Raw genomic sequence first — 60,948 nt, 5'->3', positions numbered from 1 at the left:
ATGTATCTCCCCACAACATTTATATCATCTGCTTTGTCTTGTGACCAATCTAATCCTTTAAAACATTGCACCACTTACTCTGGCATCTTTCGATCTGACTTATACTGTTTCACCCCCAGAAATACTCTCAATGGTTGTTGCTGGCGTTTCCAGAGCCGACCACATGAAAGGAATAATCTAGATATAGTGGGTCGAGCAATTGGCAAGAGAGACATCAGCGTAGGACCGAGCGCTTGGTCAGACCAGTGATAGACGTTACGAACATGCGAGATAACTGCAGCTGGAGTTGTTTATCCGGCCATGTCCGATGTAGTACAGTCAACCCACAAACCAGACCCACAGCCCGAAATAACCCTCATACACAGTCTATACAGAGACCTACACCGGATGTACAGTAGAGAGCCAAGGACCATGGCAGGAAACAGTACTACACTGCTTGAGCAACAACAATAATCATTTAAAAAAATACAAAAAAACTTTCCTATGGAACAGTAAGTGCAATGTGCTTTGTTTTTATATTGACTGAGAACAAATGATATATATTTTTAAAAAAAGAAATTAAACGTCACACTGAAAAGGTTTGCGGAAAAGTGAAAGGAGCAAAAGTTCAGACAAAAAAACATTCAAATGAGCGGACTCATTAAGAGAATTAAAACAAGCAATGAGAGGTCTGATCTGTAAATTTCCATAATCACTTCCTCAGCCCCTAATTTGTGCTCTGACCATGCAAGCTCAAACAAACTGCATATTTGGCTGACCTTATAGAGCAATTCTCAACGACCTTGAAAGGAATACTGTCTAATATATCATCAGTTTTAGCCCATGTCGATTTCAAATATCATTTTTTTTCCTGTAATTTATTGATTTCATTTACATATCAGACTCACTTGTTAAATTAGCGTATTTGTGTTGTTGATGTTGCCATAGAGAACACACATGGGTCAAAGATTATGTTTGGTTGCATTGATTGGGTACAGTTTGTTATTTTTCTTCCATTATTTAATTAGTTGCAGTTTTTACAGTGTATGCAGATTTTAGACTTAGTTAGATTTTTTTATTTCAATCAAACTGTGTTCAATTGTGTTTGTAAAAGTCTGTGGTAGCTTTTGTTGCAACATAAAATAATTTAAACAGAAAAAATTCAAAATAGCGCCAACAAACTTGTATTATTTGGGCGACTTTAAGCTTGTAGTTTTAACTTATTGTTAACTTAAAAACTATTTATTATGATTATTATTATTGCCTCGTATAAAGTATGTTTTGTGTATATTTATGGTTTATTTCATTATATTTGCAAGTTTAAAAGATTTTAAGTTTGCCAAAATTGTGGTTACACCATTATGTTTCTTAAAAAGGGGGACAAATAGAAAAACAGCTTTAGAAGTACGATTTGGAAACGTTCTCCATAGTCAAAGAATGCACTGCTATATTTAACTAATTGAAGTGTATAAACATACATGCTGTGTGCTAGATGTTATGCCTTTACTGCCTGTGTTCTGTTTGTCTTGTTAAATGAAAATCTTTTAATTATTTAATCTAATCACAGTCTTGTTTTTTCAACCACTCTGTGGACCCTGAGACGTGGGACAGCCCCTCTAGAGAGGCTTTGGCCCATTTGAGGGTCCAGCAACCAGCCAGGAACAAAGGGGATGTCCCAGCTCTGATGAGCTCGCAAGATGCTTTCCTGTTTATGCTGATATGTTGACTTATATAAAAAAAAAAGATACCATGGGTTCTATTTCTGTAAAAGCATTGAAATCATCTGTATCAATTTGTGCTATTGAAACTAAGATGCCAAGAGCTCCGGCAAAATATAACAGAGCTCATAAAAGCTGCAGGAAGGTTTTCTTGGGAGTCTCCAGGGTAGTAAAGGGGCGAGTGGTCCTTCTGTTTCTCAACCAACTGTATTTTGTGTCTATTTATTTAGAAGAGGGGACGCAGTAACTTAGTGATGTTTTTCTTACATTTTCCTGGAATGGTAGAACAAATCAAAAGGTGAAAATGATCAAAACAGTTCTGCTGGCACCAATGTCAGCGGAAGAAATACAAAATCTCATACTTCCAAACATGACCAAATGAACAATGTCAAAATTTAACAAAGAAAAAAAAAATAAACCTTTCAGTTTAGTCTAGGATATTTATTACTGGGATTTCAGCTGAAGACGCTTGAAGACTTTTTCATGGAATTGTTTAATTATTTGTACTTTACATGCCAGAAAAAAATAAAATAAAAGTTACAAATATTGAGTGACCCAATTTTCTTTTGACTGTCGAAACAATATCATTGAATGTTATGATTAAACATTTCTGTTGACACCAACTTGTTTCCTTATGCTCTCCAGTTAGATTAGTCTTTTTATAATTAAATGAATGCAGATTCATTTTCTTAATGGTTTGATTTTATGATAGAAAGAACAATATATACCACTGCTTTAGATAAAGGTATAATATGTACATTTTCCACATTAGACATGTGTTATATATTTTGAGTTGTGTACTTACATGATCTCAAATGTTTCCTACAATTTTCAAAACCAGAGAAATGAGTTATATTATTCAGAGTCACTGTCTCCTTCATTTGGTTGCCTGTCATAGCTTCAGATCTCCTTTGAGCATCCGAGACAGAAGATGTCATGAAGTGACTTTTTATCCAGTTCTAAGTCACATATTTTGATACACTTTGTGATCTATTTAACTATATATTATAACCAGATGAAGGATTTTAGTCATTGGAGGTCTGGATCTTAACTTATCAGAGAAACAAGCTGAGCAAACGTCAGTGGCAGCTCAGTTTCAGCCGCTCCAGGACGTCCCGTGTCCAAACAGCCTCACAGACACACTGAACATGAAACTGCTTCATTCAGTGGTTTCACTGGTTTTAATGAACTGGTCTGTTTGTTGTGGAGAGGAGGAGACCTCTGCGGATAATTCGGCCCCCAGAAAAAACCTCCTGAACAACGACCACTGAAGAAATCCTTAAAGGCAACATTGGTGAAGACAACAACTCCCATGATCCCACACTTCATGACATCACCAAACTCCTTCTTTTGTTCCTGTTTTGATTGAGAGACCCCTAGTGGCAGAAAAATGACAGTGTGTTTAAATATTTCTACACAGCTCTCCATAATGTGCTGTTGAAAGCTGTTTTAGAAGTATATTAAATTAATACTACTACAGTTAATTAAAACTGCATTCACCTTATTTGGAAGCCACCAGTGTTGATTGAGAGCTTAGTTATAAGAAAATAGAGATAAAAATGGATACAAGTTTGGAATATGATAAAATGAACTTTATTGGAAAAACAATGGAATGACTACATTTGACACAAATCAGAGAAACAACACAACAGTAGCAGTGGAAGTTTGATGTGTAGACGATTTAACTGCTCATTGGAATTTCCATCGTTTACTCTCAACTGTTTATCGATCCCGAGGTGGTGCCGCTCACGGCAACTTCATGTTGCCGCGGTGACTGTGGTCCCTCAAGAGCAACCTGCAAGAGTGAGCACACGCACACACACACACACACACACACACACACACACACACACACACACACACACACACACACACACACACACACACACACACACACACACACACACACACACACACACACACACACACACACACACATTCTCTTCAATGGCTTGTTTGCTTAAGTCATGACTTCCTAGTTGTTAAAAGGGAAGGGCAATTTAGTTGAAATTAATCCCCGGAGGTTTCTTTTCCGAAGGACTCAGCTTTTACACCAGAGGTGAGAATCTACTTTACGTGTTCTCTTTGAGTCAGCACTTACAATTGGGTTGTTCTGTGTTTATTTAGGTCACAAGGCATAAAGAACCCTCTCACCTACACACTTGCTTGAACGGACATAAAGTCATCCACACCAACAACACAACAAAGCTCAGCTAAGTTCTATGTCCTTTTGACATGATTTCCATAAATCATAAAAACTATAAAAACAGGAGAGGAGGAAAGTTTAACACACTAAATCAATCTGAAAAGGGCAATAACTGATACTAGCCTTTTATAGTTCCTGTTTGTTTTAAGGGAAGCTACAGCTGACATCTGTTCACTGTGAACCGCATCAGCACTTAGCCTGGCAGTAAAGCTCACACTATGATGTCACTATTCATTGTTTATAGTGACAGTAACAGTGATACCATTTGATAAGCTATTTCAATGATAAATAAATAATAATAAAATAATAAATACTGCAAGCTATAGCAGTATCTATAACCACAGAAAACCCCCTGATCAAAATATTTACTCTGCTTTTCCATATAACTAAATGTTAGACAGCGCAATAAAAATGTCAAACCGCCATAAACTGCTTACGGCTGAAGTGTCGTAAACCACTAAACAAGATTTAAGATGTCTGCAGCAAATGATGGATGAAACTGCACCAGGGAGGTTAGACAATAAATCTCATTACTGTAGCCAATGAAAATGTGGCTTTTGCTTCACCAATTCACTGCGGATCCTTGATCCTCTATGAACTTAACAACTAGAACGGACTCAAATGAAGTAGCCGTTACCTTGCTCTTGCTGCAGTCTTGCTCTTCTCCTTAAAGGGAAGCTGTAGCTGCACGAGGGACTTTCTTTGCAAACAAAATGTTGAAATGCTAAACCTTCACATTTTGCAGGTCAGACTGTCACTGATTTTCATTTAGTTTGCGTGATTTATCAGTTCATTGTAGGTGCAGTATAGTTTCTACTTCTACAATAGAATGAATATCCGACCGGGGAGAAGACCACACTCTATGGGGAACACACAGTGCAGTGTGAGATTGTCTTTGTTTTTCAAGGTTTGCCAACAGACACAAAAAAAGTAAGTTACTCACAAATGAAATGGATCTAGAGCTCTTCGTGCCCAGGAGGAGCTGAATCCAGGTTTGGAGGTTCCTGGCAGATGGAGGGGCTGGTAAACTCCATCAGGTACTCGCAGCGACTCGGCTCCGAGGTGGATGTCAAAACTGTCTCCTTTCCACACGTTAACTTAATCTAAAAGACAACAAACTAAATCTATTTTCTGTTCTTTGTTCAATGAGAGATGGAGGGAAATATCTGGTCTAGACAAAGATCAAGTCCAGGCTGACTTTAGGAGACTCACCGTGGTGGATCTGTTCGGGCCTTGCCAGCACCCTGTTCCATGATCATACTTCATCAAAGCGTAGATGTTGTCCTCTGGTCCCGCCCATTGTCCCCATGATCTACAGAACGTAAATGATAGAAAGTATGGAAAGAAATTTAAAAAACAGCACAAAACATGAAATAGTAAGAAACAAATAGACCTTCTCTCACCCGAGGTTGGTTTCTGATCCACCAAACTTGGGTTTCTGTGTTACTCTGTTGAAAGGACAGAGCCTGTAGATATACCTGAAAGCAAAGGATTAACTTAGTCCTTCAGAAGTAGGAACATACAACGAATAATAATGACACATTTTAAGTACGAGTGTGCACATACTCGCTAGTAGTCAACTCGTAACACTGGCTATAGAGGTAGGCAAACTCAGCACTGGGTCCGAAGTCAAAGGAGATTTCCTTTTCAAGGTTCCTGCAGACGCAAAGCAAATCCTACATGTTATCTTTTTGAATCCATTGTTGCTGTTTAGAGAGTTATTAGGCTGCCGTGGTGGTAACAAACACTGATTGTAAAGAGGCTCCTTCATATTCCGAGCACTTACTTGATCTGGTCATCAACTTCCCGGAGAGCTCTCTCAGCCTCATCAAATGCGTCCCTGGCTTTCTGAGCAGCTGGGTATCAAATGCACAGAATTAAAATATGTAAATTCAGTCCGAACACATCAATAGCTAAAAGCAACACATCTGTTCAATAACTCATCGTTCTTCTGATGAACAGCTTATTTGTTATTTTGTGCGACCAGAAGGAATGATGAGCTTCAAGTTAGCATATTAAAATTGAAACAAGAAGGTTTGCAGTCACATCTGGGTTTTTTTTGTTTTAGTATTTCACAGCGTGATTCACTCTAAACTGAGGACTGAGTCACTTTCCTCCATACACTAACCATCTATGAGGCTCTGCGTTTCTTGGTCGTAGGGCGGCATAGTCCCCTCATCATCGTCATCCTTCTTTTCTGGGGTCTGCGTCGTAGGAGGGCTCTGCATATCAAACACCCATAACAGTGACTCACTAAAATAAACTCGTGAGTCATACAGCATAAGTTTGATGGAGAAACTCAGTAGGGCTTACCTTATAGTCTCTGTCATCCTGGTCATCATCTTCGTCCTCTTCATCTTCATCCTCTTCCTCGTCTGGGATGTCATCTTCAGGGTACTGCTCAGAGTCATTGTCGTTGTCTGGCTCCCTGATCTCCTCGGGTGGAGTCTCCACAGGCGCTGGGGTGTCTGCGATGGCCTGATGCCAAGAAGGTTGCACATTTAGAGGAGCAGGTCATTTCTTGGGTGGTGCTAACTAGAATAATCATCATCAGGTCCTTACCTCTGATATGTATTTTTCTTTGATGTTGTTCCAAACAGACTCAAATGCTACAGTGTCCACTTTCTCCTCTCCTCCCAACAGTTCCTATAAAATCAAAGACAATGGTCACGTTTGGATTTGCTCAGCTCCGTGAGACGTGTTACAATTTTTTTAAATACTTCAATTCAAAGATAACTTGGGCTGTGCCGCAGAGTTTGAAGCTATATTCATAATGTTGACGTTCAAATTCGAAATCATCATTCAAAATGCTGCCCAGCTGTTTTTCTTCTTTTTTCTTCTGCATGTCTATTCATTGTGGTAAAGACCGGTGTGTGTGCACAGTAAGATGAGGCTACACTGATATTATGAGTATTTTGTTTTGTAGGATTAGATTCTAGACGTAATGCACAGGTCAGGCAGCTCTGGGTAAGCTTACTAGAAAGTATCTCGGGTTTAGGAGGGCAGGTGACAAAGTGCAACCTAAGTAAATGATCAATTACGAACAGAAACATTGCATGCAATAGTCCAATGTCCATCTTCCACCTTCTCTTTGCCTTTCTGTCTCGCTCCCTCAAACAAACAGCAAGTGTTACGGCGCTCAGTCCTCAGCAACATGTATTTATGTTAAAGAACTGACGAGTTATACTTATAAAAGAATGTTGATTAATAAAAAAAAAAAGAATGCTCTCTTATTCAATATGATGAACAAATTTATTCAAATAAAGGGTTTTGTTCAAGGATGTTTTTTAAGGCAGACATTCAAAGCTTTCAAGCTTTAAAAACCTTGAAGCGTAATTTTGAAATCCTGACATTTGGTACAGCCCTAATGATAAGTACACTTTAACATCCATGTTTTTATAAGAACAAATCAAAAAGAAAAAATATTTACCTGAGCTTCTGCTTCTGTGAATGAATCCTCGGAATTTGAGTCGAGCTCAGAGTGGGACAGAAACTCAGCCACTGAGACACTGACAAAAAAAGAAATACGTCATTAACTGAGTTAATATTAAGAACAAGGCTGACGATGAAAGCACTGGATTACTATTACACTAATGATCCGCCAAAGTGTACCTATATGCATGAGCATACAATATTTTTAAAGAGCGAATATCTGTTCTTAAAATGTTTTTTTTCAGATTTTTTTGTCTTCATTGGTGTTTTGAAAACAAGGCACAGAGCAACAAGACAACTTTTATATTATTCCAGATTAACAAATGCTGCATCTCCTCTTAGCACTATTTAATTCAACTTAGATTTTCAAATTGTGCCTGGTGAGCTCCCTCATTATGGGTGCTAATCATTCTGGAGGGTGCTGATACTCACAAGCCATCTGCATCATCGTCCAGTTCAAGAAACACCTCAGCCATTCTAGTCTTGTCCTTCTCCATTTGAATAACAGCCTTTTGATCTGAAACATCAATTTCAATTTCGAGTTATCAGGGATTCTGATCTCATGCACACACACACACACACACACACACACACACACACACACACACACACACACACACACACACACACACACACACACACACACACACACACACACACACACACACACACACACACACACACACACACACTTATATAGAGTAACTACATGGTCTAGCAATAGTGAAATGTTTGAGTACTACTAGTGTTTATGTCATCAAGGCAACTTAGTGTAGCTCAAACACTGTTAATAAAAAAGACTATATACTATCTGTAAAGTGATGCTCTGTACAAACAGTAGACGGCGATATGCTTTCACATCCTAATTTACCTTCCCAGGCCTTCAGATGGCGCTCTTTGGCTTCTCTCTCTGGCTGCTCAGCAGTCTCCTTTACAGTTCTCAGAGCCTCCACCTTCTGTTCCAAATCTTTCTTGCCAACCTCAATATCTGCATGTTTGGCCTGTTGAAACAAATCAAAATAACGCTTTAAATCAATTTTAGATCCACACAAACCTTTAAACTCCATTTCATTTATGAAACAAGAGACACCTTCCGACTTCTCTACTGAGGGGTCAGTATCTCGGAATAAAAACATATTTGAGAATGCGATAATCCATGTTCCAGAGCTCTTGATGTTGAATATTAGACAAACAAATAAAGGTTTTCCTGTTATGCACACCTTCTTATCCTCGAGGCCCCTCTTGGCCTCCTGGATAAGTTGTTGTTTAAGCAGAAAGCCCTCCTTGGCGATCTCTGCCATCTTCTGCAGGCTCTCCCTCTCTTTGCGCCCCAACTCCCTGCAGATCACACATGATAAAAATGTTAAACTAGACAAAAGTGTGTGAAGCATGCATAAATAATTAGACTTGTAACCAAAAAACATTCCCACCTGCAGCTGTTCTGACAAGTAGCACCACTGTTGTACTCATCTGTTGTGTCACAGCAGTCTGAACAAGAAACACAGACGTTAAAAGAAACGCTGCCCACACAACACACCTGTAAAGAAATAGTGATATCAGTTTAAAGCTCATACCACAGATTCCGTCATTGATGCGGGAGGAAGGGATGAAGCCAGGTCTGAAACCTGCATTGGTGCAGTGGAAGCTGCCGTTGGGACATGCAGAAGTGCCTGCAAGTAAACGTGCTGTTAGATGATGTCATAACCCGGCAAAGCAAGACTTAAACACTAAGCTAACCTCCTTTACATTTATCTATTAATGGTAAATGGTAAATGGACTGTACTTGTATAGCGCTTTTCTAGTCTTCCGACCACTCAAAGCGCTTTTACATTACACCCATTCATACACTGATGTCAGTGCCATACACTGATGCAAGGTGCCACCTGCCCATCAGGATCTATCTAATCATTCACACCCATTCATACACCGATGGCACAGCCTTCGGGACCAACTCGGGGTTAAGTGTCTTGCCCAAGGACACATCGACATGGACTGCCGGAGCCAGGGATTGAACCGCCGATCCTCTGATTGGAGGACGACCCTGCTCTCCACTGAGCTTTTTTAATTCAATCAACTGTGGGAAAAAAATATTATACACAATAGTACAGGAGACTCCAATGTATAGGTTTTACCCACCTGGCTCATCAGACCCGTCCTGGCAGTCGCAGTAGTCATCATTCACTCTGTCAAAGGGAATAGTGCGGGAGCCATCCAGGCAAGTAAAAGGTTTGCCCTCTTCATAGAACTGCCGTTCTTTAGAGGTTGAACAGAAGAATTTTTGTATTCGTATTAGTTTGTTGCACTTATTGTATTCATATTAGTCTGTTGCACTTATTGTATTCATATTAGTCTGTTGCACTTATTGTATTATTGTATTCATTTGTTTTATTGTATTCTTTTGCTCTGGTTTATGCTCTTAGATGCTTGTTTAAGAAAGGAGATGCACTTATGACTTCTGGTGACAAGTAGTTCTCTTTAATACCTATGTTGAATACACTTATTGTAAGTCGCTTTGAATTAAAAGCGTCTGCTAAATGACTGTAATGTAATGTAAGAAAACGAGTCAGTGCCACAACTACAGAAAACTCATTCTGAACCATCACACCAGAGGGAATCACACATCTTTAACCATTTACATTACATTACAGTCATTTAGCAGACGCTTTTATCCAAAGCGACTTACAATCAGTAGTATATTACATATCTTGTATATTTACCTGTCATATTAGTTGGGGGTTTCATACACAATACTTACTTGACAAAGGGACACCTCTAGGTCTCTGGACTTCCACAGTAGAGACTCCCACACTGAGGAGGAGCAGCAGGAGGAACTGACAGGACATCATGATGGCTCCTCACTGGATCACTACTCAGAGACTCTGCTGCACCTCAAACACACACAAATGCAGATGAATTAAATAAATATTCTACAACAACTTCTTATGAAACACACCGTGAGAAATACGACCACGTTATAAAACACAAAAGGGTTAAATCAATAGGCATCTATGCTTGTTTTTACCGACAGAATACAACGACTTCTTCCTAGTTAGCCGAGAGCTAACACATACATGCTAACGCTAACTAGCGAATTTAGCTGAAAACAACCCATAAAGTAACATATAAATATAAAGTACCAAGTGTAATTGTGTTGTTACAATAATATCAAAATATACCTAGCGTATAAAGTTCATAAAGTGGGTAAAGACAAAGAAAACGCTGTCTTGTTGTAATCTAGCTAATGGCTAATCATTAGTGCACCGCCTACTTCCGCAATGTTCCAGCGCATGCGCAGATCCGCAACCCGTTCTGTCTTGTTGCACGCTGATTGGACGACGCTTTGGTTGGAGCCTGTGATTGGTGGAGAGGGTTGGAGCCTGTGATTGGTGGAGAGCCGTGGCAGCCGTCTGGAGTGGAGGATTCTGGGGAGGATGCAGCCATCTCATGCCAGAGACAGGTGCATGATGATGCAGGTAGTAAGTAACACTTAAATAATGTACAATTACACATATGTTATTTTACTTTCATTTAAATTAAAAAAAATAAAAAATACTCTGTTTGCACAACAAAACAAATGTTTACACTGCACTGTTTTGCACAAATTTTAAATACTCACCTGCTGTAAATTTTTCATTCCTTTTGTGTATTTTTATCTGTATATTGTTATTGTGTTTGTTGTTCGCTGCTGCTGGCTGGCTGAGGGCTACCAAACGGAATTTCGTTGTATCACTACAATGACAATAAAAACCTCTTTATCTTTATCTTTATCTTATGTATCCCAACAAATATTTAAATCCCAACAACAAATCCAGTTAATTATACAGTATTACTGGACTTGTAATAATAATAATAATGGATTTTATTTATATAACACACTTTAAAATGCAATGAAATCTCAAGGTGCTGTACAGGGTAAAACAATCACAATAATCAAATATAATAATAAAACGCTAAAAACAAATAAAAAATGAAATAAATGAAATAATTTAATCATAATAAAATCTAAGAATATGTATTAAAAATGAACCCAAGAAACGCAATCCAAACTACACTAAAGCCAAGACTTTAGGGGAAGGCAGAGAGGAACAGTTTTCAGATTTGATTTAAAAGCGCTGAGGGAGTCTAAGGCCCTGATCTTCTCCGGGAGCTTATTCCACAGGCGTGGCCCCAGCGAAGAGAAGGCACGATCTCCCATGGTTGCCAGCTTTGTCCGGGGAACCGCAAGGATGTTGGAGTTGCCTGACCTAAGTGTCTTGGATGTGGATTGAGGGGTGAGGAGGTCCAGGAGGTAAGTAGATGTATTGTTATTAAGCCCCTTGATTAATAACAATATAATACAAACAAGTACTGACACTTATGAAACCAGTAAAGAGTGGATGAGCATGCAAGGAAACTGTAATAACAACAAACATGACAATGATGTTGCATTTAATATAAAAATCTTACTTTATTTGTATTTTTAACACACTTTACAGTACCGAACAGTGAAATAAAAGAAAAATATACTGATATACTATAGTATTGTTTTATATATAGATGTTTGCTTATTAAATGCATTTATTCACAAAATGACACCTCAGCTCTGTTGAGAGGAAAAACTTTCATAAAAATAATATAATAAAAAATAACTTGGACACATTTTACACATTACGGCAAGATCATTTACAAATATTACAATCATTTCATGTTGTTTTTTCCCCTTGAATAATCTTTGTTACTTGTGAACAAACACATGAATTAAAGCCCAGAGAATTATTCACAGAGGGAGTAAGTCTGCGACAAAGTAACCTGACAGCAACCCAGATGGGAACCAGCTAGTTAGGCCACCACTGGACGGACATGTAGGCCATCAGGCTAATGATTAAAGTTACTAAGAAATAGAGGTGGTGATAGTACTATAAATGGCCAAGTTAGATAAGGACACATTTATTTCCTTTCAACATGTCACATCCCATCAGCTTACATTTGACTTTATCAGTCAAAGTAGTTCAATCTCACACGGACCTTTAATAGAGAATGACTAGTTTGTTTGATTATGCCTCTAGAAAAGGGGTTAACATTGACTACTGCACAATGACGGTTTGTGATTTGGCCCAATGGGGTATAATCAACAGGTGACTGCCAATGACCAAACCACCAGCACAGACTGTACACTACCTGAAACACACTGTCCGCCTCAAAACCTGACGAAATAAAGTGCTGGTACAAATATATTTGATTTTAACAATAAATGTGGACGATTAAAAAATGTTAGCACAAGTGAGCGAGATCAAAACCAGAGAATGGAAAGGTGAGGATGTGGCCTGCAGTGTTTTAGTGATTCACTTAACAACCTTAATTGGTTGTTTGTCAATCATAAACTTGGATAAATTTATAATTTACAATCCAATATTACATTATATACAAGAGTGGTAATGCTTATAGCTATATATCATCAACACGTGATTCATTTTCCAGACCATCCACCCGAATGATATAAAAATAAACTGTACACAAACTGTTCAAAGAAAACACTTCCCATGGTTTTCTTTTCATAATTTAAAAAGAATGGCAGCAATCAATCAATTGAATAATTTTCTTAATAAGAAACAATTGCTACAGTATCGTGTTTGTATGGCAAGTAAATATTAATGTTTTTATAGCTTATGACATAACAAGAAGCCACAAAAACAAAGCAATATCTTTAAAGTAAAAGGCCGATGCATATGGGAATCTTTTATTTAAGTAACTGCAATAGTAATCCTGGATTCCCATTCCACAAGAGGAAAGCCTGTGTGGTGGCCCGGCAGCTCCGCTCCATCCTGCGACGGAGCAGTTCAAACACACAGGCTTCTGTTGCACCGAGCTGTGGTGTCTTCAGATAAGCTCAGTTACTGACCTGCAGAAACTTACCCTCCAAAAGAACCACATTCATGTTCTTTTATATTATTTTTTTGTTGTTGTTTACCCTGTGAAAAACAAACACCTAAACAAACTGTGACCTCTTTAAGCTGTGCTGATCGAATCCTGAACGCCATTCAAGGACAATGTTGTGATGCCAGCGATGGACCAATGACACGTACGACGACATCTTTAGCATCCTGCCTTCTCCTTCTGTTACCCGCTCGCTTACTCACGACAACACAATAAGTCACGCAAACAATCACACACATGCATCACCTCCACCATGTCAACAAATCAATACCTGGTCAGATTCAAACATCCTTATTCATTCTCATCGCCTCTCGTTTCTGATTTCTTCTCCGTGCCTCCAGGTCGCTAAAGATTTTCACCATCTGATTAAAAAACGACACATTCTTTACGTTGGTCCGAGCACAGCAACAACATGACAACTAACTGGCAGCAATGTTCCCCTCTCCCCTCCAAATGCAATGCTGGATACATTGTAGACACACTGATACTCACAGAAATAAGCATACAGACGTGATATAAATATACTAGGATATCTATTATATATCTTATAAATCTACATACTTGCAGGTATGTATCCTGCATCTGACATTAAGGCAAAAAAGCATCAAACATAACGAGGATGATTAGGGACCACCGATCCACCGCTTTCTTTCTCCAAACATTCTGCCTCCCTGATTTTCCTATTCGTCTCTGTTCCTTCAAATCACTTCACCCTCTGGAGTTTCTCATCCTTTACTTTGGTGAGAATCTTTGTGTATGAGGAGATATAACCACGCAGTGCAAGTGGGTGTGAGATGGCGAGTGGAAATTTGTTCTGCTGATGAAGTAATTCTGTATCCCTTTAACATATTTAGCAACTGTTAAATAGAAAATAGGCAAAACTTATGCTTCAAAGCATCACATGGCTTATTCTCAGAAAGTTACAAAAGAATGTATTCTATTAAGAAAATAAAAGATAAGCTGGAAAGAGTCCACTGGTGGTTTGTGGCGGTGGTAGTGATTGCTCTGCATCTAGAGTTCTGAGTTATTATATTACCAGAAGAGCAACAAAGGAAGACTTTTAGCTTAAAACATATCACCACAGAAAACGGGACGTGTGAGAGACACACCACAATACCATGAACAGTAAAGAGAGATCTTTAACGAGAGACAATCAAAAAAAACCATAACAAAATCAGACACTCCTGTCCCACAATGCATTGCTTCACGACAGCTCCGTTCAGGAAGCTGGTGTTTCAGAAAGGCACAGAGCCATCTTGCACCAGTAGCACTCTCCTCGTAAAGGGAAAAGGGGTTCGGGACCCGGCGGGCCCCCCCTCGTCGCAGCATCTTCTTTACCCTTGGTATATCTTCTTCTCTTCTCCTCCTCCAACTCTGTGGATTTTCTTATTTTTCTTTCCGACAGAAATGGAAAAAAAAAGTCACCCGGATGTGAAGCTTTTCTGAGGAGAACAGTTTCTGTTGAAGTTCTAACATGAATTACTAATACTGACTGAACACTAGTTAATACTCCATTAAGAGATGGCTTTTTCCAAAGAGATTCATTACTGATCAATGTCCCTCAATGCACACAAGCAAACATACAGTCGAGTGTGTGTGTGTGTGTGTGTGTGTGTGTGTGTGTGTGTGTGTGTGTGTGTGTGTGTGTGTGTGTGTGTGTGTGTGTGTGTGTGTGTGTGTGTGTGTGTTTGCCAGAAAGGAGGGGGTACATTTGTGCTCCAATTATACTGCATGACATATAAAGCATGCACATACGCACGTTGAATTGTTTTATTCATGACTTGTTCCTACTATGTGTTCAAGCTTGTTACTTTCTGTGTGTGTGTGTGTGTGTGTGTGTGTGTGTGTGTGTGTGTGTGTGTGTGTGTGTGTGTGTGTGTGTGTATTTGTGTGTCCCTTTCTGTGTGTTTGTGTGTGTGCATTCCAGTCCCAGAGTGCTACGCTGTCTTCAGTTGCCCGTCGCTAATGCTCTCCTAAATTCCTCTTAGTCTAAAGTTTGTTGTGAAGTCGGTCGGAGGACTTGTCACCACTTCAAATCTACAGTTGCTGTGTAATCACCTTCTCTTTAAGCGATTTTAATATATTCCCTTTTTGAAAAATATATTTAAAGGTCTGTATTGTCATTGCAGTCTTATTTGTTCTTGGTTTGGCCATTGAAAGGATGAACAAGATAATGTGTGCAAGTGGGGAGGGAGACACAGGAGCAGAACTCATGTATCTTCAGCTTGTGAAGAAGAATCTTCCTCCTCCTCTACAGGACTTGTGTCAGAAAGTCTCTCCTTTTCAGATCTCACCTCCAACTGAGCTTTTAGCTCCTCCTCCACATCCTCTTCCTCCATAGCCACCTCGTCTTCCTCTTCTATTATATCCTCATTTTCCTCCTCTGCCATAATGTCTTCCTCTTTTTTACCCTCCTCTTCTTCCTCCTCCTCCTCCTCCTCCTCCTCCCCCCCTGACTGCAGTCCTGTGCCACGTGGTTTGGCGTCGTCTCGTCCGTCTCGTCTCCCTCTTCTCTCTGAGAGCTGTCATCGAGGGTGAGCTCAAACTGAAACTTGTCGATGCAGGCGTTTAGATCCTTATCCTGGCACACGGGAGGAGGGGAAGGGCTTTGTGGGATGGTGCTCTGGTACCAGTCCCTGTTGTCCTCCAGAGTGTCCAAGATGTCCTGGGCATCAGGGTGCACAAGGTCCCCCCATGTCTCCCACAGTGGGTGGACAATGTAGTCAATAAAGCCCACCTGGAACGGGAAGAAGAAGAGAATGAGGGATATCATATAAATCTCAGTGGAGTCATTTCACTCTCCACAAATCGGCATTAAAGATGTACGAGGATGACTGCTGTGATCAGAGACGACAGATCATCCCGCCGACAGTGTTTACACTTATCCAGTTGTGCACAGGATTTCTTTTACCTGGCTCTTTTCCACAGATGCAGTGTGTTTGTCGCACATGGGACTGATCTCCATCCCTCGCTCTCTCTCCTTATCCCCCTGCCTGAAGAACTCCTCCATGATTCTCTCCGTCCATTGTCGATACACAGCCAGGGGTTTGGTGGGATTGCTCAGGTCAGCGCAGTGCACCATGTTCCTCAACACCTGCACAAACAGGCACAGGGTTCTAGATCATGTATATACAACCTTAAAAGCACTGGATTCAGATATGCATGGAGGTCATCTGACAAGAAATCTTCTCGCAGCTGAGAGGAGGTGATGCACTACCAGCTTTGTGATTATCTTTTTTATTTTTACTTTACTCTTTCTTCTTTTCTATTCTATTAACTGCAAGAACAACTCCAATCTCCAGTCCTCTGCCTCTAAAACTAGAAAGCTTTCTCAGCTCTTTTTTTCCCAACATACCAGCACAAAGATAGGGTGTAAAAAGAGGTATATGTCGGTATTGCTGCTTGCCGCTTTCTCGCGAACCGCTCATCCGAACAACTTCACACCCGACACTGCGCTTCCTTGAGTCCTCAGCAAAACACATGCCAAGTGTGAAGTCGACCGGATGAACGGTTTTCAAGAAAATGAAGGGACAGATATACAGACAGAGACTCCTTCCATGTCAGTGAGATTGTATTACGTAAGACACAGAAACATTTCCACCCTTGTGTGCCCTTTTCCATTCCTGCTCATGATTCTGTCACTTTGTCGCTTTGGCTTTACGTTTATCATATTCAAAAAGCTCCTCATTACTGAACTGAGTCTGGCTTTACTTTGTTCTTTCCTCCCACTACCAAAAGGTGCAGAAGCCTTTGTGTTTTAGCACAGCAACAACCGGCATTGTAAACCTCGGTCCCCTTTACTCCCTCTTTTCAGTGCAGAATCAGAATCAGCTTTATTGGCCATGTTTGCGTATGCATACAAGGAATTTGACTACGGTTTCATCTGCTCACTAATACAAAGAAACAGACAAATAAACAAAAAATTACAACGGGATCTAAGAAGAACGAAGGGTAAACATTTAACTATTATGTACAACATGAAAATAAAAATGCTAAATTATATACATGAACACAAAAACACAAAAACACAAAAAAAAAAAAACAATGACAGTGAAATGTAGATACAAGTGCAATGATGCAGAGTGCAAGCTGCTTGAATAAATATATGAAGGTTGTGACAGGATATTTTATGACATTTTGATGTCAATCATCCATTATTTTGTGACTTTTGGTTTCAAATCAGTTAGTTTCTGAAGTTTATGAAAACCCTAAAAATCTGATATCTAGAGAATACTGTCGTTGTAGAAGATATTGTTTCTTTTTTATCATCACATTCATACATGACGTCTGAGCTCTGCATTAAACCCATTCTAAGCATTTTAGGAGCAGTGAGCTGCTGTGAAGCGCCCGGGGAGCAGCTTGGGGTTCAGATTCTTGCTCAAGGACACACAGGAGGGATTGAACCATCAACACTGGTAGGCCTCAGCCTCTGTTTCCTGTATCCCATTTCAAAACTCTTAATAAAGAATTCCCATAGAAACACTTGTCGGACCTCAGTTAGTCAGGATTCAGACCGACCCACTGAAACAACACTCCTCACTGTTTCTGAGTCTCCTGACAACAACAACAACCTCCCCCCCCCACTCTTACAGACTCTGTGCATGTTTCTCCTTCTTCGTTTCCAGTGATCCTCTTAAAGAAAGCTCAGATTCACATCTTTGACACAAATCAGGTGAAATCAGGTCAAATATTTCTGCATGCCTGGCTGACATCAAACTCAATTTAGATTACACACAAGATTTATCTGTCTCCTAAAGTAACACCTCCAACTTCCACCAAATACTGAAGCATAGTCCGTGATAACCAGATCCTACAGATTTTGAATCTTATGTCTCTTTTAATCCCCCCTTAAAAAGAAGAGACTGCTTAACCTTTCATCAGTCTGCTCCATGTCGCCTTAACTACCAACAATAGTTACCAGCATTGGAAACACGTTGGAGAAAATACAAAAAAGCCCAAACAGATGAGTCAAAGCTCCTGTGGTTCCCATAGATACAGTTAACTGTGGCCACGACATGCCGTCTCATTTTGACAAAATGAAGGGCAGGAATTAACTGAATACATCCTCTCAATGCTTCGGTGATGCTCAGTTCTTCTGTAACAGACTCAGAACATCTCACCTGTATCCGGTCAGTGTAATGGTCGAGCAGCAGTACTCCAGAACTTGTCACTTTCTTGGTTTCCACCATAGTCTTGAGGTCTGCCAGCAAACTCATGTGTTTAGACATATCTGTTGCCAAAACCTGGAGGGGAAAAAAAGTACATTAGAGAGAAGCAAATAGAGAGATGGTAGCATGATACACTGGGCTGAAGACACTCACCATATCAATAACAAGCTTCCTCAGGCTCTGCCGCTGCCTCTTGCTCAGGTTCTGGAAGATGTCACAGTTGTCCTCGTGGAGCAGCTTGAAGCCCACAGCGAGGTGATGGTTCTCCAACACTGACTCGTCATTGTACATCAGGGCCAGCTCTGAGTCTGAGGGAAGCCCCATACAACACCCACCATCAGTGTTAGACTCAGACCTTTTCAAAATGTGCAAAAGTACTAAGTCGATTTCAGGAAGTGGCACAGTGCCAATAAAGCTTTAGAGACAAATATCCCCATTTACCAACAATACAAACTAAAAACCTACAATAACAAGCAAAAAGTGTACTTTTCTACTCAAACACAGGATGACTGTGGTACCAAAGGCTAAAACATATAGAAGTACAATTAAAGGGAGTGTATCATACACATTAGCTCTAAGGACAACCAATTATACTTCAAATATCCATATAGACCAAATTCAGTGTCTCTATTTGTCTTTGAGTTACTTCAAATTCTTTCTTTTCAAATATACAAATCACAACACATGTTTCAATTCCTGAAATGTATTGTCCAGTGCTTTGTAGCTTAATGATTAGTTTTAATCATCAGAATAGCTGACCTAGAAAAGTGATCTTAGCTTCCTGCCTCCTGTCCTTTCTAAAATCAGAGAATTTCACAGAGTTGGCGGAAGTCGAGATTTGTCATTATTATACAGGTTCTTTCCTCTCATTGTTGAGATTTTCTAGTCATGGTCAGACACAACACGAATCAGCTGTATTCATTCCTGAACCAATTGGATTTTTCCCTGAAAGCAGGTTTTAGTTTCTCCCGGCCATCAAGATGTCCTTCTATTATTTTGCGTTGTGTCTTGAATCTGATCTCGACTCACTCGTGTTAATGAGGAATTGGTTGGACACTCCTGGATGGTCCACATCGTGGATGGCAGCGGCAAATAACGCAGCTAGTATCTCTAGATCAGTGAACACAGCCTGTCAGAGAGGAATCAAAGAGAAAAGAAGTCAGTTAAACTGCTGTTTACAGTTTACCGTTGACTACTGGGCTCTTTGTAGAGGGCCTAGTATCTGTGAAAGCCTGAGCATGTGAAGTTAGACGTGTATCAGCAGATTAGGAGAGGTATTTACATCTAACGCCGGAGTGGACAGCAGTACATGAGTGGACTGAGTGACATCTGCAGCGTGGAGGCTGTTGTGGTAGGCCACATTGGCGTGGTAGTGGTCCTCCAGGGTCATCACATAGGTGACAAACGTTTCCACAGGGATCCGAAAGGTCTTCAGTAGATCTCTCTCCTGCAGCCACAGGGGTCATAGGCACAGTTAAGACATGCTACATGATGCAGCCTAATATATAGTCCAGAGTTTGTTAAAGCTCCATGTCTCTCACCTCGAAGATGGCAAACATGATGCAGCTGAGGGGACGGTTATTAGAGTACTCTGCCACACGAAAGATATTAAGGCCCCATATGTTCAAGTCGTTCAGCTCCTGAAGGCACCACAGACGAGATTAACACACATCAGCACTACATCTAAATCCACTCATGAAGGTGCATGATACTGCAGCTGCTCTTCACATTCCTTAGATTAGACTAGAATATGTTTGTATGAAACTTGAACACTTGTGTTGTATTCTGGTTTTTGGAGATGGAGAAATTGGTTTCCTCGACTACAAAACGTTCTTCCAGAGTGAGATATAAGAAAGATTTTGCTTTCACTCTGATGGAACGATGCCAAGCAGACTTTACCAGGTGACGTTTTTAAGTTGTGGAAACTCTGCTTTCTGCTTTCAAACTCTCGCCCTGAGAGCTCAAACCACTGCACATAAGGAAAACAACTAGACACAACACGAGCAAATGAAGAAACATCTTTACCAATTTGACAGCACATGAAAACATCAGTTTTACATGCTCAGCATTTAAAAGAACGCTGCAAGAAGCTCACAACACAACAGAAACTGTTTCCAGGGGACACTAAAAAGTGATGCACACAGCTTGTTGTTGTTCCCGTTTGTAGATTGTGAATGTATTAAAGTCGACTATCTGTCGGTGGTGTTATTCCGGCTTTTTTTACATTGTGATCGCATGATCCAAAAATGATCTGCTTTTAACCTAGCATTAGCCTTTCTGCTTATTTGTGTGTGATCACAATGACAGATAGCTGACTTCAATAACTCCATAATCCACAAACGGCAACAACAAGCTGTGTGCATCACTGTTTAGTGTCTCCTGGAAACGGTGTCCGCTGTGCTGTGAGCTTCTTGCAACACTTTCTCCAAATGCTGTGCATGGGTCGTCAAAATGGTGATTTTCTTTTTCATTTGCTTGTGTTTTGTCTATTTACATGTGTGTTTGTAATTTGCAGTGTGTTGTGCTCTCAGGTCCACCATCATTTCCCTTTTACTGCTCACATTATCAGGTATAGAGATGGTCAAAGAAAGCTACTGAAGTGTGCATTAAATATTATTTAGTTAAAGAAGTAGATCAAAGAGTGGCAGGATATATATTTCTGTTTTTGGTGATATTTTGTGTTCTACGTTATCTACTGTGTGGGTTTATGTGTGCGTGTCTATGCAATAACTTGCACCTCAGCTGCTTTTCCATTCATTAAGTTCAGTTCAGATCTTTATTGTCCCACAAAAGGATGTTCTGTTGCAGCAAGGCTGCATAAAAACACAACAAGTCAGGAAGACAATAAAAACACAGTAAGACAGTGATGTATTCACCCTGGCTAACGCCTCCTCATGCTCAGTCTTCACACCGAATCGAGGCGTGGTGGAGTTCGATAGGCTGGAACTGTGCGTGAGCTTCTTCACACCGCTGATGTGACACATGGGCTTCTCCCTCTCCCTCAAGGTCGGGGACGGGATCTCCACGTCGTTTTGTTTATCTGGGGAGGAGAGGGGGGAGTCAGAGGTCAGCCAGGATGGAGACCTGACCTAGGATCAGAGCTTGAAGGAACTTGGTACAGAGGTTGGCAGGTGTGCTTTACCTAGAAAGGTAGTGGAGATGTATTCTGACACCTGGTTCCCTGAGCGACTCATCTCTGACAAATGGGACAGCTCCCTGTTCAACATCCTCTTGAACTGAGGGAAGCAGAGACAGACACAGGAAGTGAGTGACTTGACTTACAAAGCAGCAGATATATCCAACATTGTAGAGACGTGCAGATCGGTAAACCCGAGTTATTAACATTGTACTTCAGGCTCCATTTGTACTGATATGAAACAGCAAAACATCCCTATGAGTCAAACATGAGAAAATAAATGATCGCCCTCATTCTGGCTTCATTCACTAAAGGGTGAGAAAAACCAATGATGAATCACGCCTCCTCTTTTTGAGAACATACTGTTCAATTCCCCCAATTCAGTGTGCCTGTATTTTGATTGCCATGTATTTATATGCTGCGGTAATGTGGCATGTTTATTCTTCTCCAAACATCGACAGAGGCAATCATGAACAACTAGTCTGCAGGTCCGTGTAGTGTGGGCACAAATGTGATTACGTGAATACATTATCCCCGCAGACATTAAACGTAGAATGTTCCCTCAGCTTTTATATAATTATATTATTTATTATTGTTTGGAGGCTCGATAGTCACCTGTTGCACAAGTCATGTCAAGACACAATAGGATTCGGACATAACCCCTTCAGTCTGTGTCCTACCGACTGATCTTTCACACATAACAATCTCCATGGCAACCGGAGCGGTTGCCGTGGCAACTGCCTCCTCACAGTCAGTCCTTCAGCTTGATGTGAGAGCGGTTGCTGCTTGGGTGACAATCCGAGGGAGAAGGCAGGTGTCTCTGACCTTTACCAAGGTCAACCCTCCCCTCCACTGCTGTCTCCCTCTCTGAGTCTCTCTGTTACTTATACCCCCCCCCTCCTCCCCCTCCTCCCCCCTGCCTCTCGAGGTAAACAACAGTCTCCTCTGTAACAGACTCCACTTTGGCTACCTATGCCATTTCCCACACTCCATGCATTCCCTCCATCTTTCACTCCATTCCTCCAAGTTCTCTCTCTTTTTTCCACCCATCCCATCCCAATCCGGCCCGCCGCTCGCCACCTGATACGCAGAGTAAATAGGTGCTCTGACAGCAAATCGTAGAAGCAGTCAGGCAGAATCAGTCACCAGGAGCCAGGAAAGCAAGTCAAGCCCCGTGGCACACTTAGGCAGCAGGCTCAGCCCAAACCCCCTCTCTCTCTCTCTCTCTCTCTCTCTCTCTCTCTCTCTCTCTCTCTCTCGTTCTTTCCTTCCCTAATGCTGTAACGCTGAGTCATAGCTGACAACCAACACTTCCACAGTGCCAGTCCGAGTGCCAGGACAAACAACACTCTTCCTCATGACATTGACTAATGAAGCAAACATGCGGACTCTGCACAGAAATGACCACAAACACACACTCACACACTCATACACCTGCATATGTGAGGAACCCAGGAGGGCCTTGTTTTTTTCTAACAGTAACCGAATAACACACATGCTTAACATGACCCTCCTCTGAACTACAACCTGTATGACTGACTGATTCAGACTGTACAAATATCAGCAGAGAACAAACTCATTCATCCTAATGTGCCCAATGTCATTCAAGAAAACAGGAAAGACAAAAGCCAGAGTTTGTTTTGGTAACACTGTGCCAAGATATCGCAGGAAATGCAAAACTGACACAATGTCTAAGTTCATGCATTGTTATGGATGTAACATGTTGGCACACCTGAGGACAAAAGAAACTCAGTCCTGAGACAATGAGCATTGTTCTCCACTGACAATCCGCTTGGCTTCCTTCAGTCTGTATTGAGGCCAGCCTCAGGCTAGCAGGAGGGAGACTCAGAGGGATGTGGGACGCAGGTGTGGAGGATGGAAATGGACATTATGTGACACTGCAATGTACCTGCAGTAAAGACGGCTGGACTACTCATCACAAAGTCCCAAAGCTATTTCTTCGATATGAAGCAGCCAGGTGTATTCTCAAAGGACAGACATGTAGACCAGATACAGAAGGATGGAGAATGAGAGTGATATTGTCTTTTTGTTTACATCGCTGCTGCAAGGTGGGGACACTGAGCAGAGTTAATAACCTCTGTGCTTCAGTGGACTCATGTATACATTATATACAGGGAACACACTAACTTACAGCTCCTCACAAAGACACCATCAGACCCACAAAACCTTCCTCCACCACATGAAATCAGAATATAACGAACACGTCTATTGTCCCTTATAAACACATGAAACTCACAAACTGACACCATTATTGCTGGATTTAAATAAAGACACATAAGAAGATGAAGTAAACAAACAGATGAGTTTCTAATGCATGCTTAGATGTAACACTTGAAGAATCCACATCCAAGATGGCCACTGCCAGGCCTTGTTTGCCCTCTGCAAGCTCTCCGAGCCCTACCTGGTCCCACCAGCCGATGAGCCAGGGCCTGGAGCAGGTCTCACAGAACAGGTCCACTAAGGGCGTCCTGCGCTCCGCCGCCGTCCCGCTCCCCTCCAGAACCCCTCCAGCAGCCGCACCGAGGTCCAGCTCTGCCCCTGCCCTCCCCTGCAGGGGGCTGTAGCTGGAGGAGCGGGGCAGCCTGTAGCCCCCTGGTACAGGCGAGGGGCAGGGGGATGGCGCCGGGTCAATGGCCTCCACCACGCCCATGTTGAGGGTGACGGGGGGTTTGGGCCGGTGGCAAAGGCAGGAGGTGCGGTAGTGGAGCGGAGCGGGGGCGCTGCGGACGCCCCAGTGGCATGAGGGCGTCGTCAGGGTGTGAGAGGAGAGGCCACAGCCAGGCAAGCCGGGACACTCCAGAGTGACGGCTGCCCCGAGAGGGGGCGAAGGAATGGGGGAAGGGGGTGAGGGTGGGGGCCGCTGGTGCAGACTGTCCTCGCCTACATGCAGCACCCCAAAGCAGGCCACCCAGTCAGTCCAGAGTCAGGCTCCAGCCTCAGTGTGGTCCGAAGATGAGGGTCCCCCTGATGGGCAGACCAGGAACCCCCTGGATCCGGCTGCTGTGGAGACTACATCTCATCCCATTTGCTGAGCAGACTGACCCAAATCTACAGTCAGTGCAGGGTGGAGGTGGATGGGAGCCGAAAGAGGGAAGATGGAGGGAAACGGAAAGGGAGAGGGAGCGGGGGACCGTCTGAAGGGCACAGAGAGGAGCTGACGGAGGAGAGGAGCGGGAATGTGAGAGAGATGTGAACGAAAAGATGATGCTGCGAGAGCTGAGCTGCTTGGCAAACAGTACTAAAATATTTAGATGATGGAGGTGAGAGGGATGGAGCGATGGGGACGGCAGGACAGGACGATGACCACAGTATCGAGTGATGGAGGTGGAGGGAACTTGGATGACAGTGGGGACATCGGGGGAGGAAGAAGGGAGATGACAATAGCGAGAGAAAAACAAGGATGGGGAGGATGAGAGAGGGAGAGAGAGAGAGAGAGAGAGATGGAGAGGGATGCAGGCAGGCCTGTGTCAGACGGTCAGGCTGAAGAATCACACCAGAGCTCTGGTCTGGAAAAACAGGCTCCCTCTCCCTGCGTCGGCTGCCCCTCCCCCACGGTACGGATCCAGAGGCCCGGCCCAGTCCTACCGGTGCATCAGCCGTCTCACACCGATCCCAGCGACACACAGTCAGTCCACAGACAGTCAGGCTGCCTCCCGATCGCTCCGTATCCCAGTCCCCTGCTCCGAGTCAATCCATGCCTCAGCTGGCCAGAGAGCCAGAGGTCTAATCCTCCCGCTTTAGGCTGCCGTTCCTCCTCCAATGCTCTGCCTCTTGCGCCATTTCCCTGGATGCTGTAGACAGCTCTCGCAAGCTAATCAGGCAGTGTGGCTGCAGGCGCATGCATGTGTGTGTGCGTGTCTGTGCCTGCTTCTGCTCTCAGCCTCGGAGTGCGCATGTGCGACAAGACAGCATGCACGTCTGTCGAAAATATGTGTGTGTGCAAGGGTGTGAGTGAGAGTGAGAGACTGAGTGGGAATATTCATGTGCACCTCCATGTTGGCACAGTGCGGAGGATTTCTGTAGCTTAGACATATTCACTGAGACTCTGTTTACCCCAGGAGACATTGTATGTGCACACACACACACACACACACACACATATATAAAGGATGTCCTTTAAGCACACTCCTGTTATATCTCCATCAGTCCTTCATCACTGAATCTAAACACACAAAGAACCTTCTTTCATTAATACTGATATGCAACACGGGGAGCAGACGAGGCACCTGCTGCTGCCTCTTTAAGACAGAACACTATTAAAGGAGCATCACATCCATTTCATTGGTTGTCCCTGAAACCACATGGCTTGTGGTCAGAGTGGCAAGCCAATGACTAAAAGGGAAGGGCAGACCCTGCTGCTGTTCGATAGCAACCAAGGTTACAGCAGAGACATCAGCATCAGCCCCCCCTCTCTCTCTCTCTCTCTCTCTCTGTCACCATGCCCCAATAAATACAAATGCAGGCACTCTTAAGACGCCTGCCCATGTGCACACAAACCTGCATGCAGATGTAATAATAATAGTTAAGCCTTTATTAGTCCCACAATGGGGAAATTATTTCTCTGCATTTAACCCATCCCGGAGGAGCAGTGGGCTGCAATGAAGCGCCCGGGGAGCAACTTGGGGTTAGGTGTCTCGCTCAAGGACACCTCAGCATGTTGCCGGTAGAGGGGTTTGAACCACCAACCTTGTGGTTACGGGACAAGCGCTCTACCTCATGTGCCACAGCCGCCACAGCCGTAGTGATGTTCACTACAACCCGGCTGCATCTCTCAGTACACAGTAACACTTTAACTCAACATAATCGGTGCATTTAGTCTAACAAATGCCATAAAAGCCCAGAGACGGTTGACCACATATGTGGGAATAATTATTCCCCGAGACAAATAATACCACAGGATTGCAAATAAACCCAGGAAGCAAATGTTTTCCAGATTTACTGCCTCTAATGAACAACCCTCTGTAAATGATCTTAACAGTCGCGGTGTGTGAAGGTTGAATGTGGCAGGTGTTGGAGATGAATGTTTTTAAAACCAAATACAGTGTTTTTAAAAGTATTTTAGTGACTTTACAAACTACTCCTGCAGGTTGTATTTTTATTTATTTAATAATTGACCTTGGTGGAGCTGAAACAGGAAGTTCTATCCATAATGCATGTAGTACAGTGATACAGCTGCAACCCAATGGTTTCATCAACAAGTACGACATGTGTGTGCACCTTGTTGGAGGCCATCTCGCTGACGGAGCGGTGGGTCTGAATGGTCTCCAGCTGGTCCAGACACCAGTCCAGTTCCTCCAGAGTCTCCCGAGCCATCTGCTGGTACGTCTCCTCTGAGAAGGACAGACACACTGGGATGAGCTGACAGAAGATCCTCCTTTTAAAATGATCCATGATAACTGATAAGTTAATAAACAGTTTAAGAGGTGAGAAATGTCCACCGTGGCCATAAATGACAGAAAGCCTATGCATGTAGAGATTTAAATACATGTAATAACACTAGACAACAACTGAATCATAAGTTATTAGAGTCATCTGATGTGGTCACATTGTTTTGTATTAATATAATGTTTGTAAACACAGTAAGACGGGTCAATGTTTTAAATTATGATCAGCGGAACACAAAATATAGTTTAGATTTGAAAATACTGCTATAACTTTAAAACTGATTTACATAAAACAACAGTCAGATTTAATGTATTTCTGTTTTCAAATGTGGTAAAAAATATATATATATATATCATACATAGTAGAGTGGGCCTATATTTTGAATAATGATTAGCTTAGTGACACAAAAATATAATTTTAATTCAAAACCTATGACAGCTATTAGATAAAACAAATAGATATCAAATTGATTGACTGATTGAGGTCCTTTTAATATCCCAAAATTTGACAACAAAATGTATTTTCTTTATGAATTCTGATATTAAAATGATCCAAAATGATTATAAATACATTCATTTCTGCTTCGTACAGACTCGGGAAACTGTATAAATGCTTCCTTTAATTTGTTTTACTTTATTTCATACAAACTCCGCACAAGAAAGATTTGAGTGTGTTCTGCACATTGATGTACAAACAAAGTAAAACTGGGCTGAATGTAGAATTGAGATTTGAAATCAGCTGAGTGACAAACATATGTATATTGTATAAATACTGGAGCTATCTTTGGCTGTGCCTCAAATGTTTAGTGTGTGGTTAAAAGTTTATTAAAATGTCTCCACAGTTGAAGCATCAAGGTGTCTTTAATGTATGCAGCACAGTTAATTAAATCCTCAATAATAGCCTCGTGATGTTCTGTGCAGTCATTTTCATTACTGATGATGCATTCAGGGAGTGTGGGAGCCTTCAGCGTGTCCTCACAGCCGTGTGAAGGGACTGTGGGACTCTTTGGACTAAGAGTTTTAATTAGCTGACAACATACCAGAGAGTGTAGCTTGGGGAACAGTGGGTTGGCTTGTCACTGGTGACCTCCTGTGGACAAACACATCATTACATCAGAGGGAGAACCACATGCTGCTGCCCCCTGCTGGGCATCAACACACACTCAGCCTTACAGGAGGAGGCAACAAAAGGCTCAGCTCACACAGGGGTCTAAATATGTGTTGCTTTATATATATATATATATATATATATATATATATATATATATATATATATATATATATATATATATATATATATATATGCCCCTAAAAGGAGACAAACTGAGGACGAAGTGTTTGAGATTAAAATGGTTTTCAATATAGAAAGATTTTTAAAAGTGCATAAAAATGATGTGATGATTAAAATATTGAACTATCCAAAAAAAGAGGAACAGACAAAGCTCTGTTCCTCTTTCATGTAGCCTTTATGGTTTTATAATGAAGCATTGAGGAAGGCATAATTATAGATGCTGATATTTCTGTGGTACATTGCTTTATATATTTATATATATATATATATATATATATATATATATTTATAGATACATATCATATTGACGTGGAGCTAAAAGCCTGCCAACTCCCACTATCTGCTGCAATAATTTTAGTGTTATTGAGCGTCTCTCTGTCGTCTGGGAACAGAGTCAGGGACATGCATCCGAGGCGTGATGCTCTCTGCTCTCCGCTCTCAGCCAGCATGTTGGAGAGATGCCAAATAATGCACATTGTATTTTCCTTGAGCACAGTCTGATAATCATAAACTGGTTAATCATGACAGCTAAATTGTTTCCCCACGGGAGCACGGAGAAGGAGACATTAGCAAACACACGCTGCAAACTAAGCAGGCAGTCGTGACGAGTCTAAGTGGAGGGGGGGAGAGAGAGAGAGAGAGAGAGAGAGAGAGAGAGAGAGAGAGAGAGAAGGGGTGTTTGACAGCATGATACTGACTTGTTAGTGGGTGTTGTGACATTGGCGAGGATGGTGAAGTTGCTTCTTACAGTTCGTAGGCTGGCCAACACCTGGGGGATGGATGGACAGCGTAGGAGGGAGAGAAGGAGGGAGGGAGAGAGGGAGGGAACAGGAGGGGGGGGACGACGACAAGTTCACTGCACCAATTAGCAACCTTTTCTGATCATTTACAGCAATTAAACATGTCAGACGAGGTGCTCGAGGAAAGCATACCTGAGCGAAAGGGGTGACGATCATGTCTTCGGCGTGCCTGCAGGGCGAAAAACGAAAAAGTGCAGAAGGAGACGAGTGTGAGCGGCTTGAGCAGCTCAGTGTTTATACGAGAGGCTGTATCTGCGAGCTGCATGTTTACAAAGACCTATGTGGATCTAAACAGAGAACTAGTGCTGAGATACACTGATGGGGGGTTCTGCGTGCGTTGAACTTACTGCAACACAAGCCACAAAAACAGAGAACAACAGTGGATGTTAAGAAGATTCATCATGATTTCATTAGCATAATGATTGCATAATTACAATCACAACCACTGCTGTGTTGATTGGGATAATGTGCAGTGACTTTGGTGTGTGTGTGTGTGTGTGTGTGTGTGTGTGTGTGTGTGTGTGTGTGTGTGTGTGTGTGTGTGTGTGTGTGTGTGTGTGTGTGTGTGTGTGTGTGTGTGTGTGTGTGTGTGTGTTGTGTGTTTGTGTGTGGACACTGCAGGTTGAGGAAACATGTTTGGATTTGTCTTCCACGTGATGGACCCAGGATGATGACGGCTCGCTGCTTACCCCTCACTGTTGATGGAGGAGTTGCGTGACATGGTTTTGGGGGACGTGTCGTAGTCGGAGTCGGAGCGGTACAGGAAGGACTCCCGTCGCTGGCTCTGGGGGAAAGAAGGGTGGAGCACCAACCCAGGACTCGCCTGCGAATCCATGGGACTGCGTCCTGGCGAGGGACCATTCTCTGAATCGAAGCTGAAGGGTGAGAGAGGACGGGGGGGGAATAGGTTTTTACATCTGTTACATTTAATTTAGGTGTCTGATTCACTGCTGCTTCTCTTTTGCAGCAAAAACAAGATATGTAAAAACACCCAAGTCCAGCATCTAAGAGAGGAGGTTGGTGAAAAGAGGGATGTGACGGATGCTGCAGCATGAACCCATGCAGCGAAATGTTTAAGGGGAGACACTAAACAACGTTTTTCATGCACTGGTCAATTTATTTGTTCACTCGATCTTTCACACTAGTGGAAAGAAAACATCTAAAGGAATCATGGAGGCGTTTCACTACTTTGTTTGTTGGAATCTGCAGATTTCTTCTAAATTTACCAAAAGTTAGAATTAGAAAATGCTCCATTTGCACATCGAAACATAACTATTCAGAAAACATGCAAAACAAAAACACTTGTCTTAATGTAAGTAATCAACTGGGGAAGTTTCATGGTGATATATATTAGTTACTTTTTTTACACTCTTCACCTTTAGTGTCAAAATGTATGTAATTTCACAAAACACATCTTTAAAGTCTGTTTTCTTTCAATCATCTTTCCTCAGACTCTGAAACAGAAATCTCCTCTTCAGTAGCTCTTACAAAACGTTCATGTTTCATTCCTATCTATATTCTGAAGGTTCTTACAGAGGGGTTTGTTCATAAATCATTCAAAGCATGATTTATAGAATACTTGATTCCTAAAAACATTGCTAGAATTTTTCTAATTTATGGAGTGATACGAATAGATATCCAAAATTCCCTCCTTTAAAAGCTTTGATACGAATTTGTCAACAGAATGAAACAAACATTTGAACCAGACTCGATGCATGTGCCCCATTCAGCTCTCTTTTAGGACAACATCAGTCTTAAGACCACTTACAGGTCTTAACACTGATCCCAGATATCTAACATCCAACCCAGAAATGTTCTGCCAGCAGATCTCTGATTAACAATGAACAGAAAGCTGAAACTTATCAGTCACATCATTCGAAGCTCAGCCAAACAGTTTACACAATCGTCTCTTCGTCACCGACACCTGCAGCCCTAAAGCCTTCACACTCCAGCAGCCCTCAACAAAACTCCTCAGCCAAACCTGAGAGGAAAGAAGATTAAATCTTACACCTGAGAAATGAAGTCAGTATTGATCGAATCTGGTTTTAGAGTTTGGCATCAAAAGAGAAGAAAATGATGAACAACTTTGTGGAAACAGAAAAGACAAACAGCAGCTTATCTGGCAATGTTTGTGAAAAGAATACTGCTTGGATTGTTTACAGGTTTGAACCATAAAACAACTAAAAGTAGCCTACACAGTTAATCAAATGCTATCAAAATCCCAATGTAGTCTTTTGCAATTTTCAAATCGCAGGATCAGCAATATTTGAGTTAAGTTAAGTTAAAAAACATTTTAAATGAAATGATGTCGTGCTGCAGAGATGCCTTGGTCCACACGTCATATTCTCCAGACTTAAGATAACATCTTTGTTTGATACAGATCCCTGGAAAAACACACCATAATCATTTTCATATGTTTTCCATTTCAAATGAGATTAATGATGTAAAAATGATCTTTCACTCTAATATCGCAACTCATATCGTCATTGCAACATCAGTCACGTAATAGCAGTGGGATATTTCTCCTACTACACATATACACGGATATGAGATAAATAATCATATGAATCACTTTCAGGCTGCAGTCAGATGTTGGGATGACAAGGACAGATGGGGAAGCAGGTTGCAGTGTAGCTGCAGCATCTATTTTTAATGTAGGATAACTTTTATCTCCACAACACCGCCCCATTCCTCCTAAACTTCTCAAACTTCTGTTGTCGACACAGTTGTGAACGGTTTTCAGTTTGACTTCTAAAATTAAGCGTGAGGCGTGATATTTTTAGAATTGACTTGTAAATTGGCCAATTAGGAGCCAGAAGGCTTTGTGAATATGACTACAGATCAAATTATCATTAAACAAGTTTCTCCGGTAATGAAAAACACATCAAAAATGTCTGCCAGGGGGACCCTCTGCCAGCTGCACCCACTAATCCCCGTTTTATTTATTTTTTCTGCAAACTTTGAGAGTAATTATGAGACTTTTGATTTCAGCACTTTCCTAAATCTAATCCATCTGGATTTGGTTACTAGAGTGTGTGCTTTGAATAATTCATTTTTACATGCTCACCCCTCATCTGAACATGAATGGATTACTGAACAGGCCCACAGGCACAACCCAGGGGCCCAAAGTGTCAGGGGCCTCCCTCTCCTGCACCTACAAAATGTCACTCTAAAAGACATGCAGCAAACAGGAAGAGGCTCAAAGAATGACCACAAAGACAAATAAAAGGATAACAGAGAGATAGAGAGATAATTCAGGTAGACAAAATAACCACAGAGATGCAAATGACCACAAATAGACCCAAAACATCCACAAAGAGATGCACAACAACTATAAAGAGACACTAAACATCTACAAGGACAGGCAAAAAACTATAAAGAGATGTGAAACAACCACAAACACACACAACACGACTACGAAGAGCATCGTAACGTCTGCAAAGAGATGCAAAAAACTGCAAAAAGACACAAACAACTGCAAAGAGATGTCAATGACCCCAGAGAGAAGAGCACTGACACACTGGACACAAAACAACAACAGAAAGAGGGTGAACCACTATGCAGAGTGTGTCTGGCTCCTGTAGGGGAGGTGTGAGGGCCTTCTGCATGTCTGAACCCAGAGGCCAGATGCATCTGAACTGATGCGGAACAGAGATATGCTACCGAGGACGGGGTCAATCTCAGAGCAGAACTGTACCTGCCCAGAGATGTGATGTTACAGTGAGAGGAGCGTCTGCGCTCCTGAATACTGCGGTTCAGTTTCATTCGCCGAAACAAAGAGGAGCCCCCGTGTCCTCGCGGCGGATCGCCCGGTGACAGGGGTGAGGTGAGAGAGGGCGCAGGAGGAGGACCCTCAGGACTCTCCCACAACCTCATCTGTCGTGTCAGCTTCCTCTGACTCATCGCTGCCCGCTCTGGCCCTGCTGGAGCCGACAAGTTTAAAGAAAACTCCCCCAGCCTCCACTTAAAACTGGCTGTCTCGCTCTGTTTGGCTGTCTCCCTCCCACGCAGTCCCCCTCATCGACTTTTTAGTGCGTCGACTCACGTATCAGGCAGACGGGAGCCGCAGCACCTGCCCCCTACGTGATGCACACTGTCCTAAATCCAGAGCGAGCTCTTATAGCGAGGCCCCGATCCTCCCTTTAGTCCTGCTCCCCCGCTTGTCTCGTGCCGCAGGAGTCAGAGTGCATAAACCTGCATATCCTGCACTGTGATCCTCGCGCCCTGGATGCTTAAACTCCGGTTCCCCTCTTCTCACATCCTCGGTTTGTTCCTGGGATTTATGCAGGTCTCCTTAATCCTTGCCTCTGCAGGTTTGTTTATCTCCTCCTGAGCCTCCCAGAAAAGAGCTCCTCTGATATTTCACCAGCTCAGCTGTTTCCTGCTGCTGTGAGCGGCCGGCCCACACTGGACCTCTGTCCCCATCTGGTTTCCTCGTCCCAGTGGCTGCCGTCACACACGCACCACCCCGAGGACACCCGTGGCTGCGAAAACAACCGTGATGATCTGTGGTAACATCCCAATTAGGCAGCCTTTTGCCCTTCACGTTGTATCTGTTACTTTGTATCTGCTCCCCCCCCCGCCTCCCCGGTGCAGGCCTGTGCTCTCACTGTCCTTATCTCACTGCTCACAGTTCCTCTGCAGCAACAGGAAAGGCTGATCAGTAAGAGTAACAGACAACAGGCGCGAGAGTCGAGCAACACACAGAGAGAGGCTGTGAAACTAAAGGGAAGATAGAAAACGACCCAGAAAGAGGAGGAGAGAGGGAGAAAAAGTCAGTGGGAAAGGGGTTGACTCATGCCTCTGTGTAAATGTTTACATGTTCCACTGAAGAGTGCAAGGTTTGCGCCCAAAACACTTCTTATTTTGACATCAACAGCCTTTCTCACCACAACACTCTCTTTGGCCTTTAGACGTGAGCAGACACGCGACGGCCTTAACATTCTCCATGAGCAACAATTAGGCCATGAAAGAGATTTCAAACAACATGGTTTTTTACACTTACATGGTTTCTCAACATGGTGCAACTCAAAAATGCAGAAATGTGTGACTGCGGGATCTGTTGAACAGGTATCATGTTAGCCTGCAGCTCCTGTGCTGTTTAGGTATTTTATTACTTTAATAATAGAAAGTATTGATTAAAAGCAGTGTAACAACTGTATCAAACAAGGAATTACCAAAATTGCATTTGAAACATTGCTGTTGCGAGTGTGGCAATTTCCTTTAAAGAGAGAACTAAAGAGGTGGTGAGCAAGTCAAACTCATTTCTCAGTAATGATTGCACATCTTACCGCACTGCTTTCCTGTGGCATGATAGTCCACATTCTCACACAGTTCTATATATATTTATATACAGTAGCATGATAATTAAACTGTGTTATTACAGATATTCACTTTTTTTTCACATATAACTGAAGAGTTTGAATCCTCGATGGAAATGGACATAAGCAAAAACATATAAGTTATATAGAGGTATAGTTGATTTTTGGGGATTTATGATGATAGCAGTCCAGTGTTTCAGATACAACTAAACAAAGGCATTTTAATTAAGGGCAAGTAAAAACAGACAGGAAACAGACGGAAAGTTACAAGCAGAGTTGCTCTTTCAGACTTTTTTGGGCTGATGGTGCAATTGTTTAAAAAATGTAAATAAATTAAAAATAAATAAGTAAAATGTAATTGTCTGCACTGCAAGCTGAAGTTATAAGAATCAATCCAACAGATCAAACTTTCCAGCATCACATGCTGTTGATTGATTCTTGATGAAATCTAATTCCTACTTTCTGCTTGACTGAGTGGAAAACTCACCTCCAGACACGTTTTGTTATTGGTAACGGGGCTAACCTTTAGTCGTGTTTGGAATACAGATTGGACATTTCAAATTGTGTGAGTGTATGTGTGCATGTGTGAGAGAGAGAGAGAGATTGTGTGTGTGCCTGCATGTGTGTGTGTGTGTGTTAACCTGCACACTAGAGAGGAAAGCTATTCAAACTTTGCGTGTCACAATTTGAATAAACACTCTGCAGGTACAGAATGAGAGCACAAATGAGACGACTTGTGAATACTATCTGTGTTTCCCTCAGCCTTTCTCATGCAAAAAAAAAAACCTGCTTGGTGAATTGTGAGTTGCACCTCTCAGCGAGCGGCTTACAGCGCGAGCACACAGGAACACAGGAGAGGTAAGACGCCTTGTCAAGCTGTTTCCTCCTCTCCTCCTGCCTCGCACATTCACCCTTTCTTCTCAGTCTCGCTTCCCCCCTTTTCCTGGGGGAGAGTAACGACCGTTTGTTTATGACGCACGGGGGGACGGATGGTGGAGGGTGTCTTGGAAAGTCGCTTCTGAAAAGGCCTCACACACATACAGCCTGTTTGAACGTTTCTTTTCAAAGACAGACTTTGGAAAAAAATGTCAAGAATTCTAATTCACATGACAGTTTCTATTGTGATCCCCTGAGAGCTGATGAGGAGACCATTATTCCATCTACTATTAAACACACCAGTCCCAGCTCAATAATAGCTGGTGGAACCTCTCAAAGTGACTCATGCGCACACATGTGGACGCACAAACACACATACACACACACACACACACACACACACACACACACACACACACACACACACAGGCACAACTGGCGAAAACACACACCCATGTTGCACTTAACACACACACACACACACACACACACACACACACACACACACACACACACACACATGAGCATTCATTCGCCCGAAGCTCTTTTGTTTTCACTCAAACACTACAAAAAGGCAAACTGGATGCACACACACACACACACACACACACACACACACACACACACACACACACACACACACACACACACACACACACACACACACACACACACACACACACACACACACACACACACACACACACACACACACAGACTGTACACAGGGTTATTATGAGCCGAGCTGTGGGCAGCTCTCTGGGTTTCATTATGTGAAAGCAGAGTCCCTGGAGTGTATCGCTATGGACAATGACACGATGATCAGAGGTTTCAGAGGGAAGGGGATTTGTGCCAGCCGAGTGACTCTTTCCTTTGGAAGATTACAAACAGTCTCCGTCAGGATGGAGAGGATCCACATTAAAGCTGCTTTCTCTCGTGGAGCCGCCGCTACCTGAGCTGCCTCACTCTTTTAGGTCACCGGGGCTCTGTGTGACACACGGCAGAGACAAACCTGTGGAGTTGGACATGCTGACAACGCCACTCTGGTTCATTCTGAAGGGATTTGGTCTCCTTGTTGGAAAATGTAAAGCTTATTTATTGCATGCACCGATCAGGCTTTTTCAGTCCCGATACTGATCTCGATATCCGGGCTGTGTGTATCTGCCGATACCAAGTACCGATCTATTAGTTTAATCTACGAGCTGAATGCAACACTGTGGAAGAAACTGGGCTCATTCCTGTATGTGTGAAGCTCATCTTAAACACTGCTTTCCTGACTTTGTGAAACAATATGTAACAGATAAATCCATAGATCCATAAAGAAACATTACACACCATTACTGCGGTACTAGTATGCTTATTAAATTAGAACATGCATCTTCTCACAGAGTCCTTGTGTGCAGAATAAGCCGGGGAAATTGAACTGTTCTGCAGCAGCACTTCATTTTCTCTCTTCTCTGCACACATTTTCTGCAACAAAAGGGGGGCGCTTGATTTCATGTCATTAATACGGAGAGCATCAAAGGGCTCCGGGGCTCCGAGTCAATGCAGCGATTAGTTTAATTAAACCTATAAGTCTATATGAGAGTGTAGAAGAGATTCACATACATCCCCTCCATTGACTGCTCTCTCGCAATTGATTATTCATTAACAATGATCACGAGGAGCTCCACCCCCACCACCACCTCCACCACCTCCACCACCACCACCACCACCACCACCACCCCGGCCTCCCTAGTTGCTGCCACATCAGCACTTTCCAAACAGTCTGGTTGGTGTCAGCCCTTCTTTCCCGCCATCACACTGCATGTTGCTGTTAATCAGGCCTCTCTGGGGGATTCACCGCCAGCCCTCATTCATTTCAGCCACTTCAAAAAAATAAAACATTTCCAGTCACACCCCCCCTCCTCCCCCTCCTTTTCTTCATTCTCTTCACTTCACTAAGTTAATGATTAACCTGCCTGAGTCCATCACCCTCTCTCTCCCCACGACACACACAGAGTCCGTACGCTCAGCTCAGTGGAGAATGACAGTTATTTCCTGCCCCCGCTTCCTCCTCTGCCAAGCAAGCACAGATGCTTATTTCCACGTGCAAATGCAATTTCAAACCCCCCCTCTCTGTACTGCCCCCATCCACCCATGAGCTGTGCCTCACCCAGGCATTTAGCACCTGGCTGATTGCTACCAGTGTGGGGGAGGCAGTGAGAGGGGAGTTGAAGGGAAGAGAAGCGGGGACTTGCAAATTGGGAAAGGGTGCTACTTTTATAGGCCGACCATGTAATCACAGCTGTACTCCATTGCTGCGGTTGAATCATCCGCGGATCTATCGAACACATTAGGGGGGGTTTATTTTATTGTGAAGCACTCTCTCAGGCCGGGGCATGCTTTTAGGGCAACATGCCCATAACTGACACATCTCAAATGACTTGTCCAGAGTCGGGCTCCGCTTGCCTCAGTTCGCCCTTTGTGCCTCTCAGGCAATCACAAGAGAGATAGAAAGACAGCACACGCTCAAGCTTCTATTTTAATGTCGACATTTACAGTACGATGCACAAGAGGAAGAAGCTCTGAAGGGAAAGTGCTGGAGCAACGGCACACTGACAAAGAGAGGGCATCTGGCCACTGGAGCGCCACAGAGCCAGGATGAGAATAATGACATGCATGGGGGAGGGGAAAAGAAAAGGCAGGAGCAGAAATAAACAGAGTGACAGTGACAGGCTGGTCAGGAGACACATTGTTGAATCTGATCTTTAGAGAAATCTACTCATCTTTTGACCCTAATTTAATGTTGTTAGATAAGATTCTAGTCAACGCCATCACGACCATTTCAGAGCTTATAATCACGACCATGAATTCTTGCAAACCGGCTGCTGATTGCTCATTAAACTCATCAACTATGTTAACGGAGAAACATCATCATCCTATTAGAATATTTCCCTACATACATTGCATCTGGGTGTAAGGTCGCCACAGAAACCCTACATTCACCCAGTTTGAGTACATTACATTACATTACAGTCATTTAGAGTACAGTTCCATGATGGAGACTTGTTATGTGTCTTTTCGTGCATGCATCTCAGATGAGTCACAGATATTTCTCAGATACAACTGAAACAATACTAACTCCACTTCAGCCCCAGCTACCCCCATACTTTCATTTTATAAGTCTGCAGCGAGAGCTACGTTTCAGCACTGAAGCTGCTCTGAATGTGGCATAGCTCAGTATAAGACAAAACTGCTCTCATTACTGTGCATGGAGTATTACAACCTTAAGTCCATGGATACTGAAAGGAGTGATGTAACTGGAGAGCAAATCTGAATTGAAACTCTGAGCTGAGGTTTATTTTTATGTGAAGGTCTGGTGATGTTTAAAGTAAAGTGAAGCCCCTTCCCACTGGAATAAAAACCCACTAACACCCACAACCATCTGGCAGAGGGAAAGGTTTCAATCAAGTTAAAAGAGATGCGCGTTGAAATGAATATATAACAAATAAAATCAACAATTATTGGAATTCATTGACGTACAAAACTTACAGTTAAGATGTTCTCCTCAGAGCGAACAGACTCCAGTCAGACAAAAGTAAATTTAGCTCGCTGATAATCAAAACACGCTTCATTCTAACTCCACAGAAACAAAGTAAAACTCATTAAAACCGTCTTTGTTAGTCTTCCCAGAGTTCAAACAATCCCCAACTCTGGTTTGGGAGTTTGAAAGAGACACTGCATAAATAATCTCTATAAACAGATTCTGAAGATTATGGTGTCGGAAGCGTTCTGGTTTCTGTTTGCAGTTCGAGTAGTATTGACCAATCGCGTTCCAGCATGCTTATGTTGAATGCAGGTTACATACAGATATGTAACATTTTTACTGTTTATTAACCCTGTTTTCCGTTTGTGACATTGGACGTGACACTCAAAAAAGAGAAGGCGTATTCATATATTCGCAATGGGAGAGGAGTCTGTTACATATTTAAGATGGTTTTCTGTGTTTCAAACATTGACATATATGAATAATCTTGGTGTAAATGATGTTAAGTAATGTCTTTACAGTCCAGAGGTCCTGCCCCGTTCGCTGCCCCTCCCCTGTTTGCCCCTCGACTGTCTTCTCCCCCCTGTGGTCAGATCACAGAGCCGGGGATTACAGCAGATTATCCTGCCCACAGGATCACAGACCCAAACTCCGGGGCGGGCGACCACAGAGAGCCGTTTCCTCGCCTCTGAAAGTGCAGAACACATGCCTTTCAGGAAGAAGCCGGAGGGACTGGCCGCAATCACACACCTGGCAAATGCCAGAGGAAAGGGATTTATTTTAGGTTTCACTAGACAGGATAATCAGCCTTTATTCCGTGCAGCAACAGGCCCTCCTCATTGTGAAAGGACAGCCACCGCCAGCCCTCCTGATCTATTAATGCACAGTACAAAATGAATTCCACCCGGATTCAGTGGTTCACATTAGACACAAAAGCTTTTAGTGCAGTGTTTTCTTTCACCTGAGTTTTGTGGCCCTGCTGCCCTCTGGATTGTCTTACACTTTGTATTCTTCGAAACCCGTCACTTTAGATCACCATCAGCAGATCTCTGGAATCACGGGACTCTCTCCTCGTCTTTCAACTCTGTTTGGATGCCACTTTGTGACATGGCCCCATGCACATCAACAATTCAGTGAAGTGAGAAAGTATTAAAGGGCATTGGCAAATTCTTTGTTGTGCTGAAAGACTGCCATGGCCTTATTGAAAGGGGTCTCTTGACCCCACAAAGAAAGGGTTCTATGGTATCAGCAAGTCTTCCCTTTACAAGACATCAACTTTATGATAATCACATGCAGTTTTTTATACATGCAGTATTAATTACTATGTTATTTTTACCTATTCTGAAAAAGGTGTATTTGTATATTTCTGCATTCTGGGGTCCCCAAACAGTATTGAATTGCATAAATTAGGTATGACTGGAAAGCAGTGAGTCTTGTAGATCCAATGTACTCATGTGTGATAAAGTTACAGTTTTTCTCAGTTGTTAACACACAAAAAGCGAAAATTCGGCACACTTTGCACAACCTTCACTTCATGTACCAATCGCTCGACCCAATTTGGCACTACTTCACACTCCCTTATCTGCATTAGACTCTGACTTTCCTTCTTTACACTCTGATGTCAATTACACATCACCTTGTTGTCAAAACACTACACACAATGTTCAGTTGTTGCACACGCTTCTCAAGAAAAAATCTCAAAGCATCAACCTACAACACACAAATATTCAAATCTCTAAACATTCAGGTCTGTTGAGCAATTTGCAATCAGGACTGCAGCATAAAAGTGCCTCGAGCCTCTGTTTTGTTTGGTGAACAATGGAGAACTTTGAAGAGATCGACAACCAGAGAAGGAGAGGGGTAAGAGTGAGAGGAGGAGGAGGAAGAGGAGGACAAGGAGGAGGAAGAGGAGGAGAAGGACAAGGAGAAGAAGGAGGAGGAGGAGGAGGAGGAGAAAGAAGAAGGAGAACGGTCATCTCTAATGAGATTCGGGCCACTGTGGTAGACCATGTGCTCAACCATGGTTTGAGCATGAGGGAGGCTGGCCAGAGGGTCCAACCAAATCTCAGCCGCTTCACAGTTGCTGCCATCATTAGAACCTTCAGGATGGAGAACAGGTACGAAATCTATTTGCCTTGTGTGCTGTAATACTGCATATCAATAGAACACAGTGTGCTCACAGTATTTGTATTTTGCAGGACTGAAAGAGAACCACACCGTGGAGGAAGAACACACACTTTCACAGCCGAACAGGAGACTGAAATTGTAAATATGGTTCGTGAGAACAACGCTATCACACTCCGACAAATACAAACTAGGATCCTGGCTGACCATGCTACATTCAGGAACGTCCAGACCGTCAGGCCGGTTTACAGTACTGTACTGTTCTCTGTGTGTACCAAAATAAAACTTTTTTTGCTGAATATTTGTGTGCTGTTTTATGTTTGACTATGAAAAAAGTAGGCCTACACTGAGACATTTTACAAAAGGAGAAATGGCTCATTCTCCAGAGTCGTTGTCATTCATATGGTGTGTTCCATTTCTATGATTGTGTTTTCAATTTTGCAGTGTGCTGTAAATGCTTGGTAGTGTGCAGCAAATGCTTAGTTGTGTGTACTCAATGAATGGTATGTGTGTGTCATTTGAAAATATGGCTGTGTGTACCAAATGAAAACACAAGTTCCATTTTGTGAACAGTTAAGAGATTTGATGGCAAAGAGTCATCTTGCAAAGGGAGTGTCAGGTTTAGCATTTTGTGTGTGAGGTTTTGAGAAAGCCGTTATTGTTTTGAGAAACGTGTGTTAACAATTGTGAAAAACTGTAATGTATTTTTTTGGAGGGATTATTTTGACCATTTTTATTCATTCTTGAGTGAAACAAATTTATGAGACATAAAAGAGCAAGGGGATGGCATTCTAAACTCCAATAATAATGTTTTAAGACATTACATTCTTTCATATTTTTTGTATAATATAATTTTCCTTTCTGATGGATACTGGAATAACTTGACACAAAGAGCTGCATCTCAAATTCATCTTCAGGCTCCCACCACTTCTATGTGGCATTTACTGATGACCTGCTCATCGTAGCGTAACGCTCAGTCCGGCCTGTTCTGCAGCCATCTTCCCTTCTTGTTTGTTTTGTGGCCCTTTTGCCTTCAATCTGGTCTGCAGGAAGTCAAACACATGCTCAGTTGGACGGAGTTCAGATGACTGACCAGGCCAGTCAACAGTATTTCACTACTAGGACATAAAAAAACATTGGTTCTCTGCATGTTTAAGGTCATTTTCTTGCTGTAGTGTCCTAAAATCGGGGGACTTTGTATGTGAAGAGCAATCTTTACAGACACTGTCTTGGAGTAAAGCCAAAAAAAAGAAAAACTCTTTTCAAATGCTCTTTAGTCTGCTGTGCTTTTGCAGCATGTATTAAAAAACAGGGATCAACAAGGTCAGCACAGCTTGTATTATTTTCAGTTTTATTCTCTTTGTGTCTTTTATCCGTCAGTCCTTCTTTCTGTCAGAGGCTCTTCTTTAGTCTCTCTTCTTTCTAACTCAGGCCATATGGAAAATTATTAATTGCAGCTGAGATTGGACACAAATGCAGGAACCATAGAACCACCATATTAGTAGAGGATGTCTTGACATCACTCATTGGTTTTTGGACTTTTGAATGCTGATTAAGAATTTTTTAGGCGACCAAAATGTTACATTTAACTTTCATGAACTGAAAACACATCGTGAAAGGCTTAAAGTTATAAGAGGAAAACAAGGACAACTCCCAGACCGGACAACGCCGTGGTAACGACGTGTCAATCACAAGGTAGCCAATTCCTAAAGCATACCTTAGGAGACCATAAACTCATCATACATCGTGTGGGTCATTTTCTCATAGACTTCTATACAATCAGACTTCTTTCTGAGTTTGTGGCATCACTTTTAAGAAGCGGTTGTTGTCGCCTGGAAGGAACTCATCTTTCCCCTGCTTCTTCTTCTTCCTCTCTTTGCTCTTCATCCTTGCCCCTACAGGAGCTCTTGACTCTTTTATATGTAAATCCCCCTTTGACCCCGGAGGCCGTTTAGTGTGAGAGGTAAGGATTTAAGAATCATGACTCCCAACAAACAACCTGCTCTTTTTATAACCAGCTTTCAGCTTCTCAAATATCAGTTGAATCCAGAAGTTTGTTTAATGAGTTGGGCTGTCCTCAACTAATGAAATTCACGGTTAATTAACACTCATACATTCATACATAAGTATATTAAGGCAACAGATCCTTGTGGAGTTTCTCCACAAGGATGTTGTGTTTAACAGCATGAAAAAGGACGACTAATCAACTGAAGAGATTTTTTTCGACAGAGACGGAAACAACCAATTAGTCGACCAATCAAGTGAGACGATGCAGCCTTGATAATGAGCGTTGTTCCTCTCGTAAGGCACCTTGCAGGTTTGTGTCTCCACTGTGTTTGTCCTCCCCTCTGCTGGAGACGGATGCTGGGATAAACAGATGGATCAACTGACAGCGAGAGCCATCCTGAGCGATGACAGATGGAGGGACGTGTTCAATTGGTGCTCCGTTTAGTTTCCTGCCACTCGCATCCAAATAAATTAGCAGCTGAGAGACGAACTCCTTGATGTGTGGAGTGATTCTCCTGCAGCAGCGAGAGCTATAGAAGGATATTGATTTGCTTTTGATGTGTAATGGAGTTTCTCAGAGAGGCAATGCTAGTGGAGGGGGGGGGGGGGGTTATGTGATGGAAAGGAGGAATGGGGGTCAACAAGATAAAAGCGCCATCCAGCTGTATTAATGAACTGGATCGCACACTGACCAGCATTCCTAGACTGCGGAGGCCGAGCTATTACCAAACCCAGTTAGTGCACATTGTGGAGCGATGATGAGAAAGGAAACGTAAGAGAGCAGCTGGGAATGCAAATGAGCTGGACTCTAGAAAGTAGTGATAGCACCGGCGTCTCCACTATACCACCAAATCCATAACCCCCCCCACCCAAACACCTCCTTCACCAACTACCCACACAAGGAGTGGTATTTTTAGCACATCACCCTATCTCTGAGATGGAGCGCGTAACTCCCTCTCTGCAGGCTGGGGCTGCTGGGCCTCTTTCATTTTAATCCAGACTAGAGAGTTGAAGAGAGAGAGAGAGAGACACACACAGAGAGAGAGAGAGAGAGAGAGAGAGAGTGAGTCATCCAGAGCTACCTTTGTGTCTTTGTGTCACTGTTCCTCCTCACCACCTAACTATCTTCCCTCCATCTTTTCCTCCATCTGTGTTTTCAGTCAGTCTGGCACTCCTGGCTACTGTAAGAGTCCCTCTGTCTGTCTGTCTGTCTGTCTGTCTGTCTGTCTGTCTGTCTGTCTGTCTGTCTGTCTGTCTGTCTGTCTGTCTGTCTGTCTGTCTGTCAGTCTGTCTGTCTGTCTGTCTGTCAGTCTGTGTACATTTAATGGCCTTGAAATGTGCAAATTCATTCTGTTATTTAACATTCTGTCATATTTAATCCAATCTAGAAGTGAAATGCAGACTAATAAGCATTCTTGGCACTCAATTCATCACACATGTTCCGCAGTACAAAGATGTTTGGCTGCGTATTATCCCGGAATGAAAGATAATTACTAATATAATGGGGTGCAAAAACAAATGCTGGGCAGGGTGCAGCTGAGTGAGAGATCGTCCAAGTTTGATTTGAACATGGTGAAATGATCCATGTAGCTCGATGCTCTGAATTGTCCGTAAATGCACCATTGAACTGCTTCCCCCTTGTTCTCTTTGTTGTACTGTCCTTCATATTCAACCCCATCTATAGCAGCGCTACACAGTAAGAAACTGATTTAAAAACCACTGCAGCCTCGCAGTGAGTGAGCTCCAGGAGATGAATACGACCAAAAGCAACAAGCAATATGAAGCATAAACAATTTGACTTTTTGAAAAAATGACTTTAGAGATAAAGTGAGGAGCACCCGGAGGGAGCGAGGAGTAAAGCCGCTGCTCCTTCACTTCAAAAAGAGATGAATGTGGTCGTTCTGGTATCTGATGAGGACACATCCTGGGCGCCTCCCTTTGCAGGTTTTCCAGTCAAGTCAAACTGGTATGTTATGAAAAGTTACCCCTACTTTTTTGTGCGTTTTACGAAGAAAGTCATCAATAAAGGGCCGATTTCCACTAGTTACGTGCATTCAGCCTTTTCAAAATAAACGTCATCTTCACAGGAAACAACTCAGTCAGGTTTAGGCAACAAAAAATGTAAAATAACTTCAGAAGTCACATTACTGAAGTTCGCAAGTCACATGAGAACATTGGGAAGGAACAGCGGTCTCCTGGGTGAATGTTGTTTTGATCGTGGTCTTGATTCAAATAAATCAACGTTGAATGTTGTAGGAAATAGGATATTTGATGAAACGACTGGCGCATTCGTTTATCATGGGAAGTCTCCGGCCACACGTTTACCTTATCTGTCTTGGTCCTGGGAAGTTCAAAACAGTTTTTAGAGCTTTTAAAAAAGATGCCAAGAGAGCTGGAGGACTGAACCAAAACGATGAGCTGAAATATGCAATGAAGCTTCTCAGAGTCAAGAGATAATTCTCTGTGGGTTCATCCAACGAACCCTTTCACATCTCACACTCAGCCTTTTCATCCATTGAAACTATAAAAAAAAAAACACTAACTATGATGCTTTCTATTCACTGATATAATTAAAGATTATACCAGAAAATTTAAACACTGGGTATTTCATGCTACATCCCTAGAGAAGAAATATACCATACACTTATTTAACAAGGGCAATTAGTAGAACTGTACTCCAATTATAGTGCAGTTATAATAATTGTGTTAGCAAGAGAACAATAAGAACATCAGTGTGATCCAGATAGCAGTTAGACGTCATCAGAGAGGAAAAGATTATCTGTGTGGATTCATTCGTCCTGAAACAGCCTCAGGGCCGTTGCCTTGCAGCAGTGAAGGCCACATGATGTCTGTCATTTTTATTATAATGTCACTCGCTGGCCTCCTGTCCAATATATTATTTTTTTTAAAGCATAAGCACTATATTTTCAGACAATTTTCAATTTAAAATGAGCCCCTTCTGTCTCCACTTCTCCTCACATCACGTCACGCCAGCAGCTGGAACTTTTCAGCATCCGTCTGACTTTATAACGTCACACTTCAGTGGCCAGACCTGAGCAAAAGTCACATGTCCTAAATCTGGAGGGGTTGCTGTTTCAACCACGCTAAATAAAACTAAGACAACAACACTTTAAGAGACGGATATAATTAGCTTTTAGTTGCATTACCGCCGTTGACCACTGATGAATGTGTTAGAAGAGTCTTAGAGGTACAGATGATGTTTGTAATGTTTTGTTCTCCTGCTAATGGGAACAGAAGCAGGAGAGGAAAAACAGATAGATTAATCGAGTGAACCAAACTGATGGCAAAATGATGGAGGAAGAAGCTGTGACTGGGTAATGGGGCCTGAGCGGCTCGGTAGAAGAAGCAGTCAGAGTCTAGCAGACCGTTTCCAAAACGTCAGAGTCTAGGAATATGGGCTGTGAGAATCAGCAGTATGTCCAAACAGAATGGATGTCTCCCACTCTGCATGTCCCCAGACACTTTCCGTCTCACAAAAGCATTCGCACATGCTCGCGCGCAGACGTTGGGCCACAGTAGCTGTGCCAGTGCGGCTCTTTCTCTCTCTCCGCCTCTCAAACGCGTTGCAACGAGCCCGTGTGCACTGATCACTTTTCCACGAGCAGCGACAGAAAGGCCTCACGTGAAAAATATAGAAACTGCTTTAAAATTCAGGAAGCAAAGAGGTTAAGACGATTTCAAGCGAGGTAGTCGCTGGAGCTTCGTGACCGCTCAACATTACAGTGACAATCGCTTTACCATCATGATGAACACATCTTTAGGAGACATGCCAATGCCCCGCGGGGTGCAAAATGAGGACATTACACACACATACTCACACAAGTCTTTCACATTATCTCTCACTCTTTCAGCCTTCACACACACACACACACACACACACACACAGAAACACACACAGAAACACACATACATGTACATAAATACACACTGACATTCTGATGCACAACCAAATGTTCCTTCGAGGACTCTAGCATGCAGAAGCAGCCACACTCAATATCTTTCTTATTGAAATACGGAACAGAAACTGGAATGAAGCTCAATAAAACACTGGGAGCTGAGGCTGGTTTGGTTTAATCTCATTACACTGAGCCCGAGGCCTCTCTTCCCCTATTTATAGCACCCTGAGAGAGCGAGAGGGCCGGCCTCCGTGCACACAGCATCACTGGCTCGTGCAACTGCGAGTGTCAAGAGGACGCGACTACTCGCAGACAGGTCTTGCGTCAAATTTGATGTGACACAACACACAACTGCCAAGGATCTGTGAAGACAACCGCCCTCATTCTCTTTTCTACAGACACATGAGTGCTTCCTCATTTGCCACATTCACCTTCTGTTCCTCTCCCGTCTCCTTATCTTCACACCTTCTCCCGGCGTCCCACCTGTTTGATGCAGAGGAATTGGCTCAGGGGTTGTCTTCTATTAAAGCAGGCAGCATCTATGTGCAGGGGAGGACTCTTCTTCTTCTTCTTCTTCTTCTTCTTCTTCTTCTTCTTCTTCTTCTTCTTCTTCTTCTTCTTCTTCTATTTGACTTATTTTAAACCAAGATGTTTCTCTGGTATTTTATGGTCAACACATTCTCACTCCAAACTCGTCATACTGACGTTTGGTCAGAGGCCCTGAGCTTTAAACTGTGATGCTCTACGTACCCCTCTAGCGTCTGTTTAGGACGTGTCAGTTTCTGTTAGTTTCCACTTGTTACATGCACAGTGTCTTTTCAAAGTAAACTTCTGTCTTCACAGGAAGTTTAGGCAACAAAACCACTTTGTTAGGTTTAGTAAAAGAGTAACGTGACCAACGACACCAGCGACTCAAGCCAAAGAAAAAGGGAGCGTTTACTTTTAGTCTCTCGTTGGACTTTAACAGCGGTCTCCTGGACAAAAGTACCGGAACAACTCACTGACTAGTTATGGACAAACATTCATGTGACTAGCGACTCACATGGCCATCGAGACTAACGACTCAAGTTTCTAACGAGAAGAAAGATGAAAATTCATTACCACTTTCCAGTAAGAATATGATGATGCAAACATACATAAAGATCAGCTCATCTTTCTTAGCGACTCTTTAAAACTTTTGCCGTTGACTGCCAGTACTTCAGATTGCACCAGCGACCTTTCACGTTCTTAAAAAAATGACAACACCAAAATCGAAAAAGCTGTGGAGCTAAGCTGCCTGTAGTGAGAGAAGACTCAGTTCTGATCTTCTTTAAGGAAACCTCTCACAACCAAACCCCCAAACCACCCAAGTAATCACGCTATAAGCCCCCTGATGCACACACAACAACAAGGAGAGAAGGAGAACTCAGGAAAGGGCCTCAGTGGTGTTAATTACTTTGCAATGTTGGGGGTAAAATAACCACCAAGTCTTTGTCAGCATCATTAGGAATCCCGAACAATGGAGGTGTGACTAATGATGGATGTTCCTTGCAGTGAAACTTCCTGCTGTGAAGCTGGCCTAAGATAAAACATTTTTTAAAAAAGCATGCAATCTGTGAAAAACATCCAGATCTCAAACTGAAGAGTAGAGCATCAAATGTAAATACCATGGTGAACCCTCGGGCCATGCTTCTTTTTTTCCTCCCCCTCTGCCCTCCAACAGCCTGAATGTTCAGTGTAAATGTGTGAACATGAGCATGACCTACAAGAAATGGGCTCACTGCTCTGACAAGACAGGTTACATTCACACGTTGATCTAGGAGAGGTCAGCAGCTCTTTTTCTAACAGAAGAGAGAATCAGCGTGTATACAAAACCTTCAGACGGCTATAAATCATAAGCTGCTTCATGCATTATGTAAAGTTCTCAAATGTGCCCACAAACCTCGCTGCAACTGCACAGATTGCCGGTGTTATTTTATATATATATATATATATATATACATATATATTTACATATGCCTCACACAAACCTATTGCATCTGTTTTATTTTCATGGGTTTCTGAATCATTCAGTTTCAGTGGCAATAGAAAATGATTTCGCCTCGACTTAGACAGGAAGCAACACGTGCTATGCATTCCTAAGCAGGAGCCTCAGCTGGCACCAACACATCAACTACAACATACTGTACAAACACACTGCTGTAGTGTACCAATGGCAATGTGACATATCAATAATTAACCAGGAAGTGTAAGCCCTAATAGTGTCAAATGTTTTAGGAACCTGAAGATTTGCTTCAGTTTATAGTATAATTATAAAGTGAGAAAATTCTTGCTTTGTCATGAAGCTAAAAAGTACATTAACTCAAGTAGTACTTTACTTTTCCATTACTTTCTGCTTCCACTCCACTATATTTCAGAGGGAAATGTTATAGTGTTTTACTCAACTACAATTAAGATCTTCTCATAAAATATAACAGATTATGGATTAACTTTGCCTACATAGCTATTAGCTCCCCCCTGACCAGCTTCAATAGTAGAATGCTGCTTACACTTCAATTCGTCAATTGCAATAATATGATATTCTACAATATTAAACTCACAGGAGTCTTTTTGTGCATAAATTGTTTTACATTTGCTCGAGCGTTACCAGGTTTCCATCCAACAGCAGCTCAGATGACAATACATATTTGCTGGTTGACTTGATTTTATGCTTTCCAAATTAGCAGGCAATGAAATATTTAGTGTCACATTCAGCAAGCCCTTGTGTTTTGATAGCACCCGATTATGGTTTATTGTTGTTTGCCGCATTTTTTTTTTTTTTTTTTTTTTTTTTTTTTTTTTTCAATCAAGCTCACACAACAACAGAGGAGCTGAGTCAGACCGAGATGGGAGAAAAACAAACCATTTCCTGATATATTTCTGTCTCAGGCGTACCCTATATCCCAACGCTGTCCCGCCATAAAATGATGATATATAGGCAGCTTATATGAGTCTGATTTGTAAACTGAACAATGATGAACTTTTGAACAAAGCTTTGGTCTTGTTGGCTGGGACTGAGCCACATTGTTACAGTAGAGGAGTGCGCGTCATGGTTCGCCACTATTAATGCCATCTGTCCCTCTTTTCTAAGCAGGACTGACACTCTTTCATAATCATCCAGTGATGCTGATAATCTGCCAGTAAGTTTTTGGCAACAACACTGTCCTGGGGCGGAAGGTCTGGAAGTGATACCTCAGATGAGGCGCTGGCATCCGCAGGCAGCTGAGCGCGCACGCCGTCTTCATCCGTGTCTGTTCGTGCAAAACCTGGTCTCCAGGTGCCCTCCTTCATCCCTCCTTCATCCCTCCTTCATCCCTCCTTCATCCCTCCTTCATTCCTCCTCAGCTCTGATTTCTTGTGAGTTTTTGTTTTGAACCAGGACTCCGTCCTCGCATTAGTCTGACAGGTGTATGCCATTCGTCCTCTCTCAGATCTGCGCTCAGACAGCCGCCTGAAGCACATTTCAGCGGGGTCGTGCTCTCAGCAGAGACCGCCGACTGTGTCTGTGTTGTGCTGGTCCGTCTCACCTCCTGGGACGCGACATCGACTCGATATCCTCGTTCACACGCCTGCCTTGTGAGGAAATCTCAAGCAGAGCTGTTTGCTGAGAGGTGAAAGACTACCACTTGTTTGGAAATCGAATTACGCCGCTCATGTTGACATTTAAATTCTTGGTTTGAAGTGGGTGACTTGATTGCACTAAAAAGGTTCATCCTCTTAGTTTCTCTTGGCGCCTTTGGGCTTGAAGAATAAATTACTATCACTGCTACTTAAAGAGCTTATCGTTTTTGTCACAAATGAAAAATAAATCTGAGGAAAAGTTCAGTGCAAATTCATCCAAGATGATTTTCTGTTTGTATGTTTATCACGCAGCATAATTATCGACTGAATCTCCTCTAAATGGGCTGCTCTTTGCTGCACATGCACCGGTTGAACTCCCTCTTTAATGGCAGCTGATTGTCAGCCACATGGTGAAGGTGTTTGTGTCTTCTCTGACATAGAAGTCCGCTATTTTTCAAGTGAAAGCTGGAGCATGAAGTATGTAGAATTACATGAGTGTAAAATACCTTTAAGGAGAAGAATATAGGAGATGAGTGGTGGGCAGCTCAGTCCACCACCAGGGATGTGAAGGTTTGAGATTCAGATATGGCTTCCAGCTGGGAGCGACTCTGCAAGCAGCTGATGATCTCAGTGGACAAGAGAGGGAGAGTGGGATGAAATGACGGATGGGTAGACTTAATGCCGCTGTAAGCAAGAAAAAGGCTATCAGAGAGGATCTTAGAAGCTACAGGGAACCGACAAGATGGGCCACACAATAGAGAGACAAAGCGGGGAAGAGAAATAGAGATGAAATCAATGCTCCCTATTTACAGCGGGGTGAAATGAAGCACCAAGAGGATCAAAAAGAGAGAGGATCAAAAAGAGAGAAGAACAGCAATCAAAGGCTGTAATTTTTATGGACAAAAGAGTGACTCAAACAATATTATTAGATCAGAAGAGATAAAAAAAAAAAGATTACTGCAATCACACCGGACATCTTGAGAGAGGAGACTGTGGCATTATAAACTGTGGCGCAGAATTTAGTGAACGTGATTTAATGAACAAGACGAAGGTCGGTGATGAAAAGGGATTCAGGACTGGGTGTCGTAGAAGACTAAATGTAAGCTGGCCAGTTGCACCGACACTGGGAGATATTTAGTTGCTAACAGGTGGACTGGTTGTGCAACTTGGGTTTTTTTGATGCCATGGCTCACTTTGTTTCTTCCTGCTGGGATCCGTGCCCATCCACACTTGTCAAAAAACAGAAAAACAACAAATGACTAGTGTGTCGCCACTTCAAGAGGATTCAGTGTGAAAGTAATTAAAATGCAAAGATGCCAAGGTTTCACGAAGCAAAGCGACTGTGCTAAATGTGGATACCAATGGCCTGTGAGAGCCTCCTCCGATGAGACACGGTGATAAGAGGAGAACAAACATGGCCAGGGACCTTGGATGAGAGCTGCATACATATCCCCCTTTTGTGCAAACAGACGGTTTGGTGTCAGCGCTTAAAGATCTCGGAGGGATTTTCACCTGAGGTCTCTGGGATCCGCCTGAGCCGACCAGTAGCGAGCGCCGTTCCAGTACATGAACTGCCTCCAGACACTAATTAGCGCTGAGAGTAGTGAGAAGAGCACAATGTATTCACAGAAGAGTGCAATCTGTAGCTTAAACAGATGGTTCCACTACACACAAACAAGATAAGAGCTCTATTACTTAACGCCGCTTAAACACATTTATTGGGATAAATTCTGAATATTCTCTGCATGAGCCTTTTTTGTTTTGTTTCTGGAAATGTAAATGTATGATCAAGAACAGAATACAGCTGTTGTGGTAATTAACAGGAGCTGTACCTCATTATGAAGTTAATTATTAATAAAGCCAGTCAGTCAATCAGTCAGTCAGGCTTTGCAGGCAGGCGGGCAAAAGAGCAGCTCCGGGTTACAAATCAGCCCTGGATCACAGCTTGGGGGAGAAAAAGGTGTAAAGAATGCATGAAGTGGAGGGTGAGGGAGGGCGGGAGGGAGGTTTTGGTTGGAAACTGTTGCAGAGGAGTGAACAGGAAACCGTCTCTGTGCTGTGATTAAACTCGCAGACTGCAGTTCCTCAGCAGATATATATTAATATTCACTTTCTCACCTTATAAACACACAAGTCAGGATGCAGATCCAGAGGGATCCGCCACATACTGACAAATTATATAGTCAAGACCCTCAAACGCCTGTAAGGCTTAGCAATTTTTTTTTTGGGGGGGGGGTAAATAAAATCAATTCTACAAATGCACAAAACAAGTAACCATAGCAACAGAATTGCGGGGAAGATCTGTCATTTTCCCAGAGCGCATTGGGCGAGGGACCTGATGACTGATACGCTCGTATTAGCATCCTCTGACAGAAGACTGACAAGGGGGTCGAACAAAATACACCCGGGTGTAGGAAGAGGAGGCAGACTGACACTCTTAAAGGGGGTGGGGGGGGGCTGATTGCCACTAAGACTGCCATTTTGTGGGATACAACACAGAGACCGAAATAGACAAGCGAAAACAGTCGCAGACAACGATTCTTCAAACAGTTATGCTAAACACGCATGCCTCCCATCCCCAGACTGGTGGCTGTTGGGAGTGTTTCGTTTGCAAAAGCAAGCGTATCAATTACAGTAGCACGGAGCCATCTGTTCCTCCGTGAACCTGGTCCCAGAACAATTTCACCAGCATCTCTCAGGCTGATTGATCTTTCGAACCTCCAGATGAGGTCTTGACCGACTCTTCAGTGATGGAGCGGTCTGCCTCATCAAGACAATAAGGTCACCGCCGGGTCGATCAGTGCACAACCAATAAAACACCAATTACTTTTCCCACTCTCCGGCGACAAACTCACTTCATGTTCCTGCGGCTAATAAATGTGACCGTATGATATTTGTCATCATAATGGCAAAAAACAAGTTTCTACTGAGCAAAAAAATCTTTGCATGAGAGGTGCAGTGTGAAGGATCTGACGGCATTCAGTGCTGGCGTTGCAGATTGCAACAAACTGAAACATCTGTTCGCATACTAAGCAGGTGAGAGAAAGACTGCGGCCTTGGCTAAAACTTGAATGGCCATTTCTGGAGCCAGTGTTTGGTTTGTCCGCTCTGAGCTACCGTAGAAATATGACAGCCGTCTCTGTAAAGAGGATCGGCTCCTCATGTAGATATAAATGTCTTATTTTAAGGTAAAGAAAACACAACAATTCTTATTTTCCATTGGTAACATTCGTAATAATAATCTTTTTACTTTTCTGCCAATTGATCCCATTAAATGCTCCTCACTGTACCTCTTAAACATCCCAGCATGAGAGTATTCAGGCTCGTTTCTCGCTTGAAAATGACGCTGACCAGTAATTGTTTAGTAACTTGGACTTTTTGTCAATCTCAGCAGGTTTTAAGGGGGGACTACTAATTTTTCCCCCCATATTTCAGGATTTAGTGAAGACATTTGGAGCACTAAAGAGAGCAGATGTGCACGATGACGTCTTTAATAAGCCGGACTGAACGCCAGTTAGCCTTGAGTTAAAAACAAAGAGAGGCTAGATGATAAACCCAGCGAGGACATGAAGCATCCATCTTGAAGCATCCTTCATTCTGACTTAAGTAAGCATGCAGATTACACACTCAGTCTAATATGAGAAAAGAATGAAAATATTATCAACACAACGGAAATCCCCCCCGGCCTCCCACTGATATGAAAACAGATGAAATGAGGCCTGTTGGAATCCATACGGGCTACAGGTCAGACACTGACCTGTGCACAGGCCACTCATAAATACCTCTACATACACACACACACACACACACACACACACACACACACACACACACACACACACTGTGCATGCCGTGTTTGACCACTACTCATGACACACAGCATGTATCTACCAGCCTCCATTCCTCCGTGCACCCTCCTTCCTCACCAATGTGTAGTACAAACACCCACAGACTGTACACATCACCTCATGGATGTGCTAAGCCACACACAAACACACACACACACACACACACACACACACACACACACACACACACACACACACACACACACACACACACACACACACACACACACACACACACACACACACACACACACAGTTGGAGCCAGCTTGGTGTGCACTGAGAACTGAGCTTGTTGGAAACGAATTACCTCTCTCTCTCTCTCTCTCTCTCTCTCTCTCTCTCTCTCTCTCTCTCTCTCTCTCTCTCTCTCTCTCTCTCCGCCTACAGAAGGAAAAGGGCAGGCAGAGTGAGTCCCACTGCACTAGAGATTGGACTGCCTCAGAGCGTGTCCTGAGGACTAAAATACAAATCAGCCCTTCCTCCAGTCAGCTGGAGTTGGCCCTTCTCCCAGGGGCCTGCCGGGAAGGCCGTCTGTGACATTAAAGAAACGAAAAAAGAAAACAAATAATAACAGGATTTGAAAAAGAAACAGGACCCCAACACTCCCCTCGAGACCTGGCACATTCGGGGATGTGCTATTAGTCTAATAATCGCCCTGTTTAATGCGTTGCTCTTGGGGAAGAGGATCATTTGGGCTTCCTCGGTGACTGGGAGGTAACAGAGTCAGATACAGTCCAACATGTAAACGAACTCCTTCACTTGCAGAAATATCTGGGGATTTCAGGTCACACAAAGGACAGAGCGGAAGAGGGAGCAACCAGGAAACCCAGCATTTATAGCTGTGACTTTCTCTCTTTGACAAGCTTTACTGAAATCTATGAACATGTGAGACACATAGAGGGATCGCTACAACGGGCCAACAGGTCAGGGGGCCCCTCGGCCAGAGCTTTCTGTTGAATTTATCGCATTTCTTGTTGGGAAGTCACAAAGAGACACAAAACTACCAAAAAGAGACACAAAACGGCCACGAAAAGACACTATACATCTACAAAGAGACGCCAAACTAACAACAAGAGGCACAAAACAACTACAAAGAGATGAGAACAACCAAATTTAGATACAAAACGACAGCAGCAAAAAGACACCAGACAACTGTCAAGAGATGCAAAACATCCATTAGGAGACACAAAACGACTGCACAGAGATGAAAATGACCCAAAATAGACGCTAAAACACTGGAAAGAAATGGGAAACAACCAAAAACTATGTCTCTTTGAGTCTGGTGGTGGTGGTGGTGGTGGTGGTGGTGAAAGCCCTCTACATGTCTGTGCCCAGGGCCCATCGTCTGATAATGCTGCATGATGAAACTTGACATGAATAAGTCACGTAAGCGGCCGACCTAACCTCAGTCCAGGCTGAGCAGCTGTGAGTTCTGTCATGTTCTCTGAGATGTGTCCTTCATGGAAGCACACAACAAAAACAAGCGGGCGCTGCATTCTTCAGAAGATAAATGGAGCAGTTGTTGTGGAAGGACACGGTAATTATATCAAAATTGTATCGTTCCATGACTCACTTAATGAAATGCCTTTAATCTAATCTGTTTGATTAACATGCATCGTGTAATTTGATTTCAGCGTCAGCTGGTGGAGTTTATGTACCGTCTAATTCTGCTGTGTTTGATGTCCTCGCCCTCATGAGGATGGGTTTTATTTATTATGTAATATCTGATCAGAGAGCAGCCGAGCTGTCTGAAACCATCCCAGTGACAGTTCAGGTAAGACTTCAGAACTTTGTCACATCTTTTTTTAAACCAGAGAATCTGTTTTCAACACGACCTCTTCTACAATACCTACGGGGGTCAGATGTCAGGATCATGGACTCAGTGCTTTGCTAAATGGCACTTCAGCAGTAAAAGAAAGAAGAAGGGGAGGGGCACTTTTACTCCACTGGGCCCCAAACATCCCTCTGCAAACAAGCTGATAAAGGCTGGACTGCATGTTGATATCTCAGAGCTGCACCGGACGCACCCACTAGACCTTTGCTGCCATTAGACCCACTGACCCTGGATCAGCCAACATGTGGACGCTCCTGAACATGTAACTGGTATTTACAGATGCTGCTCTTTGCGTTTTGGAGTGGGAGGACTGGTTTGCACCTCATACCCATCTGACAGCCTCTCCAAAGACGCATAAGGCATCAGCACCGACAACCCACGCGTAGAGAGCTTCACATCAGTTAACCCTTCATGCCCACTGCGTTATTACGCACTCCTTAACATGCACCCATCCTCTCCTCCATCCTCTCCTCCATCCTCTCCTCCCTCCTCCCCTCCAGTTTACGCATATGCCTTGTGGGTAGTCATGGGCTATTATTGGGATGTTTGGAGTGCACACAGCTTTCTCTCCTACCGTCTGTTCCCGACACAGTTTCCTATGGATGTGTTTGTGGTGCCGTGGAAGGAGGATGGCCAGGACATCCGAGACTTCTTCAGTCCTGGTCGGTCGCTGGTGTCCACTGCGTCGGATCGCTCCATGTGTCGGTGGTGGTGCCGGTCTGTGTCGGAGTATCCCCGGTGTTTGATCTTGATCGGGGTGCGGGGTTGTCTCCAGAGATGCTGAGGAGGCTTCAGAGTCGCCTGTCCTTCCCTGGGAACCGGGAGCGACAGGGACAGGCTCTTCTTCGGGCATGGTGGTGGCTCCATCATAGTGCAAGAAAAATAAAAATGAAATAAAATCAAGATGTTGAAGTTATTGAGTAAATGATATATGGCTGGGTTTAACTCAAGCACAGCACCAAATGTCTCATGTCCATCTGTGCCACTTCATCTCTGCGCAAACAAATCAAAGTGTCCATCACAGCCCAGATCTCAATCCTGTTCTCTGAATAACATCAAAAACTGCCACTGTGACAAATCATTCAAAAAATCATTAATCTCATTGTCCTCCTGCGGGGATGAGGTTTGATTCAGCAGGATCTCCTCTCTGCAGTGGTCCTCACCGGTCCGGGGTTTGGAGATGAGACACCGGTCCTGAAGTTTGACGCCTCGTCGCCCATTGCGCACAACCGGATCACTGTGTTTATCCAAGAGAATTTATTGCTTTTTATCAGCCACTTATTGCAGAGACAGTGTGTGTGTGTGTGTATGTGTGATTATTGCTGCCCGTATGTCTTTCAGCTGAGCCGAAATTTCCAAGCAAATTTCCATAGAAGTGCTCAATCTATTCATGTGCTGCATCCCTGTGCGCACACACACACACCGCAGAGGTCTCCGGTAATTCCTCCATGGAGATGTTGGATCCAGTGATTTCAGCAAGATGTCATCCTGGACTCAGTGGCCATCCCTTCTGGTGTGAGGAATGGATGGACAACCCCACACAAGCGATCCTTTGTCCCTTGCTGTCCAGACTCTCTTTTCTCCAGGTTTGCTTTTGTCAGAATGCATCATAAAAGGAAACACATTGATAATTCACTCATCCTGTTCACTGTGGGCCATTATCTTCACATCTTCCCATCTTCATATTTGCTGGAGTTCGACGACAAACATTGGTTTCTCCACAACGCTCTCCCTCCTCCTCTCTCTCCTCTCTCTCTCTCTCTCTCTCTCTCTCTCCCCTCTCTCTCTCTCTCTCTCTCTCTCTCTCTCTCTCTCTCTAGTCTATCTGTGGTTGGGTGGTTGTTCTCCTCAGTGATTTGCCAGCACTGGAGGGTTTTGAACCTTTTATGTGCTCATCCATTCTGTTTTGCCCCATGTGTGCATTCACTGCGCATTTCCTTGACAGAAAACAAAACATACAGTAAATTGCTGAAATGATTGCAGCCGGGAGAGAAGCTTGCTCACAAGATCAGGCAGTGTAATCTTCCCTAACATGCCACTGCTCATCACTGTACCTATTTGGAGCTGAGCATTGTCACTTTGACTTCCACGTCCATGCTTGAGGAGTTCATGTCTTTGTGTCCACCCCTCCAGTCCCTCCCATGAAGTGTAGTTTGTAGCACGTATTGTATTCGGATTAGTCTGTTGCAATTATTGTTTTCGTAGTAATTTGCCTCTGCACTGTACTTTTGCTCTGGTTTATGCTTTAAGATGCTTGTTTAAGAAAGGAGATGCACTTATGACTTCTGGTGACTAGTAGTTCTCTTGAATACCTATGTTGAATACACTTATTGTAAGTCGCTTTGGATAAAAGCGTCTGCTAAATGACTGTAATGTAATGTGTTCCTGCACCCAGTATTTTTAGATGAGGAACATCAGTGAACGCTGTGCTGTTGCTGTGGGAGCAGTGCAGGGCTCTCACGCTGTCAGGTAAAAGGTCGTGTTCCCATCAGGGCCACCACAGCTAATGGTTTTACTGTCAAACACTTTGGATGGTGACATCTGAGGCAACGAGCTGACCTCTGTCAGTCTGGGATCAATGTCTACTTCAGTGTTTTTGGTCTGCAGCCTACATTTAGACAAGACACAACAGACACAATATTTAATTAACTGAAATATATCAGCATTTACATTAAGGCAATGTTTTTATCTCAGTTTCTGAAATGTCATTTTATTAAATTCTATTATGTACTATGTGAAACATACTTTTCCAGAACAGAAATCTGAACATCGTATAAAAGCCAGGTTCAATATTCTCATTTCATTTTGTTGACATATAAAAGGCAAAGGTTTTTACAGAGGGAATTTTTGATATCTTTTATCACTCCATAAATCTGAAAATACAGTCATAAAAAACCAATTTCCACCATGTTTTTGTGAATAAAATGTTATAAACCAGGCTATGAATAATATATAAACAAACCCCTCTGTAAAAGCCTTCAGAATATAGATAGGAATGTTATGTTTGGTGAATGCAAGTGCTGCTGAAGTGAAGATTTCTGGCTCAGATTCTGAGACAAAACTCTTTTTTGATAAAAAAAAAAAAAAAAAAAAGGCCTTTAAAGATATATGTATTGTGAAATGACATACATTTTGAAGACCCTACAGGTTAAAACTGAAGTGAACTGATATATATATGAAACCATGAAACTTCCCCATTTGATTGCTTACATTAAGAAAATTATTTTTTGTGTGTTCCGAAATTGTATTTTTAAATATGCTAATGAGGCATTTATTACCTATTGCACATTTTTGGTGAATTTAGGAAAAAAAACTACAGACGCAAATAGACAAAGTAGTCAAATAAACACATAAATGTGTATTTTGTAAGATTTCTTTCAAATAGTCTGATAGAAGACATGTTATGGAAGCAAGAAAGCCCCAAAATCTCTAAGTTGACCAGTGCATGAATAACGTGTCTCGCCTTAAATCACTGCCACGGCAACAGCCTAAGGCCTGCCACTGTGTTTATGTAGCATAGGAGTCTGGTAGTGACTTAAAATATACACAACAACAATGTAACTTTGACAAAAATAAGGGGGATCCATGTCAGACTCACGTCTCAATATCAAGTGGATTTCTATTCACATAGCTGGAAATTGAGATGTGGTAAATTAGTAAGAAATATGGGCCAGTAAGATCTTTTGATTTAATTAATTAATCTTACAGTTCATTTGTTCCAAAAGTGCAGTCTGTCTCTCTATTTAAAGGACATTAGATTGACAGTTTACATTAAACTGTAATAAAACACTCAGGTATTACAGTTTTTCTCATTTACCTTGTCTCAATTCTTGAATGAGAATGAAACAGTTGGCTTCATTTTTCACATTTACCATTTGCACATGGTTTGCTAATTAAAACTGATGAGTTGATTGTCAGTGATATTGTCACATTCTTCTCGACTCCTAAGCATCTTTAATCATTGGAGTTTATGTCATTTTGTGGCACATTTTCTGTAACATGTTGGTACACAAACACATTTAATGTACAAATGTGCAAATACCCTTTTTCTGTGTACTACAATGTCGTATAGTACTGACCGATAGAGGTTGAGCTGCTGTTGAAATCAAAATCTAAAAGCTCAGTGTGATACAAAGTAGCAATCAGATGGACAAAAAGGACATTCTTGTGTCATAGAGTTGTCAGTGTCAACGAAACACAGGTTTGTGAGAAACATCTTCAGGTTTGTCTGCCGTGTTGAAAACACATCTCAACATTTTGACCAGCAAATCTCACATGATGACAAAACAACTTCTCGCTTTGGAGCCAGTTCGTTGACACAACAAAGGTTTGGAAGCATGAATGAAATGTTGTGGGTGAGTTTCTACCTTTCAAATCAAGCCTGGTGTTGATTAAAGATGTCAAACTAATCAGAGCTGCAGCTGTGGTCTAGACAGTCTTCAGGTCGGGGACATTAAGGAGCATCTTTGATCTCTGCAGATGTGTCAACCTTTTGTTCTCGTTGCATTTGAAGCGTTTTCAACTCTGAGACCGGGTTTCATTCCTGAATCATTGTGCCATTTTTAGATGGAACATACTCACTCTTTCCCTTAAATGTGGGAACATTAAATGGAAAAGAAATGTTCCTTAGTTATCAGAGTGGTGTAAGAGACGGAGCACACGTTAATGCTCTGGAAAATAAAAAGAAGTTCCGCCAGGACCTCGCAGTCAAGAGTCGAGCACTGAGAGGGGTTAAGGTCACGTTTCCTATCGGTGACCAGCCCACCAGGAGGCACCGAGGCTGGACTCACTGCAGCCTCGGCCTCAGCTGACATGGAAGCGCCTTCAGATTGATTGAGGAGAGCTGTGCTGGGAAACAGGACAT

The 60,948-nt window shown here is 42.7% G+C and overlaps 2 protein-coding genes across 4 annotated transcripts; both read right to left on the bottom strand.

Moving 5' to 3' along the window:
* Positions 1–3,263: 3,263 nt before the first annotated feature.
* On the bottom strand, positions 3,264–10,615 carry prkcsh (protein kinase C substrate 80K-H). Of its 2 annotated transcripts, none has more exons than XM_054607511.1 (18): positions 10,512–10,615; positions 10,091–10,223; positions 9,472–9,588; positions 8,910–9,005; positions 8,766–8,823; positions 8,556–8,673; positions 8,207–8,336; positions 7,768–7,852; positions 7,334–7,412; positions 6,466–6,549; positions 6,217–6,381; positions 6,032–6,125; positions 5,690–5,759; positions 5,470–5,559; positions 5,307–5,381; positions 5,116–5,215; positions 4,847–5,006; positions 3,264–3,492 (listed from the first exon to the last, which is right to left on the bottom strand). In XM_054607511.1, the coding sequence occupies exons 2-17, from the start codon at positions 10,179–10,181 to the stop codon at positions 4,860–4,862; spliced, it is 1,599 nt and encodes a 532-aa protein (XP_054463486.1). In that variant the 5' UTR covers positions 10,182–10,223; positions 10,512–10,615; the 3' UTR covers positions 3,264–3,492; positions 4,847–4,859. The 2 variants fall into 2 exon arrangements, with proteins under 2 accessions (XP_054463486.1, XP_054463487.1); XM_054607512.1 differs by having other exon boundaries at positions 10,091–10,217.
* Positions 10,616–11,765: 1,150 nt separating this feature from the next.
* pde4a (phosphodiesterase 4A, cAMP-specific) lies at positions 11,766–33,606 on the bottom strand. Of its 2 annotated transcripts, XM_054606815.1 has the most exons (15): positions 32,746–33,606; positions 29,738–29,923; positions 29,181–29,217; positions 28,947–29,017; positions 27,998–28,047; positions 26,791–26,903; positions 21,559–21,652; positions 21,293–21,456; positions 19,958–20,056; positions 19,699–19,863; positions 19,446–19,545; positions 18,570–18,724; positions 18,369–18,491; positions 16,160–16,342; positions 11,766–15,985 (listed from the first exon to the last, which is right to left on the bottom strand). In XM_054606815.1, exons 1-15 carry the CDS (start codon positions 32,949–32,951, stop codon positions 15,611–15,613), a joined length of 2,121 nt encoding a protein of 706 aa, XP_054462790.1. In that variant the 5' UTR covers positions 32,952–33,606; the 3' UTR covers positions 11,766–15,610. The 2 variants fall into 2 exon arrangements, with proteins under 2 accessions (XP_054462790.1, XP_054462791.1); XM_054606816.1 differs by lacking the exons at positions 29,738–29,923; positions 32,746–33,606 and having other exon boundaries at positions 28,997–29,017; positions 29,181–29,198.
* Positions 33,607–60,948: the final 27,342 nt, after the last annotated feature.

The sequence above is a fragment of the Anoplopoma fimbria genome, chromosome 11 (assembly GCF_027596085.1).
Source record: "Anoplopoma fimbria isolate UVic2021 breed Golden Eagle Sablefish chromosome 11, Afim_UVic_2022, whole genome shotgun sequence".
Taxonomy (NCBI): Eukaryota; Metazoa; Chordata; class Actinopteri; order Perciformes; family Anoplopomatidae; genus Anoplopoma; species Anoplopoma fimbria.
This window is presented reverse-complemented; position numbering and strand designations above follow the sequence as displayed.

What these genes read in the sequence shown, in the direction of transcription:
- prkcsh (XM_054607511.1), bottom strand. Translation starts at nt 10,181, where the DNA reads ATGATGTCCTGTCAGTTCCTCCTGCTGCTCCTCCTCAGTGTGGGAGTC. An exon ending in TACGAGTTGACTACTAGCGA is followed by an intron (nt 5,382 to 5,469) that starts GTATGTGCACAC and finishes CTTTGCTTTCAG; the next exon opens with GTATATCTACAGGCTCTGTC. An exon ending in GGATCAGAAACCAACCTCGG is followed by an intron (nt 5,216 to 5,306) that starts GTGAGAGAAGGT and finishes TACGTTCTGTAG; the next exon opens with ATCATGGGGACAATGGGCGG.
- pde4a (XM_054606815.1), bottom strand. Translation starts at nt 32,951, where the DNA reads ATGAGTCAGAGGAAGCTGACACGACAGATGAGGTTGTGGGAGAGTCCT. An exon ending in TCCTCCATCAACAGTGAGGG is followed by an intron (nt 29,218 to 29,737) that starts GTAAGCAGCGAG and finishes TTCGCCCTGCAG; the next exon opens with GCACGCCGAAGACATGATCG. An exon ending in TCCCCAAGCTACACTCTCTG is followed by an intron (nt 26,904 to 27,997) that starts GTATGTTGTCAG and finishes TGTCCTTCTCAG; the next exon opens with AGGAGACGTACCAGCAGATG.